Genomic DNA, 72,089 nt, shown 5'->3' with positions numbered 1-72,089 from the left:
TATTATAGGTTGGAATTGCCGGTGAAAGGATAGACGAATGCTAAGAGGCTTGGGTGAGGTACCTATGGGTTTCTTATTTGTCGTGTTATGTCTAGGCCCTAGGCTTGGGTCATGACAAAATTTGTATCAGAGCCAGGTTTTGAATGGACATCGGAGTCCCACATACCGTGTTAAATAGGGTCTTATTTATGATTGTGAAGCGTGCTACAACTATTAATAGGATACTGGGGCATTTAGGAAATTTTTTCCATTTTTCATGATTCATGTCGTGCCTTAGAGTTGTTTTAATATTTTCTCTAACTATAAATGATGCCTCAAAGAAGGGTACCCCTTCCTAGAACAATAGATATTAACGAGGACCAAGCTCCTCCAGTCCTAAGGCTTTATATGATGAGGAAGAAGTTACACATATGGAGTTCTGGAATACCATCACCTTGTTGGCCTAAGCCGTAGCCAACCAAGAAAACCAAGGCATTGCTTCTCCTCCTCCTCAAGTGTCTACTCTGGCTTCTATGATTCAGGACTTTAAGAGGATGAATCCACCTGAATATGATGGTTCTAAAGTAGATGAGGACCTAATAGATTTCATTGAGGAAGTTTATAAGATTGTGGCTATCATGGGAGTGCCTCCAAATGAAAAAGTTGCGCTAGTGGCCTATCAACTCAAGGTCATAGAAAGGGTTAGGTATGAGCAATGGATTGTTCAGAGAGGTGAAGATATGGGACCCATAGAATGAGAAGAGTTCAAGGGTGCCTTCCTAGATTATTTCTTTCCTTTGGAGCTAAAGGATGCCAAGATTTAAGAGTTTATCAAAATTCACTGAGGGGGCATGAGTGTGAGGTAATATGCCCTCAAATTCACTAAATTATCTAAGTATGATCCTTTCATGGTCTCTGACCCAAGGGCAAGGATGAGCAAATTCATCTTTGGTGTTTCTAGTTTAGTGTCCAAGGAATTCAAGACGGTCATGTTGATCAAAGATATGGACATCTCCCGACTTATAACATATACGGAACAAATAGAGGAAGAGAAGTTGAGGAGAGGTCAAGAGGGTCCAAGAAGGCTAGAGTTGATGGTGGAAGGTTTAGTCACCAAAGGTCCGATTATAGTAGTGATGGAAATGGCCAAAGCAATGATTTGCGGGGAAAGGTCCCATCAATACTCCTACTCTAAGGTTCAACAAAGACAAATATGTCAATCCTATGGTTCTTAGGGAGAATGTGGGTGCTCAAGCTCTCCCCTCTTGCAATAAATGTGGGAAGACTCACAAAGAGGAAGGCTTAGCCGACTCCAATGCATACTTCAAATGTGGTAAACTGGATCACTAAGCTAGAGATTGTAGAGGTGGTGGTGGTAGGCCTCAAGGTCAAGTTTATCATGGTCAACAAGCTCAAGGGAGTGGCCAACTCACCAACCAATTTTATGCTTTGCATGGGAGACAAGAAATTGAGGAAGAACCTAATATTATCACCGGTATGTTAAAGGTTTTTGATTTTGATGTGTATGTTTTGTTAGATTCGGGTGACAATTTGTCCTTTGTTACTCCATTTCTTGCTAATAGGGTTTATCTTTTTCTCGAAATATTATTGGAATCTTATTTGGTATCTACCCCCTTTGGTGAGTTGGTTATTGCTAGAAAAGTCTATAAGGGTTGCCCCGTGTATATCTTGCACAAAGTTATTCCTTGTGATTCTCACTGATCTTGAAAAGGTAAATTTTGATGTTATTCATGGGATGGATTGGTTGCATATGTCATACGCTTCTATAGACTGTATAACTCGTAGAGTCAAGTTTCAATTCCCAAGTGAGCCTATTCTTGAATGGAAGGGTCATGATTTGTCAGTAAAGGGTAGGTTCATTTCTTGTTTTAAGGCATGGAAATTAATTTCTAAGGGTTGAATCTACCATATTATGAGGGTTAAGGATGTCAACTCCAAAATTCCTTCTCTTGAGTCGGTTCTCGTGGTGAATGAGTTTCTCGATGTCTTTCCCAATGACCTTCCCAGTGTCCCTCCCGAAAGGGAATTTCATTTTGATATCGATCTTCTGTCCGATACCCAACCTATCTCGATTCCTCCCTACCAAATGGCTCTTGCGGAATTAAAAGAGTTAAAGGAACAACTACAGGACTTTTTGGAAAAAGAATTCATAAAGCCAAGTATTTCACCATGGCATGCTCTTATGTTATTTGTGAGAAATAAGGATGAGTCGCTTCAGATGTGCATAGACTACCATCAATTGAACAAACTGACAATTAAGAACAAATACCTAATCCCTAGGATATATGATTTGTTTGACCAATTTTAAGGATAAGTCATTTCTCAAATATTAGTCTCTAGTTCGGCTATCATCAATTAAGGGTAAGGGAGTGTGATATTCCCAAAATTACATTTCGAACAAGGTATGGCCACTTTGAGTTTTTGGTGATATCATTTGGATTGAAAAATGTACCGATGGTGTTTATGGATCAAATGAATAGGGTGTTCAAGCCCTACCGTGATACGTTTAGGTGGTCTTCATTGACGACATCTTGATTTATTCTCGAGGTGAGGAAGAACATAAGGTTCATTTGAGAGTTGTGCTTCAAACCTTCAGGGATAGGCAATTATTTTTGGAGTTTAGTAAATGTGAATTTTGGTTGAAAGTGGTGGCGTTCTTTGGTCACATAGTGTCCAATGATGGAATTAAGGTTGATCCTAAGAAAACGGAGGCAGTAAGGAATTGGCCTAGACCATTGTCTCCTTCGAATATTAGGAGCTTTTTTGGTCTAGCTGGGTATTATAGAAGGTTCATCAAATGGTTCTCTTCCATCTCATCTCCTATGACGAAATGACCCAAAAGAAAGCAAAGTTCCTACGGATGTATGAGTATGAAAAGAGTTTCCAAACTTTAAAAGATCGACTTACCTCCGCTCCTATTTTGACTCTATCAGAAGGATTAGAAGGGTTCGTGGTGTATTATGGCAATTCAAGGGTTGGTTTGGGTTGTGTGTTGATGTAAAATGATAAGGTTATAGCCTATGCTTTTAGGAAATTAAAGGTTCACGAGTGCAACTACCCTACCCATGATCTTGAGTTAGCGGCCGTTGTATTTTCTCTAAAGATTTAACGGCATTACCTCTATGGAGCACATGTGGATGTGCTTACTGATCACAAGAGTCTTCAATATGTGTTCTCCCAAAAGGACCTCAACCTAAGGCAAAGGAGGTGGCTTGAAATCCTTAAAGATTATGATAAGAGTGTGCATTATCATTCAGGTAAGGCCAATGTTATTGTCAATGCACTTAGTAGGGTGTCTATGGGGAGTGTGGCTCATGTTGATGAAGGAAAGAGGGAGTGGTAAGGAATGTTCACCGGTTGGCTAGATTGGAAGTGAAGTTGAGTGGTTTCAATGATGGTGGCGTGTTTGTGCAAAATGGGTCCGAATCATCTTTGGTAATAGTTAAGTCAAAACAAGACCTTGATCCGACATTGGTAGAGTTGAAGAACTTAGTGAAAGAGAAGAAAATATAAGTCTTTTCACAAGGGGGAGATGGGGTACTTCATTACCAAGGTCGGTTATGTGTTCCGAATGAGGATGGCCTAAGGGGTTTGATCTTGAAGAAGACTCATAATTCTTCATATTTGATTTATCTTGGTTTGAACAAAATGTACCGAGATTTAAAGGATATATATTGGTGGGAAGGCATGAAAAAAAACATAGCAAGGTTCATGGCCGAATGCCCAAATTGTCAAAAAGTCAAGGCCAAACACCAAAGGTCGGGTGGCCTAGCACAAGACATTGAAATCCCTACTTGGAAATGGAAGGATATGAACATGGACTTTATAGTAGGTTTTCCTTGAACTCGAAAGCATCATGACTCAATTTGGGTGGTTATTAATAGAATGACGAAGTTGGCTCATTTTCTACCGGTCAAGACTTCTTAGAGGGTTGAGGATTAAGCTAAGTTGTATATTTGAGAATTGGTAAGTTTGCATGGTGTGCTGTTGTTGATTATTTTAGACCGTGGTACCCAATTCACTTCTCATTTTTGGAAATCATTTCAAATGGAACTTCAAAGTGAAGCTAAGTACCGCATTCTATCCTCAAACTGATTGGCAAGCCGAACAGACAATTAAAATCATATAGGATATGTTAAGGGCTTGTGTGTTGGAGTGCAAAGGGAGTTGGTATGACCATCTACCACTTATTGAGTTCGCTTACAGTAATAGCTACCACTCAAGTATTGAGATGGCACCATTTGAGGCTTTGTATAGGAGACGATGTAAGTCTCCAATTGGTTGGTTCAAAGTGGATAAGATGACCTTGTTGGGTCCCGATTTGGTGCTTGATGCTTTGGATAAGGTGAGAGTCATTAAAGAAAGGTGGAAGACGGCTCAAAGTCGTCAAAAATCCTATTCTGATACTAGGAGAAGGGACCTCGAGTTAGCATGGATGATTGGGTATACTTGACGGTTTCAACCATGAAGGGTGTAGTTAGGTATGGGACAAAGGGAAAGTTAAGACCTAGGTATGTGGGGCCTTATAGGATCTTTAGAAGTGTTGGCAAGGTATCATATGAGTTGGAGTTACCATTGGTAATGGCTATGGTTCATCCGCTATTCTATGTGTCTACGTTGAGGAAGTGTGTAGGTGATTCAAGTTCCATTGGGCCTTTGGAAGTAGTAAATGTCGAGGAAAACTTGACCTATGAAGAGGTCCCGGTTGAAATTTTGGATCGGCAAGTTAAGAGATTGAGTAACAAGAAAATTGCATCCGTTAAAGTACTTTGGAGGAATCAACAAGTCAAAAGTGCTACTTGGGAAGCAGAAGTGGATATGATGAAGCGATATCCTCTTCTCTTTCACTCTACTCAAGCCTAAGGTATTAAGTTGTCCTTGCTCAATTACTTGAAATCCTTGCATTTCAACTTTTACTGTCAGATGCATGCATAGTAATGAAATGTGATTTGAATGGTGTTTTAAACTTTTCATTAATGCATTCATGATGGGTTGTTAGTTTTTACTCTACTCTACTCAAGCTAAGTCTTGTCTCATTCGAGGATGAATGTTTCTAAGGGGAAGATATTGTAAGGTCCAGCGTATTTTAAAGGTTGAAGTGTGTTATAATAAGGTGAAATAGAGGGAAAATGGCTTTGGTGGATTTTTTGGACTCGTTTTCCACAATATGAAATCTTTAAAAAAATGCGCAAAATAGGAGACTCTGCAACCAAGGTGCGTCGCGGAGCTGTTCCCATTTAATGCAAAAATTGCCCGAGCTCAAGTTGAGCTCAAATCTAGCAAAATCTGAACTTTGCAAAAAAAAATGAACTACAGGGGAGCATCTCTACGTCACAGACTTGTTCCCGGCTAGTTTAAATTTCTGGGAAAATTTCTAGTTTTAAGAGATGGCAACTTGGACATATCCCTGAACATGTGTAGATGGGTTTTGACAATTTGTGGGGTTATTTTACACCCTTTTCACTACCTAGAACCCTAAATTTCACTGCTCCTTTTCCCTAAATCACCTTCTACAAGACTTCCTCTCAAGATAAGGATTTAAGCTCCCCATTGAAGACCTATGTTATATCCCGTACTTCTATACCTTGAGACGTGTTCGTAAGCTTCTTGAAAATCACCATGTGATCCCTATTATCTATCACGTTACCAAATAACTCTAAGGAAGGGAGGATGTGATGCCCCGTGATAGTGAAGGTTGGAAATAGAGTTATAAGTATTTGAAAAAGGTTGGAGGCCAACTAACAAATCATGGAACTTGACTTGTTTGCGTAAACTACTAACTTAGAAGTCCTACACACTTAAGCTACTTGAGTATACATCGAGCTTAAGTAGCAAGGAGTGCATAGACTCTTAAAATAAGACGAGATGATGAACCTACGAAAGGGAACAAAAATTAGTTTCCGAACATACGAAAGTAAAGCAAGTAGGTGAAAAGCAAGTAGGTGACAAGCAAGCTGGTGACAAGCAAGCAGGTGACTCACCTACTTGTGATGGACCCCACGCTGCCATGTGGAAGCTTTGGATTGGAAGTTTGGATGAGGTGGCACCCTAGGAGGCTATCACGTGTCACCCCTAGGGGGATTCCACGTGTCACCTCCTAAGGAGGTGTATATATACATGTTGGCTGACTCTTAATTCATTTTCCATCCAAAAACATTAGCCAAAGAAGAGGAAAAACGTGAAGAACCCAAAAAGAACAAGGCAGTCACGGTTTTGAAGAATTAAAGGTGAGTTCTTTGATTCTTCTTCGTGAATTAATTATCTACGGTGTTCCTCAAGTACGTCAAGGTGTATATATATATATTATGATGCTACAGAACCATACCTTCAGCTTTACACTTGGAACAAATAAGAGAAAGTGTGAAAGAAGAAGAGGAAAACGTTGGAGGGCAAAAAGAAGAGCTACAGGTTTGGGGATGCCAAGATAAGACTCGGAGTTTCGTTCTGTGAATTAATTATTTAAGGTATCCCAAAGTTATGTAATGGTGTTTTATAACATAAAATTCCAATTTGGGGCAGCGGAAAAGGGGCACAAATAGTCCGCCCTAATTCAGCATACTAAGAAGTTTCCGAGATGCAGCTTTGGCCAATTTCGGATAAGGTGAGACCTTTCCCTTCAAATTGGGGTTTATGGTGTTGTTATGAAGTGTATTATATGTTGTTTAAGTGTCTGGAAATGTGAAAACATCATAGAAATGCTTGATGTTCGAAACACACTAAATTGGAATCGCTATAGTTGAATTGTCGTCGAAGTAAAGTGTTGTGCTTGTGGTGTACTGCTGCAGGTGTGTGGGGGTTTGTTTCAGGGACTAAATGTGTTATAAAAGGAGTGTGGGTACTTCTGGTAACAGCCACACAACCCCTCGTTTTGTATAAATAAAGGCTTGGCAAAATAAAGACTAGAAACCCTATTTTGGTGTCGTAATTTTCAGCAAGTTGTTTGGAGCTTGTGTTGTGTGATGTCTCCATGTTTTATGTGTATATGCTGCAGGTTGTTGTTTTTGGTTGTCTGTAATGATTAGGGATATAATTGAAAATTCGGATAGGGCACTTTATAGGGGAGGTGCTGCCCAATTTTCGTTAACGCCTTAACTAATTAAAGAACTAGTCGAGGAGACAAATAAGGAAATAGGTTCCATGAATGCTAAGGTGCAACTGAGGGCACTGAAAAGTTAAGGTTTTTGATACTCACATTTCTTCCATGTTAAATAGTTTTGGAGGACGACGACGTGGATGTGATTAAGAGAAGTCCATACGAGGTATATGAAGCTTTCTTTTGGCATATTTTTGGCATAAGTATGTAAAGCTATTCTTCTCTTTTTTGGCATGTCTTAGACGTAAGTAATGAATGATATGTATATGAGCTTGGGGTAGTTCCATTCATAAATTCCAAGCATGATCCATGAGTTTCATTGACTTCGTGATATTAGAACTCCTGTAGTAATTGAGTTGTTGCCTTTTAGGGCTTCTATATGACGAAAGGTGGTATGTGTAAAGCCTGTCTCTTCTTTCTTTTGGAATGTCTTAAATGTAAGTGAACTGAATTATGATATGAGTGTAAAGGCAGTTCCAGTTGTAAGTCCCGAGTATAACTTGTGACTCGATTTCACTCCTAAATGCTAAGGGTCTTGAAGTAGTTAAACTATGACCCTCGAGCCTTCTATAGGCTGAATAGTGATTGGGTGTGTAAATTCCTAAATCTGGGGTTTCTTAGGCATATTTATGATAATGGTTGGGGGATGTCTGATGTGTTACCAAGTCTTACATGAACGTATATGCATTATTGTGTGATAGGTGGATCGGGGCCGTCATTTCTCGGCATTATTATATGATATGCATGTATACGGATCAGGCTGTCATTCCTCGGCACTAATATATGAGATACGGATCGGGCTGTCGTACCTCAGCATTATTATATGATATATGGATTGGGCCATCGTTCCTCGGCATTATTACATGATATGTGGATCGGGCCGTTTTTCCTCGACATGTGCTTAATATATATTTGGATCGGGTTGTACGTTCCACAGTGCTAACAATATGCATATGCCTATCATGATAGATACAGTACGTACTAATGGTAAACATGACTTTATTTTGTGAGGTGCAGGTACAGTACCCTATTAAATGCTATACTTGGTTTCCTACATCCCTATTTCAGTTGTTATCTCAGTTATGCTATGCTTATATACTCAGTATATGTATCATACTGACCCCCTTTTCTTCGGAGGGCTGCATTTCATGTCCGCAGGTACAGACGTTCATTTTAGAGATCCACCAGCTCAGGATTTCCACTCACCTATGATTGGATGTGCTCCACTATTCCAGAGCCTGGTTTTTTATACTAGTCCTCCGGTGTATATATGTATTTGTTTATTTAGGGGTACGACGGGGGCCCTGTCCCGCCATATGTTACCGTACTATTCTTAGAGGTCTGTAGACATGTTTGTATAGGTTGTTCATGAGTTTATTTCGGTTGTGCCTATACAGCACATTGTAAATGTTTTTACGTTATGGCAGCCTTGTCGGCTTGTATTCTCTTACATGATACAATATGAATGAAGGAGGTTACATGAACATGAAAAAGTTTTAACCCATTGGGGTTTTGGGGGGTTTTATCACATTACCCATAGTTCAATTTGGTTATATTTGAAAGTTATGTATACGGGGGTCCAGGTCGGACCCCAGTCGCGGCCCACGGGGTTGGGTCGTGACAACCTAACTTCAAGATTTCTTCAAGTCCATCAAGATTTCTCAAATTCTTCTTCAAGTTCTTCTCTAAGGTATGTAGGTTTCTTCATCTATGGGTTCTTCCATCCATGGATTCTCAATACCCTTTCCAACTAATTTCTTTGTATTCAATTATTAATTCTTTATGGGTACTTCTAATTTCTTCTTACTAGCATGAAGCATGATTGAAATGGATTGACTCAAATTGCATAAAATAGCTTTCTACCTATGAATGGCCTAATTTCCTATCTTGGTTTTATGGATTTTAAAATGGGTCTTGCTCAATCCTTTTCAAATTTCTATATTATGGTTCAAATTATTTATATTATGCTCAAGCAAGCTTATATTACTACTCAATTGTACGAATTATTGAATTTCAAATAATTTCCTATCTCAAGCTATTATAGGTCTTTGAAATAAATGATTGGTTATTTGAAGTATCTCTTAAATTGAATCAATTCATGATGTTTATGCTTGATTCTATTGAAAAGCATGTTTGAAATTTAATTGAATAGAACCCTCCTAGTTTTACTATGTTTTCAATGAAGTTTGACTTGAAAGCTTTAGACTCCAAATGAATATTTATGAAAGCAATGTCTTTGATCAAAAGGGAGTCTTATGAAATGAAAGAAAGATAAAATGATATGAATGAAGGATTCTTGATGTGATAAGGACAATTCTCACATATTTGAATCAATAAAGGTTTTCATGAGCTATTCTACCGAATGTGTTATTTTGAATTCTCAAGCTATATGATATGACTATTTTAAAGTATTAAACTATTCTGTGGGTTTAACTTAGCACCCAATGGGGCATAGAGGTGGAATTCGGTAAGAGAAGTAGCAACCCCTTGTCTCATTAACTATGTGCCTCCATACAAGCTCTTGTGGGCTTAGGCTAGTGGATCCACAAATAGCCATTACAATTAAAGTTAAAGAACGAATGAAAAGTTGACGGAGTTCTACCCTAGGCAAGTAGACATTCTGACCAACGTAGGGGGTTATGTTGGATTCCATGTTATAGCTCACATGGTCTTAATGTCGGTTATAGTCATCTTCCCATAAATGAATATTTCAAATGATATTTACGTTGGCTACTCATTCATGCAATTACTTATGCATTTTACTTTATAAATGCCTTAATACTTTCCATTATATTGCATGCACATATACTTAGTATATTCAAAGTACTAATACATACTCCTTGCCTACATGATATCGTCATGTAGGGACCAACATTCCTTCTCGCTCTCATCCACGTGGCTAGTAGAGATTTTTTTAAGGCTATCATTTGGCGAGTTCCCATGTTTTAAAGAAAATATATCTTTTCTTTCTAGCTTATGTTACGTAAAGCCTTTTGGATATATTTTATGGTACTTTATTTCCATTTTATTGAGGGTGAGCTGGGGGCATGTCATAGCTCCCGCCAAGTCTAAAGATTTAGAGGTATTGTTGGACATATGTATGATGATCTTTGACTATTATGGTGGTTTGTTTTTTATTCTTTCCCATAGACCCTCTTTCCCCTTTTATTTGTGCTTGTTATTTATTGTCATTACCGGTGAAAGGCTAAACGAAAGCTAACAGGCTTGGGTGAGGTACCTCTGGGTTCCTCATTCTCCATGTAACGTCTAGGCCCTAGTCTTGATCGTTACACCGACGGTGGAAAGGTGTCTCGAGGGTCCTATAGTTTTGGACGTGGTGGCCGTAGTAGCTCATCTAGTGCACAACAACAATCAACCATACTGAGGTCTTATTTTGGATATGGAGATCCAGGCCATAAGATACGACAGTGCCTCATGTAGACTTACCTAAGAACCCAATGTACCTATTCAGCTTTTCCAGTTAGAGATTTAGCGCCTCCGACCAGGGGTTGAGGCAGAGTTTAAACAAGTAAGGCGACAGGGCTTTTGGTAGTAGTGCTCTAGTCCCATAGGGTGGAGGTAGAGGTATTTCTCGGACTAGAGGTGGTAGAGGGGCCCAGTGTTATGCTTTTCTAGGGAGACCCCAGGCTGAGGCTTCTGATTCCTTCATCACATGTATCGTCCCTGTCTGCCATCGATCTTCTCATGTCGTCATCACAAGTAGTTGATTGACATCCGGTGAATTCTCTTGTCCCTTTATTTATGCTTTGTTCTATTTGAAAGATAAAGATATTATGGGGCTTGTATTTATCTTTTAATTCTGCATTTATTAGCGGCTTGTACACGTTACAACTAGATTTTGGGGGTTATTTGAGATTGCTTAAGTCTTCCGCATTTGTGTATCTATTATATTTAGTTGATTCCACATTATTTCTTTTCGTTTAGTTGGGTTTGGCTAACTTATCTTAGTGGGAAAAGACGAGTGCCATCACACCCGTATTTGGGTCGTGACAATTTTACTCACCTTTCGCCTATGTCTCCTAATTTCACTCATCTCTTTTATCTTTCTATGAATGGTAAATATCCAAACTATAACTATAAATTTTTAATTAGGCCTAAAAGTAAGTTCGTTTTGAAATTTTATAATTTTTGACATGATTTAACAAACATATGTGATGTATTTACTATACATATCTAAGATGTGCCTAGAAATTATTACATATTCTATATGTTTTTCTTAGTGTTTTAAATTCTTTTGGACTTATTTCACTATATTTTTGTGTTATTTTATTATTTGTTGGATTTTGATGTCTAAATGGCCAAAAATCATAAAACACAATAAATTATAAGATTTTGGGTGATTTACGGATGGATTATAGAATGCTAATCATTTAACGGAGCACATCTTCAGTCGTGAAAATTTTTAGAGAGATTTTCAACTCAGTGCTTGCAAACAAAGGTTAGAACACGAAGTGAAAAATGGTCGCAAAACCATTGATGATCCGAGCTTAACTTAGAAGAACCTGAGATGTCATGGAATTGATGTCACCCAAATTACACTCTTTTTAAAGGATTTAAGAGCTTTATTGCAAAATATAATAACCCAACTAGGTTGAGGTCGAATTTCATAGAGAGCGTATTAGAGTTCTTGTATAATTTGATGATGAGATTCAAATTAGTGACTACTATTGCTAAAATGAGGATTTTTTTAAAGAAACTACTAATTACTTAGATTTTATCAATGGGCTAGGGTTACATGTCACGATCCGAAACTATCCTCTTGTAGTATCACAATGTTTAGAGCCATAAGTGATCTCAAGCTAACTCATGATCTGACATGACATTAGAATTCATGTATAACAACTGAAAATATCTAATGCGGAAGCTAATACTAAATAACATAAATAAATCCAAAATACCTTAATAGTCAAATGAAAAGCATCTGAACAAAACGTAAAGCTGAAACTTGTTACACCTCACCCTTTTAAACTCAGAATGTTTCATAAGTTCCTTGGACATTACCATATGAACCGGATATGCTACGACACTATCAAATGACTCCAACGAAGGGAGGATGTGATACCCCGTGGTAGAGAAGGTTGGAAGGGGAATCATAAGAATCTGGAAGGAATAGGAGGCCAAGTAACGAGTTGTAGGACTCGACTTATCTACGCAAGCTACTAATTTAGAAATCTTACATACGTGAGTTACTTGATTACATACCAAACTTACGTAGCACGGATTACATAGGTACATAAAATAAGACGAGATTACGAGCCCACGAGGAAGGGGAAAAAAGACGACACGTGATAGCCAATGAAGAAGCGACACGTGGCAGCACCTCAAGCAGGTGACCCACCGCTTGGGGGGGTGGATCCCACTGCCACGTGGCAGCCCATAGTTGGCAGCATGATACGATGGCCCAATAGGGGCTGGACACGTGTCACCTCTTGGGGTTGACACGTGTCACACCCTAAAGCCACATATATATGTTGATATATATCATATACTTCAGTTATCCATCAAAACATCAGCCAACATAGAGAAACAAAACGTGAGGGAGAGAAATAGAGAGGCAGCCATGGTTCTTGAAGTTTAAAGGTTAGTTTTCTAATTTTCTTCCGTGAATTAATTATATACGGTGTACCTTAAGTACGTGGATACGTATATATGTATTTTAAGACCTTCATGGAAGTAAAACTCCAACTTTGCAATTGGAATTTGGAAGAGAAAATAAGAGAAAACGCTAGTTAACAAACCCGTTTTTGGAAGGGACAGTGGTTAGTAATATTGGTATAACGTCTTGTGTACAGATTCGTTTCGAGTGATTTAATATGTTTTGGAAAGGTATTTCGTGTTTCTATAACTTTCATTCAGACTCCAAAATCCAGTTCTACTTGTATCAGCTCGAAAAATGGTGATGAAGTATAGAGGAGGTACTGCTCAGATTTGGTTTTGGAAATTCTACACGGACAGCTATAAGTATTTTGGTCATATCTTTTTGTACAAAATTGATGTAGGGATGATTCGAAATTGTTTGCGACCCTAAGACATATGTCTATAACTTTCATGAGGGACGTAAATCCTTTTTCCCTCCATTACCCCTTCGAAACGAAGCGACAAGGTAAAACAGTAAGCTGTCCAGATTTCACATTTTGGATAGTTTTGGCGAGTTTGACAAGTTTAACGTAAGGTAAGGTTTCTTCTTTAAATTTGAGCTTTATGTGTTATGATGGAGCATGTTACACGCCCTATAGGTGGCTGGAAGTGTGTAAATATCATTGGAATACTTGGCGTTCGGAATAAACTAAATTGTAGTCATTATAGTCGAATTGTCGTCAAGGTAAGGCGTTGTTCTTGTGAGTTGCTGCTGCAGGGGTGTGGTGTCTTGTTGCATGGCCTAAATATGTTCTAATGTGGATTAGGGTGCTTCGGTTTGAGTCCACATGACCCCCCGTTGCGTATAATTAAAGGCGTTGTAAAATAAAGACTAGACACCCTATTTGATATCATCTTTTTGAATAAGTCGTTTGGAGTTTATGTTGTATATTGTTGGTATGAATTGCTGCAGGTTGTTGTTGTTGGTTGGCTGTAGGTCTTAGGGACCTAATTGGAAATTTGGATAGGGCACATTACAGGGGAGGTGCTGCCTAATTTTTGTCGACGCCTTAGCGAATAACAGAACTAGTCGGGAAAACGACTAAGGAAATAGATTCCATTAATAATAAGATGTAACCTAGGGTGCTGGAAAGTAAAAGGCGTTGATATTCATACTACTTTCATGTTGAATAGGTTCAAAGGACGGTGAGGCAAGCAGGATAAGGAATAATTCAGACAAGGTATGTAAAGCTTTCTCTTGGCATGTTTTGGTATAAGCTCGTACAACTATCTTTCTTTCCTTTTGGCAAGTTTTAGCCTTAAATAAATTATGTGTGGAATGTGGGGATAATTCCAATCCCAAAACTCCAAGTACGCCTCATAACCCCTATCCAATGCTTAGTTTTGAAATTTCTGTAAGGATTGAGTATTGCCTAGTAAGGCTTCTACGTGTTAAACAGTAGTGTGTGAAAAGTTATCTCTCATTTTCCTTGACACGTATTTGGTATAAAAATGAGATTATGATGCCATAATGATTCACCGAGCCCCGTGATGGGCCGGGTATGAAATATGTGTATGCAGATCCCCTGAAGGAAAGTACAGACTACATAAAGCTTATTCTCTTTCTTCTTTTGGGCATGCCTTTGTCTTAGTTGTAAGTTGAATATGATCTGAGCTCTAGGGTAACTCTATTCTCAAACATCTCTTACTTACTTCTGAATATTGAACTCCTACAGTAGCCAAACTATTTCCCTAGAAACTGTTATATGCTAAAGAGATAACAAATATACAGGCTCCAAGTCTTACAGACTATTTGTTAACAAATGTTTCTGGTTCCATAAGCGATTTGGCTTTACTTTAGTACATGTCTAGGAGCCCCGAGATTATAATTGATATTGCCCATAATGGCATTTAGAAGTCACTCGAGATGACTACACCGTTACTCGGGTCCTCAAATAAAAGCTTAACTCGTGTCCTTCAATAGAGGGTCAGGATACGTGTATAGATATATGATGATGTGTTGTAATAAGGTGGTGATGGCACTGGGGCCATGATGGTTTTACAGAGATGATTCACCGGACCCCCGAAAGGGCCGGCTATATGATATGACTCGAACATGCATGTTTTTGTAATTCACAAAGTACAGGTACAAGTTTCTGAATTGATATCTTATCCCCTGTTTCTCTATCTCAGATATGCTTCCAGTTGTATTATATTATGTTTTACATACTCAGTACATATATCGTACTGACCTCCTATCTCGGAGGGGCTGCGTTCATGCCCGCAGGTACATATACAGATTTTGGGAGTCCGTCAACTTAGGATTCCATGCAGCTCAGTTGGAAGAGGCTCCATTGTATCGGGGCCTAGTTTTTGGTACTGTCCACAGATGTATAAAAATTATTTCATCTATTTAGGGGTACGGCGGGGGCCCTGTCCCGCCATATGTTGTCATTTATATGTTTAGAGGTCTGCAGACATGTATATGTGGGTTGTGTATGTCAGTTTGATTCAGCTGGGTATACATGATATATGATATACGTTATTATGTTATGGCAGCCTTGTCGGCTTGCGTGCCCTATCGTGTTGTGGTACAAACGAAAAAGGGCTACAGGTTTATGAAAATGTTATCGCCCAATGGGGCTTTGTTACATGATATTGTCTTATTTACGATTCCATGTGACCTCAGCTAATAGATATGTGTACGGGGGGGTCCAGGTCAGACCCCAGTCGTGGCCTACGGGGTTGGGTCGTGACAAAACTACTAACTGACTGTCTGAAAGTCTCTATAAGATGAGCTGCTAGGACAGACGCCCAGCTAACTCCAACTGTCTGATAATTGAATGACTAATAAGGAAAATAATAATCGATCTTGTCCTCGAAAGATGATGACCACCAAACTCTACTGCCGAGATGATATGAGATCGTGCTAACTGTGAGCTAGATGTTAAGTGTCTGAATCTATATCATGAACAATATAGTGTAAGAAGGTACACAGTCAGTATTTTGAATGTATTAAGTATGTGAGATATGTACTATAATTCTAATAAACTGACATGATAAATCTGAGACACTAAACTGAACATGGAACTAAAATAAATAATTTGATGCGATGACCAAGTAATAAACATGCAATTGATAAGTACTAAACTAAAATAACTAAATACAAATCATGCAATATATGAGATTGAACTGTGGGAGATATCGGTAATCGACATACTCCATCTAAGCTAAATAGAGTTCAACCTATACCCCAGCTAAAAGAGCATTTTGTACCTTGTCAATGATACAAAACTAGTTGATATGGATTCATTAAATTCCAAAAGGACTAGGATGTCAAGCCTAGTCTGACAAGTGACCCCTTTAAATCTATGGCGGCACGTAGTTCTGTGACTTAGAAATTGCAACTAAAGGTCTCAGCTTAACTGACAGGTGTGCCTTCATCCCTGTGTCCACTCGATGCTAATTAATACTCTCAACTGAATTATACGGATAAACTGAATAATACTAATAAACTGAATAGCTCAATAATACTGAAAAAATGAAACTGAAATAATAGACACTTTATCTAAAAGCATCTTTAAACATATGGAGTTGAAAGACTATTCATCACAATTTCTATACTCTGAATGGAATATGCAATTAAATCGTCACAAGTTCAAAGAAATAATTTTTTCCAATTTTAAGAGATCATGAAAATTAATATATAAGAAGACTGGATTATAAATAAAAACATGCATTCAAAGACTATCCATATGGAAGAACTGAAATTTAATAAAATTCATGCTTTTCTTAAGAACCCTACATTCTGTAGTAATCATTAACTGAAGAATGAAGTTCCCTTTGGGGACTCAATGGGTGAGCATCTACCCATTGATGGAATCCCACATACATAGAAGGGAAAACCTTGGTAGAATTCTTGAACTGAAGCTTGAAGATGAAGAACCCTAGTGTATCTATGTGATAACATGGTTAGGAATCACCTTGTGAGTGTGAAATATAAGCCGTTTCAAAGAGGATGATTCTCTATATGCTCATGAAATCATGAGAAGCTTATGGCTGAAACGAACACAATCGTAAGAATCATAGACGGTGAAAGATTGATTATGTGACATGTGGTTGTCTAGGTATACACCAAAGTTTGATGGTTTAAAGATATCAAATCTATCAATTCATCAAGTATATCCGACATTTGTTCACTATGGAAAATTCAAAAGAAAACCTACTTAGTCAGATGCAATTAATTCTTATTTGTAAAGTACACACTTGTTCATTTTTTTTTTCTTAGACTAATTTCCTATTGATGCGGGAAATTGTTGGATTTAAATAGGTGTGAATGAAAAATGAAAGGTTATGACTTTTTCGAAGGATTGTGAGTTTTTCGATAAGGCACAGCTAACCCCTGTTCATACTACCCTTTATTGTCTATAAATAGAGGATTTTTTAAAAAAAAAATCTAAACTAGACAAATGATTTTTTGATTTTTCATATTAAATTCAATTAAAAAAAAACATAAAAACTTATACGAGATGAGTTTATGCGGAGAGGATCTATATGGAGCAGAGCGGAGTGGGTTGATAATGAAAAACATTATTTTGCGAGGCGGGGCGGGGCGATTTAAAAAAATTGTGAGTTGAGCTCAACCTGCCCGACACCCGCCCCACTCTGCCCCATTGCCATCCCTAATAATGGATAATGAAACCTAGAATCAATTCCTTCTCCACTTCCTTTTGATATAGTCAATATTATAAGGAGTGTCCATATTCCTCAACATGACATCAAACTTGACAAGCCTATTTTGGCTTTCACCAACAACAGCTAGTGCCGGCTCTGTCCGTCGTAACCTCCAAATGATATATTCCCTATATTTCTATTTATTTGTCAAATATTTTTTAATTTGATTTTTCTTTTTACTTATTATTTTTAACAAATCAAAAAAAGATAATTTTTTCTTCCTATCATACCCTCAATTTATTAACATGAAATTAATTTCTTTAAAAAATGTAGTGAGTAAATATCTTTAAAACTCTATCAATTAATAGGGGTAAAATGATAAACTAATATACTAATAATTGCTTTCTTAATAGGTGTGCCAAATCAAAATTTGACAAGTAAAGAGTGGAGAAAGTAATAGATAGAAATTTCAATTGGATTTGGAGGCCTAGTGTTCCTATAATGATTGATTATTACGTGACTTTGCTACCACAACAGATTTCTTACACGTTTTCACCTATATTCTACTGGTATCAACATAAGACCCCGCATGCTCTACTCATTTAAAAAGCAAAAAAATGATACGAACGAAACCATTGCGCATGCCGCATAGTTTCTTGGTTTTTGGACAAAATTGGGTTTTATAATACCTTCTTTAAACCAAAGCAAACCTCAATGGCTTGGCATGCTTAGGAGCAGTCCCAATAACACATGTAATGCTCATTAAAACTGAAATAATTTCCTTCCCTTTTGCATCTGGAACATCTGGCACACCTGGAATTCAATCACCATAACAATTTAAAAAATAAAATCTCCATAAACACAACAATTTCCAGAACTCTTGAAATAGTTTGCTCACTAGGAATGAATTTTATGGCGGGAAACACCATTAATCTTTTAGTAATACTACACCTAGAGCTAGCTACTATAAATTGAATACAAATGGTACACCAAACGGAAACAATGATGTTAGAAGAGTTGGTGGAGTTTTTTAAAAGGGCAGAGGAGATTGGATGCTTCCATGGCAGACCTGCAACTAACCACACACATGCAGAATTACTAGCAATACATGCATGCAACAAGACTGCTAATGTGCATTGTTTATTTTCATTGGAAATGAGACCAGACTGAACTGAAGCCATAAAATTATTACTGCAATCTTCACCTACTTATAACTCTCTGGCAAATGACTACAGGTTCGTAATGGAGAAACTGGGGAACCTGCAAGCCAGGCAAACGTTCCAGAGAATAATCAAGTTGCAGATTTCCTTGCAAAAGAAGGAATGAAGCGAGAACTTTTTGATAAAATAACCAATCTATGTAACCCTCCTCTTTTGGGATATGCAACTAGAACTAGATAGATCAAATTCCAGTACCGCTAGGAACATCTCAAACTATGCATGTAATGTTTTGGGCTGTCTGCAACTTATTCGCACTAAAATGTGCCTCTATCTATATGACATTAATAAGTTATTAATACGCATCTATTAACATAAAAAAATAGAATTTAAAAGGATCGTTTCCTAACTCTGGTTTAAATAAAATAAACAGTAAAACATGGGTGTACAGAAAGTAAGAATCTAAGGTCATTGAGAAAAGAGTGGAGGAAAAAAGGGAGGAGAATGGAAAAGCAAGAGTCAATTACTGTGTAAATAAAACAAAATGAGTCTATTTTCACCATTGTAAGAGAGAACAGATATTAAATAGTATACCTGGTAGGAACTCCTCGCGCTGTCGTGCAAATAAATTCTTGAAACTATCTCGAGCAAGTTAAGATGAAAAGAAAACGTACTTAAAGACATGCACGAAAGGTACTCATTCTATTCAATCAATCAACTACATTTCAATCCCAAACAAAGCACTCATTTTTTATAGAGATGCTCCCCCCCCCCCCCCCCACAAAAATTATTCACAAATCTACAATATACAAAAGTAAACTAACCTAAAGTGAAATTCCACCAAGCCATAAGATCCAAGTTCTAGATGGCTAAGGAACAACTATAATCTTTGCCGAATGTTTCATCAAGATGTATTCAATTCCAACAATCAAGTGAAAAGAACAACGCACAAAGTAATCCAGCACCCAAATACGCAGCAGCAAGGCATATAAGGCAAGAACGAATGAATGAACATCCAAAAGCAACTAATCTGACTAAAATCCTCTCTGCATTCATGCCGATGAGCATAAGAGATGCGGAAGTCGATGTGGACCAATGAGGATTGGTTTCACACTTGAGTACTTGAAAGACATCTCCATTGTCCAACACGAGGTCCCTTGTCTAAAAGCATTAGCAAGCCCACCCTGTTGGCTGTCAAACCAAACAAGTACCTAAACAAGTATATTGACTATTTCAGTGCCAACTCAACTGACTCAAACTAGAACTGGCAGCAGGCAAAATGAGATAACAGATTTTCCTTTCGAAGCAATACAGTAAAAGCAACTAGAAAAATAGTAATAGCTTTCTAATGATCAAAACTCACTTGCATCGATGAGCTTTCCTTCGCCACAAGACAAAGGACATTATCCACTGAACAGGAAAAAACAGATAAGATATCAGCAGTTGTATACCAGAAAACATGACATGGGAGAGCCAAAAGAAATAATTGGAGTTATCGGACAGGGAGCAAGGTTTAGAAAACTTTGATATCGAAAAGCAAAAATAGGTTCTCTATGCTCTCTCTCTCCAACCCGCATGGAAGGAAATGGGAAGAAGGATCAGAATAAACAAAGTTCAGGGAAACAAAAAATAGGATACAAAAGTTTATATCTATAATCTTCTGATCCAAAATCTTTACTCTCCTTAAATCAATATTTACCCCTCCAAAATAACCACTGAAGGGAGCTGTGAGACAAACATACAAGTCTATGGAGAAAGCAATTAGGTACATCAACAAAAGAGCAGCATGTAATAAGACATCAAGATCTCAAATTGAGGTCAAAAGTAATCCCAATAGCAGATTTCATATAACTCGGTATGTGGTTCCACCCAAAATTCATGTTCACATTGTGTTCTTCCTATTCTTGGATAGGCTCAATACCTTACTAAGCTCTAGAGGTCAATATATTTGATGATTCCAAAAAATTCAATATTTTATTCAAACATACAAACCAAACTTTTCTTAAATAGACTAGCTATGAGCCAACCCAATGAAGCCAAAATGTTCCACGGCTCACGCCAAATGAAGGTAATGCAAGGGATATTATCAACCCAACTCTAGATTTTCCCGCAGTTCATGAACCAGAAAAATACTTACCTCATCATTTTATTTTCTGAAAAATTGAATACACTGTGAGATTGCCCATATTTTCAGCCCCAAGTGGGGATGAAGGAGGAGAGTAGCAGTAGGTTGAAGCCATCATAAAACTGGTCTATTTATGATCAATACTCATAATATTTAATACAGCCTAAAGGGAGCAACATTGATAGTAAGGATTCATATAGTTGATTCCTACTAGCTTGGATAGAGGCGTAATAGTTGTATTCTATGTCCAGAAAGGCTCATCCTATTACAGACACAAAAACTGCAGAATAAGTTGATCACGAAAATTTGTGAGAGTTTGTATTCTTCCAAAGCCTCGAGCAGCAGGAAACAAACAATTAAAAGACCAATACTCAAAGAGAATAGTCATAGCATCGGAAAAATATTACTGTAATTGATTGAAGTACAGGAGAGGAACAATCACAAAAATATGCATAAAACAAAGTATGATAAATAACAAACAGTACTCATCGATAGCATTTCTAGCCTGAGAGCCTCATGTCATAATGATAAGTAAACTAGGCTATTATATATTACAAATACACATCATATACAGGGACACTATTTTGGCATTCATTTTTTGTTATCATCTAAGAAATAGAGAAAAAATTTGGTAAAACTAAGAGGAAGAGACATATGACTTCTGGTCACAATCGTCATTGCCATGGGATTGTAACCAAACTAGATGAGATGTAGTGGTTCAAAGAAATGGAAATCTAGGAAGATAAACAAGAAAAGGTAATGTTTGTACTATAAAGTGGCTCAGCATACAGGAAAACGGAAGATCCAGAACATCTCTAGGATCCAGAAATTACAGTGTTCGTTCCAGAAAATCCAGTAACAGTTGTATCATGATACAACAGTTGTTCCTACTGTGGTCGCAATGATCTAGGACAAAGATCATATGCACCACATACTTTGATATGTGAAAATGAATTTATTGAGCACAAAAATGTAGAACCAGAGATAACACCATACCTTGAATATGGAGATGAACGAGAAGCTCTTGATTACAGATGTCTTCCTCACAGGTATCCTCCTTTCTGGAGACGCTTCTTTGCACAACTGCTGAGCAATTTCTTTAAGCAATATCAGCTGTGCTTTATCAGTCCGCATTGAAATAATAGCCTGCCTCATTGATTCCCGATCAGCCTCAAGGGCCTGCAGCCTAAGGTAAAGCTTTGTGACCTCAGGATCTCCAAAATTTGTATGATTTAGCGAATCTCTTGGGGTATGGACAGAAGCTTTGGTCTCTGAGTTACCATTATATTCAGCACCCTGATGTATGAAGTCAATTGTATAAACCCTGTCACTCATTTCAGCCCCTATTTCCGATGACTCGTCCACTTTCCTCAAGTTTGCATACTCGTCTGTTTGCAAATTTTCTGCCGTTCTAACACTTCCACCAAACTTCGGAGAACCTGAGATGAAATCTGAGCTTATTTCTTTGCTTGGTATAAAAGGAGACTGAGCAACTATTGCTTTTTCAAGGACATTGTTGTTAAATACTTCCCCATCCGTCTGACTACTTGGTGTTGTTTCCAACTGATTGATCCTCTTCTCCAGATATCGCAAATGTTCACATGATCGTGGTGCCTCCCCAAATGCATATTTCTCAACATCCACATATTCATTATCAACCTCAGTATGCACTTGGTTCTCATTTATAGTGCACTTCAAGGGAGGGTAATCATAAGAAGGAATGTCAAAGCGGCCATCGGAACTCTCACCTACACTATTGTTCCAGCTAAAGCGACCATTCTCTTTCTCATCATCATCCTCAACCTCAGACTCCAATAGGCCATAACTCAACATCCTGTGCTTATACATTTGCACCTCACAAGTCAACGACTGAATCACTTGCTCCCTCTTATACAAAAAATCTTCCAATGCCATTATCTCCTGCTGATCATGAGCCATTTTCTCCTCGGTGAACATTTTCAATTGCCTAAATTCCATTTGTGACTCAGCTTTTTCCCTTTGCAACCTCAAAATCATGGACATGGCTTCATTAGCAGCTGAGGAGGCGGCATTCCTCTCTTCCTCCAACTCAACACTCAATTCCTGAATGGTCTCCTGTTGGCCAGAAACCATTTCCCTTAAAGCAATACACTCGTTTCCCATCTCTATACGAGCTGTTTGCGGCAAAATTAAACCCGGGATCACAAATTTCTTCTCAATCTCATCATATTTTCGCTTCACAGTCCGTATCCAATTCCCCGAAAAGGACGTGTTTGTTATGGAGCAATTGCACTCGCAATCACAACATTTGACCATGCTGGTGGACGGGGTCATATTTTCAGAATCCATAGAGTAACACAATCCAAAACACTCCTTGAAACCCTAAATTAGGAATAACCCATAGATTGAAAAATGAAAAACTCACAAACCAAAACCCATAAACCGCAGCTGTGCAAAATATTCTGAAATTCCTCCCTCTTTCAAATAGATATGCACAAATCTTCCCTTTTCCCCTCAAATATACGAAATCCTGTAAAAAAAATGATTGAAATGGGATTAAGTCAAAGTTAGAACAATAGCGTAATTGAATACTTGGAAGATATGCGGAATTGAAACTGGTAAAAGGAGGCCAAATAATATTTCCCTGGAAAGTTACAAGATTTTTAGGGAGAAAAACATAAAATTAGGAGAAGTGAGGAAAATACAGGGAGAAAGAAGAGGGAATATGGGAACCCTAGTTTAGTGTGTTGATTTGTTAGTTTCGTGTTTCGTGACCAAAATGATGATATGTTTGTTTTCTCAATTTTCTTTTTCTTTTTCTTTTACAGAGGGAAAGAGGTGAAATGGGAGAAATTCAGGCGAATGAGGTGGGACTGCGGCCAGTGGGCGTACGAGGCTGGCCTTTTTTTTTTTTTTTTTTTTTGTTAAATCTGTTTGGTCCAAGTAGGGGGCTACTAATGGTCAAGAATGGCAGTGAAAACAATTTAATCTTTATAGAGAGATATTTAAATTTATTTAATCTTTATAAAAGATAGTTAAATTTATTATGTGTCAACTAAAACGTGATTTCCATAGCTAAAAAATAATTAGGAGCCATTTGGATGAACTTTAAGTTGGTCAAAGCTCATTTTTAGTTTTTGAACATGTTTGTCTAATGCTAATTTTAAACCATAAAGTTTTTAAAGTCAGTCAAAAATGAAAAGTTAGGATTCCTAACTTTTTTTTTTCTTAAAGTCATTTTCTTTGACCATGGAAATTACTTTTATATTCCTTATATTTTAACTAAATTTCCAAACTACTCTTTTTATTTTTTTAACCCTAAAATTCACATCATTTTCCTCATTTAAGCACTTTTATCCAACCACTTAATTGCTTATTTATAAAAAATATCTTTCAGCACTTCAAAGTTCTAAAAACACTTCATATATAAAAGTTAGTTTTTTTAAGCCCATCCAAACGGGCTCTAGATCTCATCCAATCTCTATTAGTCTCTCTCTCACACATACAATTCACATATCTTTTTTAAACAAGTAAATCAAAAATTATAAAAATAGGTAGACCAACTTCATCCTTTTGACGACTCTGGAGTAGGAAATCTAGTTGATTAAGAAAAGTGAAACAATATTGGCACCGTCATTTTCTTCCACTCCTCCAATTGATACAATGTATCTTTATGCCTTAGCTTGGAAGCTATTAAGAATGACAATTGGACAGTTTGGGTCAAATTTGAGCAGGTTGTAATAGGTTAAAATAATAATTAGATCAAGATTCAATTCAATTCAAAGTTGTTTGGTCAAAATGAGTTATATAACGGGTCAAGATCCAACCAAACTCAATTTAATTTTTACTAAGCTTAAATATTTTATTTGTTCTATTAAACTATTTTAGTATCTACTAATTATTATTTTTTATTATGGCTATATATAACATATCAACTAAAAACTTTTTTAAAAATATTTTAACAAGATTTCTCATTAGTCAATTCGAATTACATATCAACCCATTTTTAATGGGTTGAGCTAATGAATGGGCGGGTCAATAACCAACCCAAACTTAAATTGATTGGACGGATTGAGTTTGATTTTGCCACCTCTAGAAGCTACCGACTCAGAGAAACAAAGGAATTAGAAGAAGTGAATTGGTATGTGTTCTTGATGTTTCTCGATTATGCAATATGGTAATTCTTCTAATGCTAGTAATCTTATAAAATTTCAAGACATGCCTAAATATTTGATTCGATGTTACTTCAGATCACTCTTAGAATTTCGTTGGATGTTGTAAAGTCAAAAGCTCAGAAAAAGATTACTCAATGTTGGGTTGTTGGAATCTTAGTTGCTAACTAACTAGTATTTAGGTAGCTCCTTTCTCACACGAAATCGAGATAAGGTTGAAAAGAATTTGTCATTGATGAAAATTTCTCTACTGATATTCTTATGACAAATTAAATTCCCAAATGAGATTGTTATTATGACATATTCAACTCCCAAAGGAGATTACTACCTCATGTTAAATAGACTATCAATAGTTGAACTTTCAAAAATAAAAATACCTTAAAGGGAAAAACTATTATTGTAACTGATATTTTAGTAATTTAGTGTCCAAAAATAATTGTATTAATTTGGAAAGTCTATGTATTTGTTCATTTCCAGCATTGTGTGTGAATGTGTATGCTTTGTTGATCAGTCTAGTTCTATTAAATGTAACTTGCTGAATTTTAGATTTGAAATCTGCATCTTGTCTATGTTTATGATCCTTTTGGCTTCTGTCGCCAACTCATTGAAAGTATGATATTGTACAGCACCTGCAAAATTAACAACTAGGTTAGTGAAAAAGTCGACCAAAGTGTTTCATTCTCTGAGCACATGTCTGATTATATTCTCCCCCGTCTTCTATAATCATTAATCCTCAGGACCTCCATGTTGATGCTCCATGGGATACTCCAATCTCCATTCAACACTTTCTACATGGTAAGTGATTTTGTTTCTAGAATAATAGACAACCAATCAACACGGAATTCCAAATTCACTAGTATAGCTCTAGCATTTGCACATATATTAGTAGTATCGGGTATTAAGATAGCTCCTGGATACATAAATTTTCCTCTGCTATCTTTTATGGAAAAAAAACAAAAGCACCTAAACCTGATTTTTTCCTTAAAGCTTCATCAATCTTGCATTTGTAGCAACATTGATTTGAAAAATCTCATTTCACAGATTTACACAAACTGATTTATGATTCTACATTTAAGATCATGTGAAGTGTTGATTATTGACAAATTGTATACAAGTGTCAATCCATATGCCGTAAAATGAAGGAAAAAATTAACAAGAACTAGATCCTCACATATCTTCTCGAATAAATGAATATACAAGCGACACTGCTAGAGGAACTCATTAGAGAATCTATTCCTCTGAGTAGATAAGGAGGCTGCTAAAAATAGAAGATTGATGTTGTTCGCATCGTAATACAAGAGAATTCAATTCAACAAAAAATTGAAAAACTATACAAAGAAAGTTACCATAAAATTACACATAGAATGAGTTTTAAATAAGGAGTTCAAGAAGTCCGTAACGCCTCAACAAAAAGAAAACCAAATTAAATTAGGATTGAATTCTTGGAAAATCATAAATCAATTCTAAGTTGAATTGGAGAGTAGAATGAAAGATACTTAATCCTATATATATAACGCAACATCCAACCTTCAAAAAATTACTTATTGAAAACTTAAACATCTTTCACGAAATTTCTAACTAGACCATTGTTCAAGAGAAGACCCAGTGATCGTTAAAACTTGACTTCTTATATATTTTCATATCAACATTTCTTATTTTATATTTTAAATATATAAACATTGAACGTTTCTATATTTTGTATAGAAAGAAAAGAAATAATAAATATCTTTTATGTTTGTTGATCTTTCTCTCATTACTAGATATAGGAGTATGTGTCATCACAGACTTAATATATGTTATTCTCTCTATTTCAATTTATGCGACATATGAAATTTAGAGAGTCAATTAAATTTAATTATTGAGATTTACAATACTTTTTACGTCATTTTTAAATAATACATGTTTGTCATGATCCGAATCCTCGAGTCATGATGGCGCCTACTATGACCCACTAGCAGGCAAGTCAACCCATATTCCGAAACTGCGCGTAATGGGATTTAAAGGTAGAAGAGAAACATTTTAAACTAAAAACATTAATAAAATAACAGGAACACAAATGAATGGGCGGAAGCAAACAAAAAATATATACAAATAAAAGATCTCTCCCGGAACCTAGAAGTCACATGTACAGAGCTACTAACAAAATGAGTACAAGTCCCAAAAATGGACCACAGAAACAAGACTATCTCAAATGATAGAATCTAAACACTAAAAGAGACAAGAATCAGGAACTCAAATAGATATGTACACGAGCGTACTCACACACAAAGATAAATATAAAAGCTAGCTAACTTTGTCGGGATCCCATAAATCCAACGGGTATGCTCGTGCACAAGTTTAAAAGGAACAAACTTAATGGACTCCCATAAACCTGACAAGAGCAAAGATAGTGGAAATGAAATGAAGGACTCCGATGTAGTACCAACATTGTCCCAATTTCCCACTAACCTGAACTGAACCATTTCGAGAGCCTGAAGCTTAGAGCTCGAAGCATAAAAGAGTTGAGGACTTGAACTGCATGAATATAAGAGGATCAGAGACTTGAACTGAGATTTAGAATAACCAAAGACTTGAACCAAGGATAAGGATGATCATAGACTTGAACCATGTGTGAAAGTGACCAAGGACTTGAACTGAGGTAATAATAGCTATGGACTTGAACCGAGGTTGTATATGGTGGTGGACTTGAACCACGACAAGTAAAGCTAGAAATTTAAACTGAGGCTATAATATCAAAGTAAGGACTTGAACCGTGCCTGTTGGAGTAATTTGGGGACTTGAACCATGAATAGAGGCTAATTAGTCAAAATTAAGATCAGCAGCCAACTAAGAGTCACAGGGAGTACCCCCAATCCGAGTGCCATCAATAAATCACTCCAGTCCAAATCACATCTAACATGAATATACGAATAGACTTCCAAAACCAAGAATCAAGTGATACGAGACTGATGAAATCAGAGAATTATGGATATACGTCCCAAAATTTGTGTTACTGCCTAGTTAAGGCCCTGAATATTAGACTCAAGTCTGATATACCAGTCTACAGTAGAGCTATCAAAATGGGCTTGGCCCATGAGACCGGCCCAACCCAACCCAATCCTTGAATTAAGTGGGGTTGGGCTAAAAATTTTCAGTCCATTTAGGAATGAGGCTTTTTAGCCCAGCCTCATTTGGCCCGCCAGCCTCATGGGCTCAACCGGAGAGCCTCAGAGGCTAGCCCGTGGGTCATGAATTTTAAAAATATTTATCATATATATATATATATATATATATTTTAAGTAGTATTTTATTTTGCCAAGTTCTCAGTAACTAGGCAATTGAAGTTATTATAACTATGAATCTTTGACCGTTTTTACTTTTATGCTTATGTCTAATTTCTTATTTATCCTTTCTTGTCTAGTTTATAAAAAAAATGATCATCTAATATATGTTGTTATGATGAATCTTATGATTGTTGACTGTGTATCTTACATGTTCTATTATCTTGTAAGTATTCCACTAAAGTGTGTGGAACTCATGGACATGTGAATTTTTGATGTATTGGTATTTTGTTGATCAATGTTCGATAGTCTTTCTAAGAGGCCAATATTATCCATCTTTTGATTGAAGGGTCAACTGTCCCAACTCGTATCCTGCTTAGGGTTGGTTGGGATGCTATTTTATAGGCTCTTTAGTTAAAAGGGTCAGACCGTCCTAACCTATTTAACTCGCTATCCCTTTACGCTTGGATTGGGTTGACCAACCCATTTTGATAGCACTAGTCTATAGGGAGTTAAGCCGTCTGAAGCGACATTAGAGAAGTTCCAAGGCCTAACGGCTTCAAAAATACACAAGCCTATGACAATCATTATCTAAGCCTAGACTAAGGCCAAACATGCTTCCAACGACATAAACCAAACACACAATACACACCACAAGGTACGGATGATCAACAGTAGCAGTAGACATGCTTTAATAGCCCGAGTTTTTTCAAAAATAAAGCCTAATACATGATTTCTAGGAATTCAGCATGATCAACACCCAAATACCCCTAATTGCACACAAGTCATCATAGAAATGCTAGAACATGCTCATTCTAAGGAGGAAAAAAACCTTAGCCTACCTGTAAGCAGACTGCATGCGCTCCAACTCAAGTAACTGAAGCTTTTCCCTTCTGTACAATCTCAGAATACTTCCACACTATTAAAAATAGAATCACAACATCTATACGATTGTTTTAACACTAAAGTTAACAAATTCAAAGATGCACCACTTTTGGAGTCAAAAATAAAAATGTGGGACCCACTCTGAATATTTCAAAAGTAACTATGTAAAAAGGTCCTATACACTACCCCAAACTTCTATTCTAAAATGAAATACGATTTGGGGTTTGAATAAGTGGGAAACAAGACACGCAACAAAATTTTATTTCAAGCTTAAGAATTCAACAATGAAAGCAACTTTCTATGCAAATTTAACTCAAACAATGGGTCTCCAACACTTTCTGAACACTAAACCAAGTAGCCAAAAAAATTACGAATCCACCAGACTTTGAATCACCAAATTCTGACCTATATCGAAGGAGAAATCAAGTTCTAAACTTTGAACAATGGCTGAAATGCGTCAATCATGAAGGCCAAGGGCATAGAGATCCGCGATCATGGCCAATGGCCAGTGGCGGACCCAGAAATTTTACGAAGGGGATTCAAAAAAAATTAAATACGCTAATCATATTCATAAATAAACGGGTCGGGTCAAATATACCTGTTTTGCAAGAAGCAGGGTCTTTCTCCAATTTTTTCAGTTTCTTTTGAATTCTCTTTAGCTCTTGAAAGTGCAAATGGAGAGCAAACATAAACTTTTACATTTAAAAAGACTTAAAATAAACACCATCTCAAAATAAAAGCACTCTTCCTCCACAAAAAAATGACAAAAAATGGCTTCAAAACAATGCAAAAATACCCTGAACAATATAAATTATTATATCTTGATATGTATTACAAAACATAGTGATAATTACACCACCTTGAAGGGGGATTAAGAAACCAAACATACGAATAAGCCTATCAAAATATTGTTTTACAATTAAAATTCAACCACATACACTATTACAATTGTATTCTACGAGGTTTCATATCTTGAAATGTCTTAATAATAGCATCATTAGAAATACTATCAAATACATCATTTTTTAATTTACATTTAATTTTAAAAAGGTCAAAAACAAAGCCTAAAACGTACCTAAAATTAGAAAAGAAAAAAAACATGTTTGCTTGGAATCAAACCTGCGAGCTATGCTATCTAAGGCAAATTGTTGAACCCCCTTTGCCACTGAGCTAGTCCTTTGGCTTATGCTCAGGGGGTTCAATGTTAAATATATACACATAAATTAAAAAATTTATCTTATATATACAGTGTAATTTTTTAACGAAGGGGGTTCGGATGAACCCCTGGTGTCTGGGTCCGCCCCTGCCAATGGCCCACAAACGCGATGGCCTAGTTGGCCAGTGCTTTGTGAACTTGGCCATAAGGGCCCGCAACAACTATAACAACTGATTTTGCCAATAAAACAATACTATCAATCACGCCTTACTTGTAAAAAGTTATTGTTAATTATGTTTTGCCTTTAAAAAGTGACTGACAAAGATAACAAACTGCTTAAGTCTACATCATACAACTTACCACAAATTATTATAGAAAGTTTTTGAATCGAATGTTCGGTACATTCCAACAAATTTCTACAAAAACATTTGCTTGTATGCCCTGTTGTTGAAACAACATTCACAAAAATTCAATACGTATGAATTAAATAAGTAAGTCAATGTGTTGTAATATATTAATTTTTTTTCTATTTCAATAATTAAAATAAATATCTTATTCTTTCTTGTAGGAGTAAAGATGACTAATTTTGAAGATAATGTGATGATTGCTTTTTATTGAGGCAGCAAAATAATTGCTAAATTGAATTGATTCAGATATAGTGAATATGCCAGAATGATTGTTAGCATGTATATTTCAACCAACTATGTTGAATTGGTTGGATTGTTGCGTGAGAAAATGGGAATGAACAGCGAAAATATTCAAATAAATATTTTTGGAAAATATTCGACAATTTCAAGATAACAATACAAGGTTCATTGAGTTTAAATTGGGAATGATCTGTTTTTGTTATAAGTTCTTGTTATACCTCAAAAGATTTCGGATAAAATTGATATAAATATTTTGGAGATGTATGTAAAAACCAAACTAAAAAATTAAAATAATGTATTTAAAATGAATCGTCAACAAGGTTATCACATGAATTGATTGACTCAAAAATTATGAATTTGCCACTCATGTATCGTGGATTTATGACACTTTTGATGCTTAAAACTTATGATTTTTGTAAGTTCTTATTTTATCACTTAGTAATTCTGGATTTAATAAAATTCAACTTTCATATTTTATTTTATATTTTATCACCTAATTCCTCACATAATAAATGAATTCGGTAGAGATCCATATTTGTGAACCCCAAAAGATGCTTAACACCTTACTTTTGAGGTAACTTAAACCTTTACTCAATTTTTTGGTGACATAGACTAATAAATAGAGTTATTTGTAAATTAGTTTATTATAGTGTCCTAACACGCATTTATTTGTTAGGTGGTAAATCTTCTTTTTTAATATCCTAAAAGAGTTCCCACCTGTCGAAATTCGTGTTTCGTGAGGAAATTGGGAGCATGACAATGTGAGATAATAATTTTCTTATGATACCTATTAAGTAGAATGCTTTTTGTACTCACACTATACCTATTGCATTCCTTTTATTGCAGATGTTATTCCTAGTATGAGGGGACCGTGCTGATTGGTATAGTCAGAGGCTTTACTTCAGGATATATTTGGTGAGATGCATTGATGATATGTAGCGCCAAATTCCTTCTATCTCTTATAGTTTCTATCTTTTTAATCTTTTCAGACAATGTATCATTTATTAAATAGTTATCCTGTACTTATAGTCTTTCTTATACACATAACTCCGAGTCTTTTGTAGTCTTTTGTTCTCTTTTTACAACTAATTTTTATTAAAGATTCCTTATGATTTTAAATTTGTCAACGTCTTACTTCATCTTTATGCCTTTACTTTCAAATCAGCTGGGTGGTGGTTTGGCTTTTCTACCCGGGGAGTATGTAGGTGCCATCATGACCCTTATGAATTATGGATTGTGACAACACTCACATTTGAACTAGAGAACATTTAGAATATACACACTATCGATCGAAATTTTTATCTCTTAACTTACCAACTTTGCGTATGAACTCACTAAAATCTTTTCCATTAAAGAATGGAGCCATAAAACCTTAGCAATTCTAATTATGAAAAAGATACAGTGTCTAATTATGATCTTTACTAATTGGCGTTGAAGATACAAACATACAAATAAAGAAACTCAATTAATGTTATGAATTTGATTCAAAAAATCCTCTAAAAAAGGAATAAATATAAAACAAAATTTAATCTTTTGTCATTTGATTTTATTTTCATAAATAATTTGATGATTTCACCGCTATAAATAACAATTGTTGTTGAATTCAACATCACAATTTCTTACTTTGTCATATCATATATTAGCACTGCAAGAAAGCCTTATGGTCACAAAATATTGACACGGTGAATATGCAAAATGAAAGAACGAACTAACATCTCTAAAGAACGAACTAACATCTTTAAGAAGTTAGTGAACAATCTACCCTATCAGGTGCATTTGTCACCATTGTGTTTGGTTTTCTTGCAATAGGGAAGAGTTCAATATCCTTCTTTAAGAGGCCAATGCGTCTTTTTGAGAAAATTACTTGTCAGTTTATCTAATTTTGCATCTTTATCATGTCATTTTTTTTTGCAATCATTAGGTTTTGTTACTTATAATGGGTGGATGCTGAAGATAAGGAGCCTCCTCTTATCATTCTTACTTGATTTTTTAGGGGGTAACTTAAGAAATAAGAGATGGATTTTAAATTGTATAAGAAAATTGATAATTTCAAGTGAAAGACTATAAAGTCCTAGATTTGATGAACTTTAGAAGGTAGTGATATTTTGGTAAAAAATAAAGTACAATGTTAACCTACTAAATTCATGTAGTAGGTAGAAAAATCCTATATATATCATCACGAAATATTCATCATTTATATTTTTTTCAGTTGATTAAAAATGTTCAAATTATGGAGACAGTAAATAAATCATTCTTTGCTAAAAAGACGAAAGAAATACAACACACGTTCATATTTTTATGGTAAAAAGAATTTATATTTTCTTGACCCAAAAATGGATGTGATGACACTCATCCTACCCTACGAGGACAGGTCAGCCTAAACCAAAAATGTTTAGGAAATAATGCAGAAATGCTAAATATATCAAATAAACAAAAGCGGAAGTCTTAAATAAACTAAAATAACCCCCAACATCTGGTTGTCATGTGCTCATGCAACTAATAAATATGAAATAAAAGATAAATACAAGTTTCAAATATCTTTGTATCTCAAATAGAATAAAGCATAAATAAAAAGGAACAAGAGAGATCGTTGGGCATCAATCAGCTACCTCTCAAAGTCACCTCGGAGCCTCGGAGGATAAGGGATAACTCAAACTCACTATTTGAGCTCAGAACCTATATAAGTGTAGAAGAAATGGGTGAGTATCAAACAAATGGTACTCAGCAAGTCAACTAGCAAAACTAGGCAAATATAATAAAATTGAGAACTCCTTTCATCCCAACTGAACCTCCATAACTACAACCTGCACAAAAAATCAGGCCAACCTAGATTTCATAATACATAGTTTAATTATGTTCCACAATCACAGTTAAGTCACCACAAAATAGAATCACGAGTTTCACACAATCAAACACATAAGTCAAAACACACACATAAATGTGAAAGGATGCTCTTACATAAATAATAATCGAGCATCAATCATAATAGCCGACAATGACATCCATATCCCACTCCTGCTGAAAATGACCTCAGCATCACACTGTCGTCGAAAATGACATCGGCATCATACTGTCACTAGAAAAGACCTCGGCACCACGCTCTTACCGAAAATGACCTCGATATTACACTCTCACCGGAAATAACCTCATGTAATGACCCTCCAGGTTATTTTTTAGTTAATACATTCATTTCATTGTTTAGATCATTTCTATAGTGACCCTAAGTCATTTATGACTTATTAACACTAACTGTTTGGTCCCCTGGTCGTTCAATTGGATTTTTGGCATGTTTTCCTAGTTTGGACCTTTTATATCTTAAAAAGTTGATTTTGGTAATTACTTTAGGTAAATGACTTCGGAACGAAATTCTAACGGTTCCATCAGATTTGGAATGGCTAAATTAGGCCACTAGCATAGTTGGCACGAGTATCGAGATAAGTGTTACAAATAATACTAAAAATATTTTTAAAATACAATATGAGTTTGAGGCTAGTTTGCGCTTTAGTCTTTGAAATTTGGCCTAGGGTTGACTTGGGTCAACATTCTCAGAAAATGTGCTCGGATGAAAATTTCGTCAACTTGATTAGTTTTGGAATGTCGAGTTTGGTTTAGAATGGCCCTTTGTTCTCTTCCTGAGGCTTCTAGTCTAATCTCCAAGGTCCATTGTGAAATTTCACTAAAAATGGCACTTGGGCGTGGGACCCACTTTTCATTAAAATGACATATTATGGAAATTACAAGTTCTCCCTTGAGTCTAGAATGTTGAATTGGGTAGTGTAGCATATCTCATTTGCGCGCATAAAATTTTGAATAAATTTTGGCACCGCATCGGAGTTTTGGACTTTGCCAAAATAACTGAGTTGCAGTGGTTGTTGTTGCAATTAAAATTTTGCTCTGCATTTGCAGGCCTTTGTCCACATTCACAAAGAAGAGGCCCTTTGTTCGCCATATTTACGGGCCACTGGCCGCCTTCGCGGATACCTGATGGTTTCTTCTCGGTGTTCATGGGTCAGGATTTGTGTTCGTGGAGCTTTGATTGTTCCTTCTCCATATTCGCGTAGAGTCCTCAATGTTTAGGAGGTCTATCTTGTTCTTATCCACAACTGCGGTCTACTATAGCTGCATTCTCGGAGAGTAAATCCATGGTCTTTAACTAAAATACCAAGGACGAACTCAACACTTTCACCTTATTTCAAAATGCAATTTTGAGAGCTATACTTGTACAAATTTGGTGATTCGAAGAGCTATACGTCTGTAATATTCATGTCTTTATGGGTGATTAGTCAGGGATCATCGGAAAAGTATCGTTTGAGGTAAATTCTCATTCAAACTTGTTGTCTTAGCTCTATTTTTGGTGCTTTAATGGTGAAAATGTTGCATGTTGTGTTTCCCACTGTTCTAGACCCTGAATCGTATTCCAATTTGGAATAACACTTCGGGGTAGTATTTAGTACCCTTTTATGGAGTTAATTTTAGAATTTCTAGAGCTGGTCCCACATTCCCCTTTTTGACTCTTAAATTGGGTTGTCTTCGAATTTAATAATTTTAATGTCAAAATGACCGTATTAATATTGTGTACCTATTTTTGATAGTGTTCCAGCATTCATAGGACTTTAGGAAGGGCAAAGCTTTGGCTCTGTGATTTGGAGCATGCGTGATTGGTCCTACAGGTAGGCTATGACTTTCCATTCTTTGGATTGAGCTTGAATATATGAATGCCTGTGGATTAGTTGGAATTTAAGAGTAGTTAGCTATTGAACCATGCTTGGTTATTTAGAAATCACGCCTTAGGTTTATTTCAGGTTCTAGTGAGCATGTATTTAGTTTTACATTGATCATCCATGCCTTGTAGTCTTGCTTTAACTTTTATCTATTGATTATGAGCATGTTGTCCTTAATCTAGGATTAGAATAGTATTTCCATAAACTCACGATAGTGTAGCCGTTAGGCCTTGCTTTTACTCTGACATCAATTCAAACAACTTAGCTACCTGTAGACTGGAATAACAGACTTGAGTTTGATAGTTAATCCTTAGATTAGGCGTTACCTCAACATGACGACCTTCTATCCCTCTCTCTCTTATTATGGTCCGTTCATAGATGATTGGAGCTTTGGGATCTCATTTGGCGATTCATGATCGGGTTTGGGTCAAGCTTGGAAGTATTGAACGAACTATCTGAGAATGAAAGTATATCCACTGTGGCTTCTTTATGATGAGATGACATGATATCTTTCAGTAGCCGCTATTGCCCTAGATTTAAGGTCTAGTCATATTGTTCACTTATCTTCTATAGAGATGACCTATTTGATTATGGACTTTTGCCCCTTTGAGACTCATGTGTGGTTCGAGTTGGGCACTGGACTTCGTAGTTTGGCTGTCCATATTGACTATTTAGAGATCACTACTACTTTTCCTCTTTGAGGCTCATCCGCGGTTCGAAGTTTGGGTGTTGGACTTCTTATCTAGGCTGTTACTATTGGATGCTATTGTATATTGTGGGTTACTTGGAGGCTAACCGCGGTTTGAGATTTGAACTATACTTTTATGGCTATGGACTCACCGTTTCACATTCTTAGTAGTTTTAGTAATTCCGTGTACTCATCGAGCTTATAGGGGTTTGCTTGAGTTTTTATTTAAACTTGTGCACGAATGTACTTTCTGGGCTTTGGGGGTCCGGATAGGTGTAGTTAGCTTTATTTAGTTCCTTTAGTTCCTTACACTCGTTTGCATCTCCTTATTTTTCTATCTCACTCTGTTATTATCTCAGATTCTATCTTTTCCTATTGCCTTTACTTTTCAAGCTCAGTCGACCTATAATGCCTACTGGTACCTATTGTTTTGGTACTCATACTATATTGTACAGGTAATTTCGTGCTACAGGTTCGACTATGTAATGACCCTCTAGGTCATTTTAGAAATAAAGCAATCAGTTCATCATCTAAAATATTCCTGTAGTAACCCCAAGTCATTTATGACTTGTTGTCTCTAACTGTTTAGTTGCCTAATTGTTCATTTGAGTTTTAGACCTATTTTCCTATTTTAGAGCTTTATAACTTTGAAAAGTTGACTTTGGTTAAAACTTCATAAAAAAACCTCAGAACGGAATTTTGACGATTCCATCATCTCCAAAATAGACAAATTAAGCTAGTAGCATGGTTGACATGAGTATCGAGGCAGTCTGTACGAGTTTGGGCAATTTGGCGCTTTTTCCTTTGAAATTTGGTGTATGGTTGACTTTGGTCAATATTTTTGGAAAATGCGCTTGAATAGTTGACAAATGGGTCTTTGCTTTTGCGACACCTGAGGCCCGTTAAGTTCAGATTCTAGCATTTATTCTTAGAACTTTGAGTTGTGATTTCTCCTTCAATTCTTGGGCGATCGAGGGGATTCTAGTGGTTGGATGAAAATTAAGATTTGGGGATTCCTTTGAGGTAAATTTCCCCGTTTCCCTGCGTTTCTAGTGTTTTTGGGCTATAAAGTTTATTATGATGCATGTTGGGTTTGGGTCTATTTTGTTGTATGAATTGTGTTCCTTTTTGGAACATGAGCTGGGGGTAGTAATTATAGTCTATTTTTGGAGTCAATCCCGTGAGTTACAAAGCGGGTCCCATAATTCTCAATTTTTTAATCTAAAATTGGCCCCTATCTAAATTCGATAATTTTAATGTCATAACAATCTTATTAATGTTGTGATTCTATTATTGAAAGTGTGGAAGCATTCGGAGCCTGTTCGAAAGTGAAAAGCTTCGGTTCCATGAGTTGGAGCATGCATACTCGACCTATAAGTAGGATACGATTTTCCTCTCTTTAGACTGAGCTTGTTTAGGCATTTATATACTGAATTGTATGAGTTTGGAGGGTTTTGGGGGTTGAGCATGTTAAATTCCTAGATTTCATGCCCTATGTGTTATTTTTGGGGTATTGTCAGACTGTCAAAGCATTGCTCTGCTTATTGTTTATCATCCATACCATATGGTGTATGTTGTGCCTTTGGTTATATATTTGGAAGCATGTTTAGCCTTAGTCTAGGTTTAGACTATTGTTGCCTTAGACTTGCGTAATTTTGGGTGCCGTTGGGGCCTTAGAACTCCCCCGACCTCATTTCGGACAGCTTAGCTCCCTATAGACTGATATAGCAGACTTGAGTTTGATATTTTGAGCTTTATCTAGGTAGTAACACAGCTTTGGGAACCTTACCTCCATAATTCCCTATTCCCCTATAGATCCTATATCGATAAGTTCTTGATTTTGAAAGTCTGTTCGATGATTCTGGTTGGATATAGTTTAGGCTGGGGTGATTCATTGATGGCGCTTAGTTTGGGGATACTCCTCATGATGCTTGGTTGAACGCTAATGCTAATTTGTACCGACTCACCTCTATTTGTGGTCCAAGTCCCCATTTCACTCCACCGGGTGGGGTTCAAGGACCTGCCTTGTTATTATAGCCTTAGTTCAAGTTTGTCGCTCCTTATTTAGCCGTGGTTCTATCCCACTATCCTTATTATTACCTTGGTTCAAGTACATCTCTCTTCACTTAGCTGTGGTTCAAGCCCACCACCTTTATACAACCTTGGTTCAAGTCCATCAATCATTACTCTCTTTGGTTCGACTCCCTAGCTGGCACGTGGTTCAAATCCATAATTATCTATCACCTGGTTCAAGTTCGTGGTTGTTTTCAAATCTCTTTTTGGGTTTTGAATCCTCTGATGAATCTTCGGTTCAAGTACTTATCTATGCTCAGCTTTGGATTAAGGTTATACAATTTCGGGATGGTTTGGTTCAAGTTAGGGAAAATGGTGACATTATTGGAACTTTATCGGATCCATTCATTTTACTTCACTATCCTTTCTCCTATTGGGCGTATGGGAGTTTAATCAGGTTGTTACTTTTAGACTTGTGTACGAGCATATCTATCGGGTTTATGGGAGCCTGACAAATTTAGCTAGTTTCTCTCTTTTTGTGTATTGAGTATGCTCGTGTACATACCTACATTTACTTCTTGCCCTGTTGTTGGTTGTAATTACTTTCTTGCATTTCAGTTTACTTTTGTTTATCTTGCTCAAGCGGCCTATGATGCCTATTAGGTACCTATTATTTCGGTATTCATACTACACTCTGTATCTATTTTCATGATGTTAGTCTAAATACTAGCTATCGACGTTGATTCGATCCATATGTTGTCTTTATCGGAGGTGAGGGTGAGCAAATAGTGTTCTAGAGTTGCCCATCTCCCTCTATACATATATTTTTCCTGTCTTTTGCTTTTTGAGACAACCATGTTTTTGTGGTCCACTTTGGGACTTCTACTCTTTTTGTAGTAGCTCTGTAATTGTGACTTCCTAGTTTTGGGAGGGATCTTTTTATTTGTATATATTTCATTTAGCTTTCGCCGTTCAGTTATGTTCTTGTTATTTCATTATGGTTTTTAGTTGTATTATTGGTCTTCTACCCTAACATCCAAATACTCATAGTTCTAGGATATGGGTTGGCTTGCCTACTAGATGGTCATAGTAGGCGCCATCATGACCTAAGAAATTGGATCGTGACAAGTTATTATCAGAGCCATTGATTCATCGGTCTCACTTGTAGAGAGATAACATCTAATAGAGTCCTGCAGATCGGTGTGGAGACATCCGTGATTTATCTTTGATAGGCTACATAATGTCTTTAGGAACATGTCTCTTTTGTATCGCTATTGTGCTATGTGTGTCTTATCGGTTTATGGAAATTTTACTTGTTCCACTCTTTTATAGGATGGCTCACACGCGCCCTAGAGGTAGAGGCCGACCTCGAGGTCGTGCCAAGGCTACAACTCCAGCTCAGGATAAGAAGCAGACTCCGGATCCGGAGGTGTAGCCACCAGTAGCTCCAGTACATCATCAGCCAGTGGAGCCGGTACTAGCCCAGCCCCCACCCGAGCTAGTGCAACTTTGGACTTATGGGAGATGCTCGCCATGATTTTGGCTTCTATTCGGGGTATGCAGTAGGCCCAGCTCCCGCTGCTCTATCACTTTAAGGTAAGCCTGTGCAAGAGGTACTAGTTGTTCAGTAGCCACCGACACCTATCGCTTAACCAGATGATTTAGAGTGCGTCATGCCACTTTGGGAGTAGAAGATGCTCGGGGAGTTCCTTATACTATCACTACCGAGGTTTTCTGGGGCTGTGGGCGAGTATGACTTTTAGTTTTTACTTACTTGCTGAGAGCGACTGCAAACTTTGGGTCTAGTGGAGTTGAGTGGAGCCGACTTTACTGCTTATTAGCTAGATGGTCTCGCCTGATAGTGGTGGCGTTCATATTTGAAGACTAGAGCAGTTAGGTACCCAGCAGTGTCGTGGGCTGAGTTTTCGGTGGCCTTATTGGCTCAATTTATTCTCAAGAATGTAAGAGATTTGCTGTGAGATCAGTTTTTGCGGTTGGAGCAGGGCTCCATGACTTTATCAGAGTACGAGGCTCAATTCCATGAGCTCTCCAGGCATGCCACCATGATCTTACCTACTGATGAGGAGAGAGTTTGGTGCTTCATCAGATGATTGAGGCTCCAGTTATAGATTGAGACTCAGTCTTTAGTCTCAGCGGGCCGCTCATTCCTAAATGTCGTAGACTGATCTTGGGTGAATTTATGCACCCAATAGCCAAAATAACCCTTGTTCATAGTAGAGTTTGAGAGTAAATTCCTATAGTTTAGTTTATTTTTTAGAATACTTGTGTGTGATTGTAGCTAACCAACTTGATTAGACACTTTTAGGGCTTAATAAGGAAGAATGAACATTCAAAAGATGATTGTATTGAAAATGGTGCTTGAAGGTGAAATTGGAAAAAAATTTGAAGGAAATAAACTATACTGGAGTGTGTCCGCGTCATGCAGTTGGCTTCAACTACTTAATTTCAACACTTGAAATTTATCTGGCTAAATAGAGGAGTATGTGTCAGGTCCGCGGATAGAAGGAATTTTTGCCGAGGAAGAAAATACAAAATTACACTACACAAAAACATCTATGCGTTGCGGACTTGACTACAGGGGTTAAAACTCGACTTTTTTCGAGGCTATAAATTTTCTACTTGTATTTTATTTTAAAACATTCAGTTTTTATTTTACGTTTGACGAAGGAAGACGAAAGGAGAACTTCCCTAGGGTTTTATTCCTTATTCTCTTTCATTTGTAAGTGAGTTTTTCATGCCATGAATTATGTTTTGTATTTTGTTAACCATTATGAGTGGCTAAAATCTCCTGTTCTAGGGGTAGGCACAAGATGAAGGTTTTAATATAATTTGCTTTGGTTGAAAAATGGTGTCTTTCATATAATTTCTCTTATATTCTCATTTATACTATTTTAATGCCTGATCAACATTAAAATGCATTAGTTGTCTACCCGAAACACGAGAGACAGAAAAGAGATATAACATTAGAATATAAGGATTGTGTTTGTTCTAGAATTGCCTATGATAATTCATGTATAGGATGCCCTGACACATACCTATACACCATGCTTGGTTATTAGACAGGATGATAGGATTAAAGCATCTGTGTTGGTTCATGTCGGCAATTAGAGGTCGAGAAACCATAATTGTAAAATCAACCCTCTAAATTAGTAATTGAAGACCCATTAAATGCCAGAGTGAAATATTTTAGACCTGAAATCTGCAAGTGCTACAATCGTAGAATTATTTACTCATTTGATCATATATTTCTGAATGATTTTTTAAAAGTAGTTTTAATAATTTAGTAGGCAATATAATTGAAATTAAATTTTTGCAACACACACGAACAATTTAGTCAATCAAAAATATTATTCACGCCTGATTAAAGTCCTTTGGGTTCGACAATCTGATTCTGAAAAGAGCCACTATATTACTTTTAAGATAACTTACACTTGCGAGTGCTTTGGTGGCAACAAGTTTTTGGCGCTATTGCCGGGGACTTTAAATTTGACAATTTTTTTATTTTTAATATTTCTTAGTTGTTTGTGTTAGTGTTAACAACTTCTTCTTAGCTGTGATTTCTCACATGAAAATTTGCAAAGACACTCTAGAATGAAGTGGGAACATTGTAGAGCCGCTAGATGAGTTTGAGAGATTTCTACCTCAGTAAATGAGGAGTGCGACTGCTCTATATCCAGTACTGCACGTCAATCTAGGTGATAATAACAAAGTGCCTATAGAGGTCCCTGCAAATATGGAAGCTAGGATAGTATGTGATGTGGCAGTCCCACTCACAGCAAATGTTACCTCCAACATTCAAAAACCACCAGCTGGAGGAAGATTTAACTGAAACAGAATATGGTGCAACTGTTGCACACTAATGGGAAGTTCACGGGGTTGTCTCATGAAGTTCTCCAAGTCCACATCCAGAACTTTTTAGAAATCAATGACTTTTACACGCCAACTGGAGTGTCTCTTGATTATGTGAGACTGTCCTTATTTCCATTTTCTCTATTTGGGGAGGTTAGGAGGTGGTTGAAGTCAAAACCACCCAATTACATTACTACATGGAACGATTTGGCTCACAAATTCTTATTCAGGTTCTTTCCTTCGGGGAAGACAATAAAGTTAAGAGCCGGAATTCTGAGCTTTAAGCAGAAGTCTGGCAAAAATTTGTACCAATCCTAGGAAAGGTTTAAATCTCTACTCATTACTTGTCCTCATCTTCACCAAGATAACAAGGTGTTGGTTCATACCTTCATTGAAAAGTTGGAACCTAACACCAAAATTCTTCTTGATTCAGCTGCAGGTGGAGAGGCATTGGAGAAGACATATGACAAGCTCTACACATTGCTGAACCACATATCTCAAGGAAATCCAGAATGGAATGAAAGAAACTTTAGGCCTGTCATCCAAAAATAGGCAGGTATGCTTGAAGTTTATTATGACAGCTTTAACAGCGTAGAGTGAATCAATGCAAAATATGATGTCTACACACTTCAACAACTTAGCATTGGGGCAACAATAGGCTCTAGTAAATGTAATTCAGCAATAACAAATGCGGTGCGAAGTATATGGCAGCAGTGAACATACGTCAAAATACTGTGGTGCAAATCCTGAATTGGTAAATTACATAGGGAACACATAGAGGGGTAGAGGACAACAAAATTATGGTAACACTTATAATCCAGTTGGAGGAACCATTCAAACTTATCTTGGGGTGGAAACCAACAGAATTAGCAACAAGGCCAAGGTCAATATAGATAATAAGGAGGAGGCCAGCACTACAATCAGCAAGGCCAAAGTAGCCAACAATCAAGTAGTGCAATAAACATGATCGTAGAAGACATGCTTAAGAAACTCATGGCTGACCAAGTTGAACTACTTGCAGATTTTCATCAATATCAAATCACTACTCAAAATTTAGAGAAACAGATGGAAAATCTAGCCAGTGCTCAAAATGCTCGCCCGCAAAGTGGTTTACCAGGTAACACTGATACAAACCCTAAGTAGGTAAATACTGTGAGCACATAAAGTGGATACCTACTAGCTGAGTTAGCGCCATAAAGCAAAGGTAGTGAAGGTAAAGGTAAAGATGTAGAGGTTGAAGCTTGTGAGCCTAGATTACCATAGAAGGAAAAAGAGCCAAAGACAAAACCACCTCCCAGTCCCACAAAAATTTAAAAAGAAGAATGAGGAGAAATGTTTTGAAAAATTCATAGATATGCTTCAACAGGTGCAAATTAACATGCCTTTGATTGAGGTGTTGCAGGATATTCTAAGATATGCCAAGTTTGTCAAAGATATTGTGGCCAACAAGATCAAGTTGGCTAAGTTTGAGACAGTAATTCTCACTGAAGAGTATAGTTCCAGAATCTTGAATAATGTAAAGCTACCAGCTACGCAAAAAGTTCTAGGTAGTTTCACGGTACAAGTAACCATTAGTAAGTGCAATAATGTAAGAGGTTTGTGTGATCTAGGTGCAAGTATAAACTTGATGCTTAGATCTATACTTAAGAAATTACGCTTGGGAGAACCTAAACCAACTACAATTTTGTTACAATTGGCTAATCGTTTTGTAGCTAGACCTGATGGTATTGTTGAGGATGTGTTAGTTCAAGTAGGATCTCTCATCTTCCCTATTGATTTTTTGTATTAGATTTTAATCCTGATCCAGAGGTTCCTTTTATCTTGGGACGTCCATTCTTGGCAACAGGAAGTGCACTTATTGATGTAGCTGTAAGTAGATTAACTATGAGCGCATATGAAAAAGTTGAGGTGTTTGATGTATATCAGGCACTGAAATTGCCTGTAGTCTATGAAGAATTGTTTGTTATAACTGTCATTGACAAGGAAGTGGTAGCTTAGTGCATTTTTGCAAAAGACCCTTTAGAGAGAGTATTGATGGGTCAAGATATTAAGGGTGACATGAAAGCTAAAGATATAGCTAGTGTGCTCGACATTCCAAATGTCAGTATGTGGAAAAAGAATATGGAGCCATTAAACAGAGAATTGGGTCCTTCACCCAAGCCATATCTAGAAGAAGCTCCTAACTTGGAGTTGAAGTCGCTTCCAACCCATCTCAGGTATGCTTCTCTTGGTGTCAATAATACTTTACCTATAATTCTTTCATCGTCTTTGTCTGATATGTAGGTCACAGAAGCACTAAAAGTTTTAAAAAGGCACAAGAAAGCAATCTGATGGCAAATGGCTAATCTTCATGGTATCAGCCCAGCTTTGTGCATGCATAGGATTTTCATGGAAGAAGGGCATAAGGCTAGTGCATAACCACAACGCAAGTTAAACCCTGCCATGAAAGAGGTCGCGAAGAAAAAGGAAATTAAGTGGCTAGATGCAGGAAAAATATACCCAATCTTCGATAGTAAGTGGGTAAGCCTAGTTTAGTGTGTATCTAAGATAGAGGGAATGACTGTAGTGACTAATGAGAAAAATGAGTTAACTCGCACCACAACAGTGACTGGATGGCGTATATGCACGGATTAGTAAAAGTTAAAGGATGCCATGAGGAAAGATCATTACCTAGTGCTATATATTAACCAAATGCTCAATATATTAGCAAGCGAAGAGTACTATTGCTTCCTGGATGGATACTTAGGCTACAACTAGATTACCATTGCTCGATGGACTAAGAAAAGACAACTTTCACACGCCTTCATGGGATATATGCATTCAAGCATATGCCATTTGGTCTTTGCAATGCTCCTGCCACTTTTCAGAGGTGCATGATGGCTATCTTCCATGATATGGTGGAAGAGTTTGTAGAAATCTTTATGGATGACTTTTTAGTGTTTGGAGAGTCTTTTGATTTGTGTTTGAACAATTTAGATAAGGTATTGGCAAGGTGTAAGGAGACAAATCTCGTCCTAAACTAGAAATGTGTCATTTCTTGGTAAAGAAGGGGATTGTATTGGGTCACAAAGTTTCTAAAGATGGTCTAGAGGTAGATAGAGCTAAAATTGAAATGATCGAGAAGCTACCATTACCCGTTTCAGTAAAAGGTATTTGCAGTTTCCTAGGTCATTCTAGATTTTATCAATGATTCATTAATATTTTTTTCAAAGATTGCCAGACCCATGTGCAGCTGTTGGAAAATAAGGTAAAATTTATTTTTAATGATAAATGTTTGCAGGCTTTTGAACTCTTGAAGAAGAGGCTGAATGAAGCCCCAATCCTAATAGATCTTGGCTGGGAGCTACCCTTTGGGTTAATGTGCGATGCAAGCAACATAATAGTGGGAGCAGTAATAGGAAAAAAGAAGGAGAAAATCTTTCACTTTATCTACTATGCCAACAAGACTCTTGACTCAGCTTAGGAAAATTACACTATGGCAGAGAAGGAGATGCTTGCATTGGTCTACATGTTTGAAAAATTCCACTCTTACCTGGTAGGTATAGAAATGATTATTTATACTGACTATGTAGCTCTCAGGTACTTTTTCAACAAGAAGGATGCCATACCCAGATTAATTAGATAGATACTGCTGCTCTAAGAATTTGACATAGAAATCAAAGATATGAAAGGATACGAAAATCAAATAGCAGGCAACCTATCCAGATTAGAGGATTCGTCTCATTTGAGTGCACAGAGGTTGATAAAGAAAGAATTTCTAGATAAGCAGCTGTTGGCACTAAAAGTCAAGGAACTCTTATTGTATGCGGATATTGTAAACTACATAGTGAGTGGAGTGTCTCCCCCTGAAGCAAATCCCAACAAAAGAAGAGATTAATGTATGAAGCAAAGTTCTATGTTTGGGACGAACCTTACTTGTTCAAAGAAGGTGTTGATCGAATAATTAGAAGATGTGTGACTGAATCTTAGGTTCAACAGGTTCTACAAAGTTGCCATTCCTCTACTTATGGTAGACATCCTAGAAGAGAATTCATGACTCATAAGGTAATGCGGTCTGGTTTCTTTTGGCCTAATTTATTTAAAGATGTTGCAGGTTTCGTCAAAAGTTGTGGCCAATGCCAAAGAATGGGAACCATATCGAGAAGGAATGAGATGCTGATGAATAACATCCTGGAGGTATAGATATTTGATATTTTAGGAATAGACTTCATGGGTCCCTTCCTACCATCATATAAAAATCGGTATATACTATGGCAGTAGATTACATTTTGAATGGGTCAAGGCCATTGCTTTGCCAACCAATTACTCTAAAGTGGTAAGTCGTTTCCTCAAGAAGCACATTTTCATAAGGTTTGGCATTCCAAGGTATATCATCAGTGATGTAGGTGAGCATTTCATAAATCAAACGATAAAGAATCTATTAGCTAAGTTTGGTGTAAGGCACATGGTCGCCATGATATATCATCCCCAGACTAGCAGGTAGGTTGAAGTATTAAATTGTGAAGTGAAGAAAATTCTTCAAAAGAATGTGAATGCTACATGAAAAGGTTGGGCCATCAAGCTTGATGAAGCACTCAGGGCCTACCGGACTGTGTACAAAACACCAATTGGCACTTCACCATTCCATATGGTATTTGGAAAAGCATGTCACCTTCTAGTGGAGCTGGAACACCAAGCGTATTGGGCCATCAAAAAGCTGAACTTAGACCCAGAGATGGAAGGTAGAAAGTGTATGGATCATCTTCATGAACTGGAACAATTTAGACTACATACTTATGAGAATGCAAAAATTGTATAAGGAGAAGACGAAGAGATTGCATGACAAGTACATTGTTGCTCGCACATTCGATCTAGGTCAAAAGGTATTGCTTGTTAGCTCTCATTTGCATCTCTTTCCAGGTAAGCTTTGATCTAAATAGAGTGGACCATTTGAGGTGGTACAAATATTGGCACATGGAATCGTGGAACTATGGAATCGCACCAAATCAACCATATTTGTGGTAAATAGCCAATGAGTTAAGAATTTTTTGGGCAAGATGTCGATCGTGAAGAGGAGGAAATTGAGCTGGAGAATGAGTTAAGCCAGAGCTAAGTCATGCCGTGATTATAAATCAGGTTCTATGTGGGAGGCAACCCGTGAGGTAGTGTAAGAATTATTAGTTATATGTGATAATTTGATTTTTCAAATTTGTTAAACTTACATTTTGTTTTAGTGTATAATTAGGATAACATTATTTGTACATGAAAAGAAAAATAAAGAAATTACGTGGACGATGTCTAAATAGTAGAGTCCGCAATATCTCTACATCACAGACCTACTCCCTGCCCATTCAACCTTGTCCCAGGTATGTTTCGCAAGAATTTTGGAAAAATTTATATCTAAGGAAAGTGTACGCTAGGTTGTCTTATTCCTATGTAAATTTAATTTTCAAATTATCGGCGCACTAGACTGTGGAGTACCCAACGTCTCTTCGTCACGGACCTAGGGTATTTTCTGGGTAGTTTAGTAAAAAAATAGACAGGCCTTACCCATTTTTAATTATTTTAACCCAACCCAGTCCTCGTTTAACCCTTAAATTTCCCTTTCACCTTTATCTTTTAACCCATATCACCTAACTCACCCCTTCAACTCTCAAATGTTTACTTTTCTAAAGCAAATCCGCGTCGCTTTCACATCTAAGTAAGTTTGTTTCTTGAGTTTTCTACTTCACCACACAAGGTATGTATTCTTGAACTATTTCTATGATATGGGAAGATGAATTTCATATGGGTAAGAGTATGAGCCTTAAATTTTACCCTCTTATTATTGATTCTTGCTTTGTTCTTAGATTTTAATTGTTGTGGGTATGAAAAATTTGCTGAGAACTTGATTATTGTGGGTGATTATTCATGGGCTAAAGTTCTTGAACTAAAACCCTAGTTTTGATATTGTGGGGAGTGGATGAATTTGGTTGTGATTAATTATGTGTGGTGAAGTATTGAGTAAGCATGCATTCTATATTGTGTTAAAACTGCTTTAATAGGTGATTTTAAGTGTAGGGTGAGCTTCTATGGTCAATTTTATGGGATAAACGTATACTTGAAGTACGGGGCATTAACTTGGGATTATGCATTATTGTTTCATCATGTATATTTTTGTGTGACAAGCCTTGGAGTAACTAGTTAAGTTGCTTCTATGTGATCAGGAGGTCATGGGTTCAAGCCTTGAAAATAACCTCTGGCAGAAATGTAAGGTAAGGCTACGTATAATAGACCCTTGTGGTTGGGCCCTTTTCTAGTGTCACGACCCAACCCCATGGGCTGTGACTAGGTGCCCAAGCTGGACACTCGCGTATACACCTGTAAACTATAAGTAATCTTGTTGTATGATCACGTATTAGCCTAACCCATCTCCTAAGAGGCTATGACTTATTATTCAGGCAGCATAACACATAAGCCGATAAGGCTATCATAGCATGTGGGGTTGTCCCATTATATACATACATACGAGTCAACAAGGCTTCCACGACAAAGGAAATATCCCAAACATACCTCATATAAATACGATTAAGCATACATATATACACAACCCACTCCCATGTCTACAGACCTCTAAGAGTAGTGACGATAATATATGGCGGGACAAGTCCCCCGCCGTACCTTTGAATAAATGAAAGTAAATATATACACCAAGGGTCAGTACCAAAAACTAGGCTCCGATATAATAGAGCTTCTTCCAAATTGGCTGAGTGGAATCCTGAGCTGGCGGACTTCCAAAAACTATATCTGCACATGTGGGTATGAAACGCAGCCCCCCGAAAAAAGAGGGTCAGTACGACATATGTACTGAGTATGTAAGCATACAACATTATAAAGAAGTTACAGTTAAAATAGGTATGCAAGGGGTAAGTATAACGTTTAGCCATTCACCGTACCTGCATCTATAAAATAAAGACATACATACTATCATCACTATCATTATGAGCACCTGTGTATTATTAGCATTGTGGGACGTACAACCCGATATATGTATATAGCAAATACACACCAAGGAATGACAGCCCGATCCATATATCGTATGATAATGCCGAGGAATGATGGCCCGACCCGTATCTCATATATTAGTACTAAGTAACGATGGCCCGATCCGTATACATATATATCAAATAATAGTACCAAGGAATAATGACCCGATCCACATATTATATGATCATATACACATATATTATAGTTGGCCCAGGACTCGGTGCAAGATATATTATAGTATACGTGAGCAAGGCAGCGCATAATCATGTGTAACTAAATTACCATCCGAGGCCCAACAAAGTAATCAAGAGAACCATCACTTGAAGATCAGGGTAGTAGTCATTTTAAGTACCCTCTAACGGTCAGTAAAAATCATATCGAGTGAAGTCTCAGGCATCAGAAGCATATGTCAAGGAGATGCCATATAGTTTTTGTAATTAGAGACTTTTACTCTTATAGGTCCTTTAACATTCACGAGTAGTACGATTCATGAGTTATATACATAACTTAGGAATGGGATGACCTCCAAGCTCATATCATGCATAACTTAACTTGAAGACATGCCAAAAGAAAGGAAGAGATAAGCTTTACATACCTTTTATCGAGTAATCATAACCACTCTTGCCTCGTCGCCTCCTGAACCTATTTAACACTAAGGTAATACTAACATTAATAACCTTCAACCTTCCATCTTCTCAAACTATAACCAAGTATCCATAGGAATCATTTCCTTAGGCCTTTCTCAAGTAGTTTATTACTTGGTTAAGAAGTTAACGGAAATCGGGCAACATTTCCCCTATAACTCGCTCTATCCGAACTTCCAACTATATACTCAATTACTACAGCCAACCAAAAACAAAATTCAGCAGCTCATATATAAGTAAACCACTTCAACATTACGCAACACAAACTCCAAATGACTCGCTTAAAACTACGATATCAAAATAAGGTTTTTAATTGTTAATTCATAAAATATTTAACCACACGGAACGAAGGGTTAGGTGGATGCAATCAGAAGCACCCAATACTCTTTTGACCAATGTTCCATCCCTGCAACACTCCATAAAACCATCTCCAAAGACAACGCCCCAATCACAACAACACTATACAACCTTAACAACTTTAATTCGGCTAGAAAGACTTCAATTTAGTTTGTTTCTAACGCCAAGCATACTTATACATTTTTACTAAGTTCAACTTCATTTAACACCTGTAATAAACCCCATATAAAAATGATTAACTCCACCTTGAAAGGGAAGAACTTACCTTGTTCAAAACTTGCAAACACTAGCCTCGGAAGTTTATTAACTGCACTGAAAAGTAGTGGACTGCTCATCACCCTTCCTTGCTGCCCCAAACCAAATATTTTCATTATTAAACAACATTATATCACCGTAGGATACCTTAAATAATTAATTCATGGAACAAAATCGGGCCTTACCTTTCTTGGCCCCCAAACCCGTAGCTCCTCTTTGCTTGTTCTCTCAAGCTTTCTCTCAATTCTCACTTATTTTTTCTAAGTGTAAAAGTGATATTAAGATGAATTAGTCATCAAAAGAAACATATATATCCTTTCTTAAGATGTGACACATGTCACCAAGTAGGTACATCATCTGCTTGCTTCCAAGTAGGTGCTACGCCTCCTTTTGCCTCTTCCGTGGGTTCGTAATCTTATCTCACTTTAAGGCTTATTTATTCCTCACTATTTAAGCTCGACGTATACTTAAGTAACTTAAGTATGTAGGATATCCAAGTTGATAACTTACGCAAGTAGATTGCATACCACGACTCATCATTTCCCCCCCCCCCAAACTCCTTCTAAGTCCGTCTAGACCTATTTCTAATCTTCTCTCTTATGGAGCATCACATTCTCCCTTCCTTGGAGTTATTTGGTAAGGTTGTAGATAATCTAGGTCACAAGGCATCTTTTAAGAAGTTTAAGAAGTATTTCACAGTACAAAAGTACGGGGCATAACATCTAGACCCTACGCATCGCGGAAGCTTTAGTACACTGAGATGCCTTTTTATACTAGAATAATGAGGGACTTTTTTTAATTCGTATTGTATCGATTTCACCCTGTTGATTGATTAAAGTCTGAAATGGTGTTAAAGTATGTATGCATATATTGTACGACTAAAGGCAAGTTTGAGTACCTTCATATAACTTGCATGTTGCTATAAAGTTAAAGTGTGGGGTTGATGGTTCATGTTATAGGCCTTAAGTTTGCAAATATACTTGTAGGCGCTTATATGCTTTCTCTTTTGTGGCTCCCGTGCAGGAAATTATGTCATCCAATCAAAAGCATGGTAAAAAACCAGCTTCTAGCAGTAGAAAGAGGGATAGAGGTGTGCCTTCCATTCCACCTGCACCCTCCATACCACGAGGACAGACTCGTAGGTTTGGATTAAAGGCGGTGAATGAGGCAGAAAAGAATTTGTACAAAAAGCACACAAATTCTTGCTATATTTGTGATATGCCAATAGAGGATTATAGCTTGACCAAGGAATACCCATAGATTATGAGGAGTCTAATGGAGATGAATATGAGCTTTTTATTCACTAACCTAAAGCCGTGTAACTTGCACATAGTAAGGGAATTTTATGCAAACTACCAGCCGAATACTCGCATTCATTTTATCACAGTGTAGGGAGTTGATGTTCCTTTATCTCCTATGGTTATAAATGAGATAGTAGGAACTCCGGAGTTTCCTCCTGCAACCTTGAAGGAGCTAAATATTCAACCGCCTTACCAAGATATTCTCCATACCTTATATGGGCCCAAATCAACTGCCTTACCATCTCGTATTTCTATATGCCCATTTGAATAAGGCAGCGCATGTGTGGGTGAAAATTACGATACACCGCTCATCCCCGGTCTACACAACACCGAAGTGACTAGGGACAAGGTGTGTTTGGTATATTCCCATATGAAGGGTATAGAGATAAATGTAGGTATTGTGATCAAGTCAACTATTCGTAAGTGTAGAGTCTATCGCGGCTGAGGTTACACTTTTGGAGGCTTAATTACTGAGTTATTCCATAAGAACGGGGTCTCTAAGGACCCACATGATTATATGGACCCTCTTACTTCTGAGGCTAATGATGTGGCCGAGATAAAGAGGTCGGACACCACTTATAGATCCGTCCTCATATCACTGGAGCATACAAAGTGAGAGGACATAATCACGACCTGTATGTTTGGCCTTGAAATACTCCACCACCACATATGCTGTCGCCCATCAACAATAGAGGAACTGCATGAGGTGGAGAACTAATACCCACTTAATGAGCATGTTCAAGCTATATTGGGATTAGGGCCTAATTTTTATGAGCCTATTGAGGATGATGTCCTCACTGATAAGGACAAAAGGAGGGCAGGTTCAGATGTTGAGTCAAATTTTAAGGTTGTGGAGTGTTTACAATTGGCTATTGATGATCCAGCTGCGGAAGGAGAGATGGATTAATAGACGGGGTGGTCTCCTACTTCACTTGATTTAGATGTTTATGTCTTGTGACACTAAGGGAAGTGTATATTATTTAAGTGTGGGGTGGGCTATTGAGTGTTTACTTTTGTATATATGTGTTATTTTGCGAAACTGTTTGATTTATTCTTATCTTAGTGAATTGGTTATATGTTTTATTTTGGGTTTTACGGCATTTGTTTTCGGTTCTTTGGCCATGGATAGTCCCCTTGACCATACAAAAAAATGTTATTTATATATGATATGTCCTTTCTTTCTTTATTGTCATTGTGTTAATGCGTATGTGAAATGTTTTTCTAAACCACGGGATTGCATAAATAGCAAATAAATGGGTTGAAAAGCATGTAATCAAAGAAAGCATTGACTGAGTTAAGACATCTACAGCTCTTTTGTTAGACTTTGAATATGTAAGCTTAATTTGGAATTCATGTGATTGATTGGGTTGAAATGTCATGAAAGTTGTCATTCTTAAATTAAGCATGTGGAGAGGTCGGTTTTGTGTAGTCCTTGTTACTCTTGATTTTTAGAACTTGCCTAGTGTGTTTGTGTAGCGAAAACAAAGGAAGTTAAGAATTAGGAAAGGGATATAGGCATTTCTTTGGTAGACTTAGTTCAAAAGCACTATTTATGAAAAACCACCATGATGCAAAGCCATAGTTAGCTTTTTTTGAGCCTTTGACTTAATTATTTGGTAGCCTTGTTTGAAGCCTATTCCCATATTTTTCTTAGACCATAATTTTGATCCAAAAAGCCTAAGAGCTTTAAGAAAGAGTAAGTGAAGAAATGGGCGGGTCACGACCTTGTGCTATGAAATGAAAATCCATTCGTGCAAGAAAAATAAAATCTTATGTTAGGGAAGAAAAACATTTTGGAAGTAAAAATAAAGCCAACTACAATGTAGTAGAGAGAGAGAGAAAATGAAAAGAAATATGATAAGAATAAGAAGACATTCCCTAACACAGAGAATTCAGGTGAAAAGAAAAAGTGTAAGCTAGAGAGAGAATGAAGTGGTGAGAATGAGGTTATGAAGAAATTGTATGGAATGAATAAATGTAGTATATTAAAAGTACTTGGGAACCTAGTCATTATGCTTGTCCAAGATAATACCCACCCGTCCCCTAGCTTACATTACAATCCAAAGTGATTCTTAATTCTTAGCTACCTTAATTGAGTTACATATTACACTAAGGGCAAGCCTATGATATTGCTCGAGTAACTTGTGAGTTCGTTTGAGAGAGCTAGTGAATTTTGCTTAATACCCATTGTTATTGGCATTGAATGTAACTTTGAGAGTATATGGATAATTCTTTCTTTGTGAGGGAATTTGTTTAGTACAAGAATGGAAGTATTTAATGAGTTTTGATTTAGTAATTCATGTAAGTTTGCCTCATAACAGAGTCAACTCTTGAGGTTAGGTTGTTTTGGGTCCATTGGTTGCATGAATGAAGTCAACATGCCATGAAAGTGAACTATTTTTGAAATCACTGTAGTTTGGTAGGACTGCTTTACATACATGGTGTGTGCTTTTATGTGCATAGGATTGGGAGTTTGTTTGAGGACAAACAAAACTATAAGTGTGGGGTGGTGATCTTTGGTGCATTTATGCACCCAATAGCAAAAATAATCCATGTTCATAATAGCATTTGAGAGGAAATTCCTATACTTTAGTTCATTCTTTAGAATACTTGAGTGTGATTATAGCTAACTAACATGATTAGACACTTTCAGGGCTTAATGAGGCAGAACGGACATTCAAAAGATGATTGGATTGAAAGTTGAGCTTCATGGTGAAGCTGGAAACAAATGTGAAGAAAATACACCATACTAGATTGTGTCTTGTCGCGTAGTTGGCTTCAGCTATTTAATTCCAACACTTGGAATTTATCTAGCTAAATAAATTAGTACGCGCTAGGTCTGCGTCGTGGACCTGGTTAAGGATACAAAAAAAAATCGAGGAAGAAAATGCAAAATTAAACTACGCAAATTCATCTTCGCATTGCGGACTTCACTACAGGGGTTGAAACTTCGCATTTTTTCAAGGCTATAAATAGTCTACTTGTATTTTATTTTAAAACATTCAGTTTTTATTTTACGTTTTGATGAAGGAAGACGAAAGGAGAACTTCCCTAAGGTTTGATTCCTTTTTCTCTTTTATTTGTAAGTGAGTTTTTCATGCCATTAATTATGTTTTGGATTTTGTTAAACATTATGAGTAGCTAAAATCCTTTTTTCTAGGGTTGTAGCCACAAGATGAAGGTTTTAATATAATTATTTTGGTTGAAAATGGTGTCTTTCATATAATTTCTCTTATATTATCATTTTTACTATTTTATTGCCTGATCTATATTAAAATACATTCGTTTTCTACCCATAACTCGAGAGATGGAAAGGAGATAGAACACTAGAATATAAAGAGTGTGTTTGTTCTAGAATTGCCTATGATAATTCATGTATAGGATGCCTGTGACACATACCTATGCACCATGCTTGGTTATTAGATAGGATGATAGGATTAAAGCATCTATGTTGGTTCATGTTTATCCCCGCTGAATGATGTGGTTAGGTAGTCAACATAGGTAGGCAATTAGAGGTCGAGAGACCATAATTATAAAATCAACCCTCTAAATCAGTAATTAAAAAACCCATTAAATGCCAGAGTGAAATATGTTAGGTCTGAAATATGCAAGTACTGCAACCCTAGAATTATTTACTCATTTGATCACAACTCTCTAAATTTCTGAATTATTTCTTAAAAGTAGTTTTAATAATTTAGTAGGCAATATAATTGAAATCAACTTTTTGCAAAACACATGAACAATTTAGTCAATTGGAAATATTACTCACCCTAGATTAAACTCCTTTGGGTTCGACAATCTAGTTCTGATTAGAATCACTGTATTACTTGTAAGACTACGTACACTTGTGTGTTATTTGGTGGCAATATAGACCATGCCCGCATGCTTGAGCAGCTTCATTGTGAGGCTCAAGTGGGAAGAAGCAAAAGAGCTAGGAAGGAGAATAGCTAGGATGGGCATTGCTTTAGACCTAGGGAGTCCTATGATAGATCTCACTAGAGATTTCAGTCGGTCCAGTCCATCTGCCTTTTCCAGGCCTCTCTTCAGACTTCAGAGGGTGACCAGAACCATTAGGGTGGCTCTAGTACCGATCTGAATATGGGTCGAGATGGTTTACAAATGGGTTCTTCCAGCTAAGGTGGCCAACCTCTAGCTTGGAGCCAACATTCATAGGGGTGCTATGAGTGTGAGGAGTTAGATCATGGGTCCCATGAGTGCCCTCACCATAGGCTAGCCTTACCTTCTCTACAGGTAGTTATACCTGCACTTATATCAGCACCTCTAGTTAAAAGCGGAGGCTAGGGCCAGGATCATAGGGGTGGTCATCAAGGTACACGGGGAGGTCCCTGTGGAAGTAGGATTAGAGGCCGAGTTGATGCATAAAGTATAGGAGCCTAGGCTCACTTTTATGTAGCTCCAGCTAGAGCTGAGGCTAAGGCCTCGGACGATATGATCACAGGTATGGTTTTATTATGTCATTAGACCACATCCACTTTATTTAATCCAGGCTCCACCTATTCTTATTTATCTGTATATTGTGCCCCTTAACTAAGCATGAGTATGAAGCCCTTAGTTGAGCCATTACTATTTTGACCTCGGTAGGTGATTATTTAGTAGTGGATCAGGTCTTTAGATCCTACGTGATGATTATTCAGGGGTGAGACACTAGGGTTGATCTCATTTTGCTTGATAAAGTGGATTTGAATGTGATTCTAGGCATGTACTGATTATGCTCTCACTGTGCGGTCTTGTATTGCTATGCCAAGACCATTACCTTAACTATGCCTAGTGTTTCGCTGGTGGTATGGAAAGGCTCTTGTATTCTCACACCAGTTGGGGTGATTTATTTTATTCAAGCTCAGATGTTAGTGGCTAGCGGTTATTTGGCAAACATGGATTATGTTAGAGATATTAGTAGGGAGGGCCCTATGGTTGACTCAATACCTATAGACTAAGAGTTTACAGATGTGTTTCCTGTCGATCTGCCTTGCCTTCCTCTTGATCGAGATATTGACTTTGCCATTAATATAGATCCTAGTACTCGTCCTATTTCCATCCCACCATACTGTATAGCCTCTATAGAGATTAAGGAACTTAGTTTTCAGCTTCAGGATCTCTTGGATAAGGGATTCATTCGGCCTAGTATATCACCTTGGGATGCCCAAGTCCTATTAATTATGAAAAAGGATGGTACTATGCGGATATGTATTCATTATAGGCAGTTGAACAAGGTGATGGTGAAAAACCGTTACCCCATTCTTAAGATTGATGATCTATTTGACCAGTTTTATAGTACCGTGGTATTTTCTAAGATTAATTTGAGATATGGCTACCATAAGTTGAGGATTAGGGTAGCGAACGTCCCTAAGACCGCATTGAGTACTCGTTACATTCACTATGAGTTCCTAGTGATTTTTTTTGGGTTGACTAATGCCCCTACTGTATTTATGAACTTGATGACTTAGGTATTTAGGCCGTACTTGGACTCATTTGTCATAGTCTTCATTGATGACATTTTGGTATACTCGCGGATCCAGGATGAGCATGAGTAATATTTAAGAGTAGTGCTCCAGACTTTAAGAGATCAACGGCTTTATGCTAAGTTCTCAAATTGCGAGTTTTAGCTTGAGTCCATAGCATTCTTAGGGCATATGGTGTCCAAGGATGGCATTATGGTAGATACAATAATACAATAACAACAACAATAACCTAGTGAAATCCCACCACGTTGTTGTTGTTGTATTATTATATCTACCATAATGCCATCTTTGGACACTATGTGCCCCAAGAATGCTATGGACTCAAGCAATGATTGAGGATATTTATGATTTGTCCAGGCCTACCTCTGTGACTGAGATTAATAGCTTCGTCAGTTTGATAGGGTACTATGGGTGCTTGGTTGAGGGGTCGTTTACTACAGCAGCACTTCTGACTCAGTTGACTCACCAAGATATTCCATTTTGTGGTCAGAAGAGTGTGAGAGGATCTTTTTGAGGCTCAAGGAGTTGCTTACCACTGCTCCTATATTAACTTTTCAAGCTGTGGAATAGGGATTCACTATTTATTATGACGTATACGATGTTGGTTTAGGTTGTGTATTGATGCAGTAGGGCCAGGTTATTTCTTATGTATTGAGGCAGCTTAAGATGTATGAGCACAACTATCCCACTCATGACTTGGAGTTGGCGGCGTTAGTTTTTGTGCTTAAGATTTGGAGGCACTACTTGTATCAAGTTTGATGAGAGATTTACACTAATTACAAAAGCCTACAGTATATTATGAGATAGAAAGATCTTAATTCCAGGCAGTACTGCTGGATTGAGCTCTTGAGGGACTACAAACTCTCTATTCTCTACCATCCGAGCAAGGCAAATGTAGTCGTAGACACCTTGAGTCAGAATGCTGTGAGTATGGGTAGTCTAGACTTTCTTTCTACTGCAGAGCAACTATTAGCTTTAGATATTCAGTCCTTAGTTAATCGAATGATTCAACTTGACATCTCTGATTCCCAATATGTGCTAACTTATGTGGGATTTCAGTCATTTCTATTGGATCGGATTTGCATCAGTCAGTTTGATAATGAGGATTTAGTTGCATTTTGAGATCGAGGTTTGGGAGATAATGCTAGCCTGGCTACTTTAGATTCAGATAGGGTATTAAAGTGTAGTGGTCATCTTTGTGTTCTGAGAGTTGGAGATTTGATTCTATTGATCCTTAGTGAGGTCCACGATTCTAAATATTCTATTTATCCAGGTACCACTAAGATGTATCATGACTTGAGGCAACATTATTGGTGGAGTGGTATGAGGAGAGATATCGGGGATTATGTGATGCTTTGTTTGAGTTGTCAGTAGGTTAAGGCTGAGCACTTAAGGCCTCATGGCAAGCTTTAGAGATTACCCATTCCCGAGTGAAAGTTGGAGAAACACTATGGATTTCATTATGGGGTTGCCTTGCACTTCTTGTGATCTTGATAGTATTTGTGTCATCATGGATCGATTAACCAAGTTAACACACTTTCTTTTCATTCATACTTCATACAGTGCTGGAAGGTTAGCCCCTATCTACATTCGGGAGGTGGTTCACCTTCATGGTGTACACGCCAGTTTCTATCATCTTAGACCGGGGCTCACAATTTACATCTAGCTTTTAGAGGACTTTTTAGGAGGATTTAGGTACCCATGTCGACCTTAGCATAAATTTCCACCTTCAGACTGATGGCCAGTCGGAGCACACTATTTAGGTTCTCGAGGATATGTTACAGGCTTGTGTTATATATTTTAGAGGTTAGTGGGATTAGTTTTTTCCCTTAGCGGAGTTTGCATACAACAACAACTACCATTCTAGTATTCAGATAGCCTCATTTGAGGCCTTATATGGTAGGCATTATCATTGTCCAGTTGGTTGGTTTGAGTCTACGGAGCCTAGGTCGTGCACTATGGACTCCATGTAGGAGGCCTTATATCATGTGAGGGTGATTTAGGAGGCTTAGGATAGCTCAAAATAGACACTAGATTTATTCAGATCATAGGCGTTGACCGTTGAGATTTTCCATTAGTGATTGAGTATTCCTCCATGTATCGACCATGAAGGACGTGATGAGATTTGGGAGGCGGGCAAGCTTAGCCCCAGGTATATTAGCCCTTTTGAGATATTGAGGATCGTTGGTGAGGTTGCATATGAGTTAGCTTTGACTTCGGACTTTGCAGCTATTAATCCAATCTTTCATGTTTTGATGTTGTATCGGTTTGTGCCAGACGATTCCTATGTGCTTCAGTATGACGCGATAGAACTGGATGATTGTTTGAGCTATATTAAGGAGCCAATTGCTATTTTGGCCAGAGATGTCAGAAAGTTGCGATATAGAGCCATTCCTTTAGTTAAGGTCTTTGGAGGCATCATCCCATCTAGGAGGCTACCTGAGAGACAGAGTATGAGATGCGGGGATAGTTCCCGAGCATATTTGAGCCATCAGGTACTTCTTGACTCTTACTTTCAAGGATAAAAGTTCTTTTAGTAGTGGATATTATAATGACCCTCCAGGTCATTTAAAAATAAAGCATTCATTTTATCATTTAGAGCATTCTTCTAGCAACCCCAAGTCATTTATGACTTATTGGTATTGACTGTTCGGTCGCTTGACCATTTATTTGGGTTTTAAGCCAGTTTTCCCTATTTTATAGCTTCATAGCTTTGAAAAGTTGAGTTCAGCCATAATTTCAGGAAAACAATCTAATAATGGAATTTTGACAGTTCCATCAGCTCTAAAATGGTCAAATTAGGCTAGTAGCATGGTTGACATGAGTATCGAGGCAATCAGTATGAGTTTGGGGTCATTTGGCATTTTTGCCTTAGAAATTTGGCCTATGGTTGAATTTTATCAATATTCTTGGAAAATGCACTCGGATGAAAATTCTCATAGCGCGGTTAATTTCAAAAATGTTGAATTTGGTATAGAACAACCCTTCATTCTCTTTCTGAGGCTTTCAATATAATTTTGAGGCCCGTTGTGGAATTAGGCTCAAATAACTCTTGAGTGTGGGACCCATTTTTCATTAAAATGACCTTGTTTGGGAATTTTGCATGCATCATTGAGTCCAGAATATTGAATTTGGTGGGTTAGTATATCTAGTTTGGTCACACGGGATTTTGAATAAATCTCGAGCACCCCATCGGAGAAATTGTCATGCTAAGTTTATTTTTGCACCAGCTGGGTCTGGTACCATCGCTAATGCTACTCCTGGTCGCTAAAGTAATGAGCCCTCTTGGGCGGGTATCGCTAAAAAGTGCCCGCCTCTTTGAGGTAGCCGTTTAAGCGACCAACAAGTGTTCGCTTTTGCGACACCTGAGGCCCGTTCAGTCCAAATTCCAACATTTATTCTTAGAACTTTGAATTATGATTTCTCCTTTAATTCTTGGGCGATTTGGGCCTTTCAAAAGGCTAAATGGTATGATCAAAATTAATATTTAGGGCTTCCTTTGAGGTAAATTTCCCTTTTTCCTTGCATTTCTAGTGTTCTTGGGCTATGATGTTGATTATGATGCATGTTAAATTTGGATCTATTTTGGTGTATGAATTGTGTTTCGATTTTGTGAGTTGGAGCGCGCGTGGTTGGCCTACTGGTAGGCTATGATGTTCCCCTCTTTAGACTAAGCATGTTTAGGCATTTGTATACTGAATGTATGAGTTTGGACGGGGTTTGGGGTTCAATCATGCTAAATTCTTAGATTTCATGCCCTAGGTGTTATTTTTTTCTAGGTATTGTCGGAATGTTAAAGCATGTCTCCTCTTATTGTTGATCATTCATACATTCTAGTGTGTGTTATTCCTTTGGTTATATATTTGGAAGCATGTTTTGCCTTAGTATAGGCTTAGACTAGTGTTGCCTTAGACTTATGTGATTTTGGGTGTCATTGGGCCTTAAAACTCCTTTGACGTCGTTTCAAAAATCTTAGCGCCCTATAGACTGATATAGCATACTTGAGTCTTATAGTATGAGGTTTAGCCAGGGAGTAACACAGCTTTGGGAACCTTACCTCCATAATGCCCTATTCCCCTGTCGGTCATGTATTGCTTGGTTTTTGATTCTAGATGTCTGTTCGACTATTCTGGTTGGATGTGGTTTAGGCTGGGGTTATTTAATGATGGCGCTTGGTTTGGGGGTACTCTTTGTGACTCTCGTTTGGCCGCTGATCCTAATTCGGAATGACTCACCTCTATTCGTGGTCCAAGTCCCTATTTCACTCCACCAGGCAGGGTTCAAGCCCTTGCCTTATTTTTATAGCCTCGGTTCAAGTCTGTCGCTCCTTATTTAGCCGTGGTTTGATCCCACCGCCCCTATTATTGCCTCATTTGAGTCCATCACTCTTCACTTAGTTGTGGTTCAAGCCCACCGCCTTTATACAACCTCGATTCAAGTCCATTGTGTTTGCGTTTAAACGCACACAAAAGTGTATGTGGTCTCAAAAGTAATATAGTGACCCTTTTGAAGAGCCGGACATCGAACCTACAAGAAAATTTAATTAGGCGTTAGTTAGCTTTTCAATGAATCAAACTATTCATGCATGTTTTCAAAGGGTTGAGTTCATTTATATTTAAAATGATTATACCAAAAATGATATAAGAAAATGATTCAAAGATATCAGAGAAATTTTATCAAATTAAAGAAGAGTCCCAGGGATGTAAGCACTTATAGATTTTCGGTCTAACATCTTTTAATTTGGTATCCAATGGGCTTTTTCGATTATTGATTTACAGGGTTGATTTTACAATTATAATCTTCCGACCTCTAATTGCCTACTGTTGTTGACAACCTAACTACATCATTGAGCGGGGATAAACATGAACCAAAACAATATGCATTAATCATATCATCCTGTTTAGTAACCAAACATGGTGTATAGATATGTGTCACGGTCATTCTATAAATGAATTATTCTAGACAATTTTAGGACAAACACGCTTCTTATATCTAGTGTTCTATCCCCTTTCCGTCTTTTGAGTTCTAGGTGGACAACAAATTTGTTCTAATGGTGATCAAGCATTAAAAATATCAAACCAAGAATACAAGTGTAATCACATACAAAAACCCACTTTCAACCAAAGAAAATAAGATTTAAACCTTCATCTTGTGGCTACAATCGAAGAACAAGAAGATTTAGTCACTCATCATTTGTAACATAATTACATAAATCATTAATTACATAAATACTTGAATTCAATTGAAATAAAAGAAGAAAATATCACCAAAAGTAGTTCTTCCTTCGTCTTCTTCAATCCAAAATCTGACAATTTGATCTATTTTTTAATAAAATATGGAAAGGTGTTTTTTATAGCACCAAAAATACGGAGTTAAAGTAGGCGCACTGAAGTCCGTGACGCGGACTTGGTTTAATGTAGTGCAATTTTTCATTTTTTGTGTCAGTGAAAATTTATTCTATCCAAAACCAGGTCTGTGAGGTGGACGTGGAGCGCACCATACTGTTGAGTCGAATAAATTCCAAATTTTAGAGTTAAATCACTGAAGATCAGAGCGCAATGCAGACATACTTTTTTATAGTGTATTTTCTTCACATTTTATTCCGAACTTCTCCTTTGAGCTCCACTTTCAATCCGATCATATTTTAAATGTCCATTCTTTCTCAGTTAGCCCTGAAAGTGTTTAAGCATGTTGATTGGTTACAACAATACACAACTATGTAAAAATATGAACTAAACTCTAGGAATTTGCTCTCAACTTGACTAATGAATTCTGGGCTATATTTTCTATTGGGCACATAAATGTACCCAATATCATCACTCCACACTTATAACTTTGTCATTCCTCGAACAAACTCCCAGTCTTATTCCTAAAATAAAAAATACATGATATATAAAGAAATTCTACCAAACCACAGTGATTTCACAATTAGCTTACATTACACACACATGTCTAATTTTGTTCAAGCAACTCACTAACTCAACACCACATAAACTCGAGAGTTGACTCTATAATAAAACAAACTCATATGGATTATTAAATTAAAATTCATGCAGAATTACCATTTTTCATTAAACATGTGCTCTCACCAAGAAAGAATTACCCATACTCTCGCAGTTACATTCCTTGTCAACAACAATGGGTATTTAGATAAAATTTGTTCACTCTCTTAAATGAATTCACAAGTTGCTCAAGATGAACCATAGTCTTGCCATTAGTGTATTAAGCAGTTCTATTAAGGCAGCTACTACTTATGGATCACTTAGGACATTTTCAAGTTGTAATGTTGGACTAGGGGACAGGTAGGTAGAAATTTGTACATGTATAGTGACTTGGTTGTCAGGTGCTTCCAACACACTACATTCATTAATTACATGCAAGTACTTCATAGCCTTATTCTTACCACTTTGTTATTTTGTTAGCTTACCCTTTCAATTTATTTATCTGTGTAGGGGAATTCTTCTTTTCTTTACTCTCTTCAACCATAATGTGGTTGGCGTTCTTTTCACTTTCCACAAGCTTGTCTTCCCTAATACAAGATTTTATTTCAATTAATTGCACCAATAATTTTACTCTTAGTAACCCAAGGTTGTAAACCCCCAATTTCTCTACTTATTCTCTTCCAAAGCGCTTGGATTCTTGGATCAAAATTATGATTTCAGAAAAAAATAGGAATAGGCTTCAAACTAGGCTGCCAAAGAATCAAGTCAAAGGCTCAAAAGGGCTAACTATGGTTTTACATTAAGGTGGGTACAACAAGTGGTTTTAAAATGAGGTTACCACAAAATTGCCTAGATCCTTTTCTTAAATTCTAAACTTTCTTTGTTTTCACTACTCATACACACGGGGCAAGTTCTACCAATCAAGAGCAACCAGGATTATACAATTAACCTTACTCAATCTGCACATGTTTAATTTCAGAACGACAGTTCTTCAGAAATTTCAACCACAATCACATGATTTCAACATTTTTCAAAATCTAACAACAGAGTCTTAGGTGTCTCAATTTAGTAAGTTTTTCATCAATCATTTCATCTGCTACCTATGCAATCTGATATTTTGGACAAACACTTTATATACATTACAAATATCTAAAAAAAAAATTATACGGTTCATAGGGACAATCCATGGTCAAAGAACCGAAAACAAATGCTAGGAAACCCAAAGTCAGTTGATAAGTAAAAAAAAAATTTAAACAACATCAAATATTTAAGATAAACCAAGACATCAATACTGACAAAAATAAACAAGTACCAATCCAGATATACCACAACATAAATCTAACAAAAGTAACCAGATAAACCAAAATATCAAACTAACAAAAATAAACAGATATAGTTTAATTAAACAGATATTCCACCCCCCACTTATAGTTGGGCGCTATCCTTAGGAGCACAAGGTAATAGACTTCCCTGTCTACTCATCCATCAGCCCACCAGCAGCTGGATCTTTCACCGCCAAAGGGTCAAACTCTGTGGCCTCCAAATTTGACTCCACATCTGAACTGGCCCTCCTCCTATCCTCATTCATAGGGATGTCATCTTAAGGCTCATAAAAATCTGGTCCAAGTCACAAGATAGCCATAACATGCTCGTTTGGTGGATATTATCTCTATACCTCACGAGTTCTTCTTTAGTTGAAGTTCACCGTCTGGTGCGGTGTCAAAGCATCTCCAAGCAAAGCATACGGGTTGTTATTATATCATCACATTTTGCGTGCTCCTATGTAGTGAGGATTGGTCTGTAAGTGTAGTCTGTCCACTTAATGTTTGTGACATCATAAGAATCTGAAGAAAAGGGGGCCATATAATTATGTTGGTCCTCAGGGACCCCAACCCTTTGGAATATCTCCGTGATGAGGCCTCCGAATGCAAACCCTCTACCTTAATGGACTCTGCACTTTCGGATAGTAGATTTGATAACAACACCAACATTTATGTCCATCCCTTTCATAATAGCATAGACCAAGCACACTCTGTCCCGTGTTATTTCAGTATAGTGGAGGCTTGGAATAAGCTTGTGCATGATAATTTTCACCTACACACGTGCTCTTTGTTAAGATGAGCGTATGAGAATGTACTGTGGTAGCCCCAAAGCTCGTGACATACCCACTTTGCTGTTAACCTGGGCCCAAATAATATATGTCGGACATCCTTATATGGTTGTTGAATATTCCAATCTATCAGGGTGGTGGTAGGCAGTGCTGGAGTTCCCAACATCTCTTTTATGGCCATTGGAGATAGAGAAACATCAACTCCTCGCACTGTGATGTAATTAGGCGCTGATTAGGTTGATAATTTGCATAAAATTCTCGTACCACATGCAAAGTGCACGGCTTTGGGTCAGCGAACAAGAAATGCATATTCAGTTCCTCTATTCTCCTCATGATTTGGGGGTAGTATCTGGCCAATTTTTCTTCTTCAATTGGTATATCGGCTAGATAGAGAGACTCGGTGTGTCGCTTGTACCAATTTTTCCCTATTGTATGTACCACTTTCAAGATAAATCAATAAGATTGGCCTCGAGGAATAGGTGGGGCAGGTGGTATAAAGGGTGACCCTCTCTCTCTATCCTTGCTTCCCGGGCCTACTGGTTCCTTTCTGGGCCTTTGACTAGATGACATTTTTTTTCTGCAAATAAGCCACCCAAAAACAACATATAAGAACCTAAATGTGCATTCGAACTTTAGGTCCGTACCCAACACTTAAGCATTTCATTAGCATGCAAGTGATAAGACGGTACTCAGACTTTCCTTCATTTGAATTCTATGTGCATACATGATAACAAACCAACCCACACTTCAAATAATCAACATGGTGAATCCAACACTATATGAATTCAAAGTAGCCTCTAGTAATCTAGCATATCCCTAAAAAGGAAACATACAAGATTCAATAACACACTCTATTTTAACCTAAACATTTAGAACACTACTATATCACCCCTCACTAAACTCACCAGGAAAAATCATGATTAACACAACATAACATTCAAGTTCAAGCAAAAATTTGCATACATGATCGCCACCACTACAAGCATGTTTTCAACACAAGATTTAGAATAATAGAAACTTCACCCTACCTATTTTCACAAATCAAACCAACTTCAACACAATACTTTATGCATGCTTACTCAAGAATTCAATACAAATTGTCCATAACAACCACAAACATCCAATTTTTCTAGCATCAAAATTAGGGTCAGAGTTCAAGAACTTAACCGATAATCAATTAACCACAATAATCAATTTCTTAGCAATTTTACACACCCATAAGCATGTCAATCTAAGAATAATGAAAATCAATTGCAATGAGTCAAAACCTAAGGCCTAAGAACTTACTTATGTAAACTTCAACCATTTACATCATAAAAGTAGTTCAATAACACATACCTTGTTGTGTGAAGTAGAAACTCACAAAGCTTTTCTTGAATTTGATGAGTGTGTCGCGGATTTGCTTTAGAAGAGGGAAATTGTTAAGAGTAGAAGAGAGAAAAGTGACTTAATTTGATGAAAAAAATATAGTTCAAAGGATCCATTAGGTGTTAAAAACTAATTTGGTCGGGTAAAACCCATTAAAAATGGGTTAAACCCATATTTTGAAATGAAAGATACCAAAGAATGTCCCAAGTCCGTGATGCGGACTTGTCGTGAACCTTACTGCTTAGCGTGCCAAAATTTAGTTTGTACTGAAATAAGCTAGGTTCCCGATACGGACTTGGCGCACATTTTATTTGGGGATTATTTTCATCAAAAATATTCAAAAACATACCTGCCTAAAAAATTAACTAGGACGGAGCGAGTCCACGACACGTACTTGTCGCAGACTGCAATGTGCAGGCCTCATTAAAACTCTCACCTAATTTAAAATCACGTCACGACTCAGTTGTAGCTTCATTCATTCTCAAGCTCAATTCTTTCTTCCTCACGATCGACATCATATCCAAAATAGTGCTAAACACGCTGGCCATTTACCACGAATATGGTTGATTCTGTGTGATTCCATATTTCCATGATTCCATGTACCGACATTCACACCACCTCAAATGGTCCACTCTATTTTGATCGAAGCTTACTTGGAAAAAGACGTATATGCGAGTTAAAAAGTAAGATTTTTTGACCTGGCTCAAATGTTTGAGTGACTATATACTTGTCGTGCCATCGCTTTGTCTTCTCTTTATAGAGATTTGCATTCTCAAAAGCATGGAGTCTAAATTCCACCAATTTGTGGAGATGAACCATACGCTTTCTACCTGCTAATTCTGGGTCTAGGTTTAACTTTTTGATGGCTCAATATGCTTGGTGCTCCTATTCTACTGGCAGGTGACATGCTTTTCCAAACACCATATGGTGCGGTGAACTGCCAATTGGTGTTTTGTATGCAGTCCTATAGGCCCAGAGCGCTTCATGTAGTTTGATAGCCCATTCCATTTTGGTAGCATAGATGGTTTTCTGAAGGATTTACTTCACCTCACGATTTGATACCTCAATATATCTACTAGTTTGGGGCACCTTATGCTTGACACCAAAATTAGCCAACAAATTCTTTATCATTTGATTTATGAAATGCTTACCTCCATCTCTGAAGATATCCCATGGAGTGCCAAACCTTATGAAAATGTACTTCTTGAGGAAGTGACTTACCACTTTAGAGTCATTGGTTGGCAATGCGATGGCATCGACCCATTTAGAAACATAATCAAATGCCACTAGCATATACTGATTTCCATATGATGATGGGAAGGGACCCCTGAAGTCAATTCCCCACACATCAAAGATCTTTACCTTCAGGATGTTATTCAACGGCATCCCATGCCTTCTTGATATTGTGCCCAACCTTTGGCAGTGATCACAGCTTTTCACAAATCCTGCCACATCTTTAAATAAATAAGGCCAAAAGAAACCTGACTACAATAACTTATGGGCTGTTCGTTCGCCTCCATGTTGTCCACCGTAAATAGATGACTGGCAACTGTGTAGAATTTGTTGAACTTCAGATTCAGGCAAACATCTCCTTATCATCTGATCAACACCTTTTTTGAACAAATAAGGTTCATCCCATATATAGAACTTTGCTTTATACATTAGCCTCTTCTTTTGTTGGGAGTTTGCTCCAGGGGAAATACTCCACTCATAATGTAGTTCAGAATATCTTTATACCATAGAAGTTATTGTTCCTCTATTGCCAATAGTTGCCCATCCAAAAACTCTTCGTTTATCAACTTTTCCTTACCTACATGGGATGAATCCTCTAATCTTGATAGGTAGTCTGTTATTTGATTTTCGCATCCCATCCTATCTTTGATTTCAATATCGAATTCTCGGAGTAGTAAAATCCATCTGGTTAATCTAGGTTTCGCATCCTTCTTGTTGAATAAGTAATAAGGGTTGCATGGTCAGCATAAACAATCACTTTTGTACCTACTAGGTAAGAGAGGAATTTATAAAAAGCATAAACCAATGCCAGCATCTCCTTCTCTGTGACAGTTTAGTTTGCCTGAGCTGAGTCAAGAGTCTTGCTGGCATAATAGATGGAGTGAAACATTTTCTCCTTCTTTTGTCCTAGAACTAATCCCACTGCTGTGTCACTTGCATCACACATAAGCACAAAAAGGTAGCTCCCAGTTAGGAGCTATCAGGATGGGGGCTTCAATCAGCTTCTTCTTCAAGAATTCAAAGGCCTGCAAACTTTTATCATCAAAAATAAATTTTACCTTCTTTTCTAAAAAGATGCACATGGGTCTGGCGATCTTTGAAAAATCTTTGATGAATCGCCGCTAGAATCCGACATGAACTAGAAAACTGCGGACACCTTTCACTGAAAACGATGGTGGAAGCTTCTTAATTACTTCAACTGTAGCTTTGTCTATCTCCAAACCATATTTTGAAACTTTGTGCCCCAACACAATACCCTCATTTACCAAGAAATGACATTTCTTTCAGTTTAAGACAAGATTTGTTTCTTCACACCTTGCTAGTACTTTCTCTAGATTATGCAAACAAAGATCAAAAGACTCTCCAAAGATTGAAAATTTATCCATAGAAATCTCTACAAACTCTTCCACCATATCATGAAATATAGCAATCATGCACCTCTAAAAAGTGGTAGGAACATTGCAAAGACCAAATGGCATACGCTTAAATGCATATGTCTCATACGGGCATGTGAATATTATGTTTTCTCGATACTCTAGTGCAATGCAGAAGTAGGCCCTAGCTACTATCGCAACCGTGCCAGCTTAGTAGGATTAGTCTGCACCAACATCTCAAAAGTTTCAGCAGCCAGTAGCTCCCGCCATTGATTAGTCAGTTATAGCAGATGGGGCCATGTCTCTGCATGAGCAGAAAATGTTAGGGGTGTTCTAGAGATTGTCCCCACTAAGGTTTTCTAGAGCTATAGGGGAGGATCCCTAGTAGTTTTTGATTATTTGTCAAGATCAACTTTAGTCCTTAGTACTTGAAGAGTTCAGAGGAGCCTAATTCAAAGCTCACCAATTCGTTAGGCCTTCCAAATAGTGGTGACGCTCGTATCTACAGACCAGGCCTTCTGGGTCACCACCCGCTTCTTAGGAGGAATTTTAGAGGCCTTCATGTACAAGTATTGTCACGATCAAATCCTAAGGTCTAGATGTGATATGGCAAATGAAAAATCTAAACGTACCTCAAATAAGCCTCTCAGCATTCTTTTAGCCTTTCCTAGGTAATGACAATAAATAAATAGACGGAAATCATAATAGTAAATCTTTAACTTACATAAGTTCAACAATACCTCTAACTTTTAGATTTAATGGGGGCTAAGACAAGTCCCTAGCTCACCCTCAATCATAATAGAAAGAAATGACATAGTAAGTGTCTAAAGATCTCAACATATCATAAGCTAGAAAGATAAAGAATTATTTTTCTCAGAATATGGAAATTCACTAAAAGTAGTCTTCAAATAAAATCTCAACTAGCCACATGGAGGAGAATGAGTAGTAGCATCGGTCCCTACATGGTGATATCATGTAGGCAAAAGAGTATGCGTTAGTACTTTGAATGTACTAAGTATGTAGGCATGCATGACTATTGAGGAAACATTAAAACATTTATGTAATATGAAACATAATGCAATTCAAGCATAATGAATCATATAGATATCCTTTAAAACATTCATTTTATAAGAAGATGACCATATTCGACATTTAAGACCATGAGAACTATTACATGGAATCCAACATAACCCACTACGTTGGTCGGAGAGACTACTTGTCGGGTAGAACTCCATCAACTTCATTCATTTCTTTGACTTTAACTTTAAGGGCTATTTGTGGATCCATTAGCCTAAGCCTACAAAGGTTCCTATATTGGTACATAGTTAATGAGACAAGGGGTTGCTACTAGGATTCCCTTATTGAATCCCACATCAATGACCCATTTGATGCTAATTCAATCCCACAAAATAGTTTAATAGTTCAAAATAGTCATAGCATATAGATTGAGAATTCAAAACATCATATTCGGTAGAATAGCTCATTAAAACCTTTGGTAAGTCAAATATGAAAGAATTGTCCTTAGTGCATAAAGAATCCATCATTCATATCATTTCATCATTATTTTATTTCATAAGACTCCTTTTTGATCATAGACATTATTTTCATAAACATTCATTTGGAGTCAAAGATTTTAAGTCAAACTTCATTGAAAACATAGTAAAACTAGGTGGGTTTAAATCACTTTAACTTTCAAATATGTATGTAAATGAAATTATTCATAAATACTTGGAAATCCATTAATTAAAAATCATGTTTTAAATAACCCGCCATGAATTTTATGAACCTTTAAAGAGACAAATAGACAAATTGAGTGCAAACCATCAATTCATACAAATGAAATTATTTTGCATTAAAATAGATCAATAATCATTAGTTTAACCATTATTCATGCTATTAAGTAGAAATAATAATTATCCATTAGAAAATATTACTTGAAATCAAAAGATTTAATTGAATGAGTTTTTGACTACATGGGTGAAAGAACCCATGGATAAACACCCACATAACTTAGAGTAAAGCTTAAAGAAAATAAATATAATTTATCATATAATCAAAATACTTTAGGCATGAGAGTGAAATGAATACTCTCATTGAAGCCTTACATACTTGGAATCCAAAGTGTCACTTAGAATCGAAGGATTTAATGAATACTCTTGAATCCTAGCAGTTTCTCCTCGTCGGAGCATTTTGTGTTCTACCCAGAATATATGAATCACCGTAATAGTATTTCTACTCTACTAAAAACTAAAACTATATTTTGAAAATTATTAAAGAAGTGTATAGAGAGAAGAGTTGTTTGAGAAAGTTTGATGAAAAAAATGAAGTAATAAGGTGGGTATTTATAGGTGTGAAAGAGGGACATAAAAATAATTAAAATAATTATAAAGAAAAATCTGAAAATTTAATGGAAGATTGTGATTTTATGGGTGATGTCAAATGGAGGACTATTGATGTCATGGGTGATGTCAAATGGATCTACATCTTTCCATAGTTGATGAGATGAACCTTCTTTTAATGGAATACCCTTTTTCAGAGCTGCATTTGAACAAGATAACTTCCTCATTAGGATTTGGTTTCATATGAATTATTGTTCTAGAATTCTACTTTTATGTCATTCAAGAATAAACCAATTTAGAGCATCCTACAGTGGGGAGATATGATTTTTCTTCTTTAAATACTCCATTTCGTCACAACACCATATTTTGCAAAAGTTATTTTCTTTGACCTACTTATGCTCTGAAACTTAAAATATGGTCTTTACAGAAGTTGTAGGTAATGATGTTGGGGTATTTAGAAATTTGAATCACCTAATTTGGACTATCCTATCAAAAGGTATGCCCAACATACAAAAGTTATATCATTTTCATCGAGAATTCGAATACCATATACAATATTTTTAAGGGGTGTTATAGGTATATACCAGCAATATCAGGGATTGACTTCGAGATCAGTTCTCTAGGTTGAAGCAGGGCTCTATAAT

The 72,089-nt window shown here is 37.0% G+C and overlaps 2 protein-coding genes across 5 annotated transcripts; one reads left to right on the top strand and one right to left on the bottom strand.

Moving 5' to 3' along the window:
- Nucleotides 1-17,844: 17,844 nt before the first annotated feature.
- On the bottom strand, nt 17,845-23,548 carry LOC129902994 (myosin-binding protein 7-like). 4 transcript variants are annotated; one of them, XR_008770176.1, is made up of 3 exons: nt 21,644-23,548; nt 19,347-19,733; nt 17,845-18,178 (listed from the first exon to the last, which is right to left on the bottom strand). XR_008770176.1 is itself a non-coding variant. In XM_055978467.1 (3 exons), the coding sequence occupies exons 1-3, from the start codon at nt 22,973-22,975 to the stop codon at nt 19,631-19,633; spliced, it is 1,482 nt and encodes a 493-aa protein (XP_055834442.1). In that variant the 5' UTR covers nt 22,976-23,548; the 3' UTR covers nt 19,222-19,630. The 4 variants fall into 4 exon arrangements, 2 of the variants coding, with proteins under 2 accessions (XP_055834442.1, XP_055834441.1); XR_008770177.1 differs by lacking the exon at nt 17,845-18,178 and adding an exon at nt 19,143-19,160; XM_055978467.1 differs by lacking the exon at nt 17,845-18,178 and adding an exon at nt 19,886-19,932 and having other exon boundaries at nt 19,222-19,733.
- Nucleotides 23,549-43,416: 19,868 nt separating this feature from the next.
- On the top strand, nt 43,417-44,036 carry LOC129903704 (uncharacterized). Its single transcript, XM_055979250.1, has 2 exons — nt 43,417-43,762; nt 43,828-44,036. The coding sequence occupies exons 1-2, from the start codon at nt 43,417-43,419 to the stop codon at nt 44,034-44,036; spliced, it is 555 nt and encodes a 184-aa protein (XP_055835225.1).
- Nucleotides 44,037-72,089: the final 28,053 nt, after the last annotated feature.

This window comes from Solanum dulcamara, chromosome 9 (assembly GCF_947179165.1).
Source record: "Solanum dulcamara chromosome 9, daSolDulc1.2, whole genome shotgun sequence".
NCBI lineage: Eukaryota > Viridiplantae > Streptophyta > Magnoliopsida > Solanales > Solanaceae > Solanum > Solanum dulcamara.
This window is presented reverse-complemented; position numbering and strand designations above follow the sequence as displayed.

Coding starts and splice junctions, on each gene's coding strand:
- LOC129902994 (XM_055978466.1), bottom strand. CDS start 22,975: ATGGATTCTGAAAATATGACCCCGTCCACCAGCATGGTCAAATGTTGT. Junction 19,734..21,643: donor CGTTCATCTCCATATTCAAG/GTATGGTGTTAT, acceptor ATACTTGTTTAG/GTACTTGTTTGGTTTGACAG.
- LOC129903704 (XM_055979250.1), top strand. CDS start 43,417: ATGCCTTTGATTGAGGTGTTGCAGGATATTCTAAGATATGCCAAGTTT. Junction 43,763..43,827: donor TTTTGTAGCTAGACCTGATG/GTATTGTTGAGG, acceptor TTTTTGTATTAG/ATTTTAATCCTGATCCAGAG.